Below are 72,089 nucleotides of genomic sequence, written 5' to 3' on the forward strand. Positions count from 1 at the left end.
TACGTGCACATTACGATTTATGTAAGATTTGTGTTGTGCATCTTACAAAAAGGAGACAATAATGTCTATTTTTTAAAGACCACCTTACAATTTTTGTTTTTTATAAAGTCTTTAAAGTATATATATATATATATATATATATATATATATATATTTATTTATTTTTTATTTTTATTTTTTTATTTTTTTATTTTTTTTTTGAGATACTGATTGATTTTTTTTCTTGAAAACTATGTCTTTCTAAGAATTATGTTTTCTTGAAATGTTAAAAATATGTTTAATATGTCTTATTTTTTAGAATGTAATACAATAATTTTAAAACACTATACATTTACATAGTGTTTGATTTAAATATTATTTATTAGAAACATTAATTTTTTTCCAAAAATTCCTTTTACTCTATGATTAATTGATAAATTTTATTACACTATTCACTAAATTATGTTTATTTAAAAATTAAATTAAAAAATATAAAACAGCTATAATTTGAAAATTTGTGTGAAGTAAACTAAATTAATTGTATATACAATGGTATTAGATGATGTTATCCATGAGTTACAAAATTTGAATTATGATAATTTCAAATAGTCTTCTATTATAATAACAAGTTATCAATAAAAATTTTAATAGCAATGACAAAATGAAGAAATAGTAAAAATTACCTTTATATTTAAGAACATTGATGAATATAATTTTACTTTTGTAATGTAAAGAATATTATACTTTTATGAAAATTTTAGATTTTTAACCCTTTCATGATAATATTTTTTGAAAAGATGAATTAAAAACACTCATTAAATATTTTCTTAACTTTGGTAAAGTATTTATGCTAAACATGAAAATTTAATATTCTCAACTTAAATTTTTTAAAAATACTTGAAATAATCTTCCTACCAAATGTTCTTTAAAATAAATTGTTAAAAATTTATTAGGACTATAATTTATTTTATATACAATTAGTTTTAAGAAATATTTGTTTGAATATGCAAAATTCAGAAAAGTTTTTAACATAGACTTTTCTCATATTGCATAAAAGGAATTGATTTCATGAATTTAATTACTAAAAAATGTGAAATGATGAAAAAAGTTATTAAAAGAGCTTCTATAAAATACATTTCTAAACATTAATACCTATTTTTGTCACCACACTTTAGACAAAAAATTATATTTATTTATAGATATATGCATCTATATATTTATGTATTTTTTATTCTACATATATATTTTTAAATTATTGTGTATCTTTTTCTTTTCATACATAAGAATTGAATACTTTTATGATATATATCAGATTAATATGTTTACTATGCATTATATTCATAATTTATGAATGAATAAATTCTAAATTTAAATTAGAAACTGAAAAGAAAAGTATTCGATGCATAAATTTCTATATATATCATTTTCGGTCGTTATAAACTCCTGTATCTTTCTTTATTCAAGCGTCATATCATTTACGAGAAATTTCAAATATTAACTGAGCAGTAAGAATTCTGTAGATTATAAGAATATTCTTAATGCCAAAAAAAATTTAAATATTTAAAGTTATGAGAAATATTAATTAATATACATAATTTAATTATTAAAATATATGGACTATAGATTTATAAATAAAACACCAAAATTTAAGAATAAATTGAGAAAAGTAGATGATATTTAAAATAAAAAATAAATTTTAATGTAACAATTTTAAAATAAATTCAATTTAAATTTAAGAAAAAAATCTGAAAAAATTGAAGTAAAATTTAAGAAAATTTTGAAAAACCTAACTTGAAAACTTAAGTAGATTAGAATTAAAATAAAAAATATATAAAATGTAAATAATATATTGGCATTTGAAAATATTAGAATAATGTGAAATAGGGATGAAATTATGTTCACATGAAAAGAAGAAAGCGTAATAAGACATTTTGCACAATTTAAAATAAAAATTTATTAACATAGAAGAAATAATTAACCAAATGATAAAGAGAGTATACCACCATCTCACACAACTGCAATCTTTTGTTAATTGATAATAGTGTCATTTTTTCAACACGAGTTTTGTTAACTGATAATAGTGCATTATTGAAATAAATTTATTGTTTTTATTTTATGTATAATTTTGACATGCTGCTTGATTTTTCAAATAGAAGGAGACTATCAATAATGTCTATTCTTAAAGACCACTTTACAATTTTTGTTTTTTATAAAGTCTTTAAAGTCTATTTTACGGTACATTGTTTATGTAAATTTTTTGTTTTCTTTAAAGTATTGGACGCTCCAGGATTTTCTTAAAGAATTCAATCAATGATAAAAAATATATATATATTAAAATAAAATAAATTATAAAATTATAAATATTTTGGCATTTGAAAATATTTATAATTTTATGTTTTATTATTTTTTAATCTTAAGAAACAATAGTGTTAATATTTAAACTTGTTAAATAAATAGTGCAATAAAATTGATATTAGTAAATATATATATTATAAAAAAATTTATTATAAAAATTGTTTATTAATAATTAATTTTAAAATTTATATAAAAATAAATAAATTCATTATTGAAAATAATTAAATCAAACATATTTAAAATATTTTCTTCTTTTGAAAATAGAAAAAAAAAAAATCAAACACAAATCTTGAAAATTTGATGATAAAATTATAAAATTACATATATTTTGGCATTTGAAAATATTAGAATAAATATTAAACAGGAATGAGGTTATGTTCACAACAAAGAAAAAAAGCATAATAAAACATATTTTCTGAATTAAAATAATTTAAAAAAATAATATTGTTTGATAAAATCTTATAACAAAAAACACATCCAGTACGAATAGTTCTAATTGTAAGATTATAAGAATATTATTTATTTAACGGGGTTGACTAGAGATTTATTCAAGTCTATATCCCCTCTCAAAGTGATACTTTAATCTTTTATGATTATTATTAGATAACGAAAAAAATATAAATCTTCCATTTTGATTTTCGATCTTATCATGTAATTATAGAAAAATATATCATTGATAAGAATTTTTTTAGTTTGTATGTAGTATTTAAAAATAAGATATATTAAAATAATTATAATAATAATTTTTAAAAAACAAATTACCAAATTATAATTTTTTTAAAACTATTTTTTAATTTGGGATAATTTTAACCACGTGTCATAAGTTTTACTATTATTGGCAAAACTTTTATTTTTAAATTTTAAAAAATAAATTTTATCATTAAAAATGTAAAATTTATAAAAAAAAATTATTTTTTAAATTAAGTTTCACCATAAAAATCATGAACTTTGTAAAATCTTTACTATATATTTTATAATTAGAACAAAATTATTTATTTAAAAAATGAAAAGTTTTGCCAGATGGCAAAACTAATTATTAACAAAAATAAAAATATTAATTAATAAATTCAACTGCATTGCTAAAGAGGGTGAATCGAACTCAGGAACAGAACGTTTGGTACCACTGTGTCGTTCTAACTACTTTTTTTTCGAGAATCCATCCATTAGCTTTCATTAGAGGTGTCGCTTATCCACTATTCCTATTGACTATTTATTATTAAGAGTCGCATATCAGTTGCTAAGACTTGAAACTGAAGAGCACATATCCGATCTGAACAGAAGCGCAGATCCACTTTTCGGTTACTTTATCCAAAAAGGTCAACTATATTTTTTGCCTATGATTCGTAAAACTCTTAGAGCCGGTCCTGGATGTTCATGAGGAGAGGAGTAAGATTTGAAAGTCTTGAGAAGATAAGTGTACTCATCGAAAAGTAATAAAGAGTTTTTAAATTAAGTTTTTGAAATATTGTCTCATAAGGATTGTTTTTCAATTACTAAGAATTTTTTAATTTAATTGTTTAAACTTCAAAGATATGAGATTAATTAAAATAAGAATTAATAAAATTAATTATAAAACTGAGAGTAAAAAATATAATACATGTCTTAGTTAAATTTATCGAAGAGAAACTTATGCCATATGGGTTTTCTCATTCAATGATTTATATTATTTTTTTGTTAAACTCTAAATTCGTTTTCTTTGCGATTACCAATAATTCATACGAATACTATTAATACCCAATGGTCATGCAATATTAATATTCTTTTTTCTAAATTAACATTCCCAATAGACATGCAAAACATCAATTTAAAAAAGTTTAAGAACCCTACGAACTTGTTAATTTAATAACGATTAGAAGAGAAAGATTGGTTTGATCCACCTAATCCTTTGTCTTGTTTTATCCTATATATCTATTAATTAACTGAGGTGCGATCACTTGACAATATAATTAATTAGGATTAAGAAAGAAGCATAATAGGATAAAATCTAATCACAACAGAAATCAAATTTAGATTCAAACATCAAAATTTCATAAATTCATGAACAATAGTTCTCACAGCCCTAGCTGTAGACTTAGTTACTTATGCTAAAGAAAAGAACTAAAACAATTATAAACAAAGCCATAAAGAAAAACAAACTAGACTGGGCTCTTGCCAAGCATGTGCCAAGGATCTGTGCAAGAGAAAGGAGATAAGAAGTGTATCTAAAAGCAAAAGACTAGATGTCAAACGGTGCCTGAGGTCTCTCTCTTTAATAGGGTTTAAAAATCCTAAAGACTCTTCATAATTGAGCTTTCCGCAGATGAGCACAATCGTGCAATGCCTTAAGCACGACCGTACATGGACTCGAAGCACCCCCGTACTTGTTAAAAGGGTCTGGGCATGCTGACTATTGTGAAGCTCTAATCTTCCATCAATTTGGGTCTAAAATGCACCCAACATCCACTTGCGGCCTGTTTATACTAAACTACAAATTAATATATAAATTAGTATAAAACCCAAATAAAATAAAGGTTAAATATAAATATATAGGCTGTAAAATAGGGCCTAATTACAGACTTATCAGAAATTAAAGAAAAGAATTAGTTGAAGAAGACTGATCTTTCTTAATAAAATGATCAAAGTCCTTTAGCAACGCAATATTTGAATTTAGCAGTTAGTATTTTTTTTTAAATTTTTTAACTAGTTTCGCCATCAATCTTACAAAATTTTTATTTTTTAAATAAATAATTTTATTATAATTATAAAATTTATAATATTTTGACATGTGTAAAAAATTTACAAGTTTCACAATTTTTATCGCAAAACTTAATTTAAAAAGTAAAAAAATTATAAATTTCACATTTTTACTAGCGAAATTTATTTTTAAAATTTAAAAATAAAAGTTTCACCAATGGTAATGGCGAAACTTATGACATGTGACCAAAATCACTCTAAACAGATAAATAGTTTTGAAAAAGTTATAATCTAGTAATTTTTTTAAAAAAATCATTATTTAAATTAAAAAGCCTTCAAATCATTGTATTTTATAATAATTTTTTTTACTGTTAGAGATTTTTTACATACACAAGAACTCAAACTCGAGAACTTACTTAAACGATACTGAGTCGCTTACCATTTGAATCAACCTCGGTTGCTATTTCATAATAAAATTTTGATTTATAAAATTATAAATTTTGAAATTATAATCTAGGAATTAAAAAAACAAAAATATAAATATGAAGTCATCTTCTATATTATATTATATAAAAACATGTAAAATGTTATATAAACAAATAATAATTTTTTTAAAATTATTAATAGAAAGGTAATATAAGAAAATAAATTAAGAGACTTATTTAAAATAAATTAAAAATAAAAGATGTAACATCCTTAATTTCTTATTTAAAAAAATAAATTTTTATAGCAAAAGAGAAAAATAGAAGAATTTTTGTTCTTAAAACTTACATTCCTCTTATGAAAATTTTATAAGTTTCGAAAGTATTTAAAACTTTCAAAGGAATAAATTCAAGACTTTAAAGTGATAAATAAAAATCAAATTTACATCTAGCAAATTATTTGGTTCACATTGTATATAAATAAGTTTAGAATATCATTAAGAATGTAACATCTCATATTTATTTAAATAATTTCTTCTATATAAATATAGAAATATCCTCAATTAATTAAGTAAAATAAGTGAAAGATAAATAAGTATATAATAAATCCTTGTATAAGTAAGATTTGAATTACTAAAATTTGGAATTTTAGAACTTCATACATACACATTTAATTAAACTTTTAATTAACCATTTAAAGAAGAGATGAAATGCTATATTAACAATTAGTCACTAAATATTATATACATATTTTTCAATCATCCTTCACAGTAAATTTATCAAAGTACTTCACTATCAAATTAAAACTTCCATCAATATATGATTATATGGGGTAATTAACTTTGAATAGAACTTATTCAATAATGTCTTTACAATTCCCTTAAATAAATTAAACTCTGCCAAACAGTTCCCTTCCTACCATTCCTTGCGAGTATAACCTTAGAACGGATCAACCTTCTTTACCTGAAAAATAGTTGTAAGGGTGAGCATCCCTTGCCCACTAAAACTCTAAATTTATAAAGTAATCATATCAATCCAAAGAGTATTTTTGAAATGAACATCTAATAAATTAGGAACATTCCATTTTTAACAAATTTATTCATATACATTATTTATCACTCAGTCAATTGACATCTATTTCTCCTTTATTACTATGGCCACTTCGTTCCTCATTTATGTCACTTTAATCACTTTGATTCCAAAATATTCATCAATTCACATACAAAGTACATGCATTCTTAATTCATCTGATTCGCACGTGTAATACAATATCTTTTGTTACTTAAAGATAGTTAATCTATTGACATCAATTCCATCAAATACTTAACTTTTTAGTCAAACATACAATGATAAAACAAGAAAACACATCATTTCACACTTGACCAACTATCATTACTCAATACATAACGTCATGCCACTATATCCATTTTAAATCTGAATATTTCATCATTCAACAATATTCAATGTACTCTCGAGCCCCTAAATTGCTGCCAACACACTCTCACTAGTTGCAAAGGACTTACACAGCATAGATAGTCGATGGTAAGCTAAACCACACACGGATACAATGTGTGCATTCACAACCTTCCAAGCAAAGGTATAGTTAGGAGTTCAATGAAGAAATGATTGTGAGGCTTGTAAATGCATCCCACTTTTACATCGTGTACACATCAGTAAACCGCATTTACTACTCTTATTTCTGCATATTTTCATAATAAACTTTAGACCCTATACCCTTAGTGTATCCTTGAACTATCTATATACTATATCTCAATCGTGGCACAACACTTTATACTATTCTAATACATATGTTACAAACACATAAATTGATGTATTACAACAAATGTGTTTTAATATCACCCGTCGGTGTATTACAACGCATATATCATAATCGCACTAATCAGTGTATTTGACACATAATCGCATCATATCCTTCTTGCGACTCCTCGCCTATGCGAGCTCTATCTCGCTTGGGCGAGATGCTCCCAACCTGAGCGAGACCCTTTTCTCGTCTGAGCGAGAGGACAGTTGGGACAACTTTATCTCATTTCGCTTGAGCGAGATTCATTTCGCTTGAACGAGAGAGTTTCAGAATGTTCTTTTCTAGAAATTCCTACCTCGCTTAAGCGAGATTTATCTTGCTTGAGCAAGATACCTTCTTATCCAAATTCTTATTTTCCTACACAAGAGCAATATAATTGAGGGTGTTACAACTTCTGGACTCAACTTAATCGTACAATTTCAATACAGTCATCTATCTTAAAGTTTGGTAACAACCAATATTCACAGTATATCTATTATTCCAAAAATATCAAATGTGTAAATCTTCAATTATCTCTGAACAAGATTTACTAGTAATATCATAATATTTCTTGAAATGGTTTTGTTTAGAGCTTTAATTATAAATTGTATTTATTTGGTTCTGAAAATAATTACGAGATTTTCATGTCAGACTCTTTATCCTATACACATAAATATATTAAACTTAATTTTCTTAAAATGTAAGTATAAAAAATATTTCCAACAACAAAATACAGAAATGAACATAAATGTATTAAAAGGATGCTTTGTCTCATTTATAAATAATTATAGGAAAAAAACATACCTATAACTTTTGATATGTTTCGATAAGAATAGAAAATTATGCAGATGTTTACATAAAGAGAATTGAGTATAAAATTAAAGAATAATATGATTAATTTTTGACTTAATTATATTTTTAGTCCTTATAAATAGAGGTCTTTTTGTGATTAGTCCTTACAAATATTTTTGTTAAGAAGTGATTTTTTAAAGTTAGTAATTTAAGAATTAGTCCTTTTAAAATTTATTTTTACTCATTCAATTATAATCGGTAATGTAATTAAAAGTTATTGATTTTTATAGTAATTATTTTCACAGACTTTTCTTTCTCTTCAACGTCTTCCAGATGATATATAACCCCATAATGCCAATAATGAATTCAATTTTGTTCCAAAATCATGAAAATGATATTTCTTATAAACACTAATTTGTAAATAAATATTAACTATAAGAATTAAATGTATACTTTAATAAAATAATTTTTTAATAAAATTATTTAGAAAAAATTAAAAATAAATATTAAATAAAAAATTATAAACTTTTAAAAGATTAAAAATTCACATATTTAATTAAAAGATTATCACTTATGGATAAATTATATATATTTATTAATATAAAATTTAAATTATATGTATTTATTAATATAAAAAAATATTAATTTGATAAAAATATAGATCAATAAAAAATTATAATTATAATTAATAAAATATTAAAAATAATTGATATATAATTTTTTTTATTATAATTAAAAAATAAAATAAAATATATTATATATAAGTTGAGATAGTTACATATTAAAAAATTTTATTAATAAAAATATAAGAGTTAGAAAAATAAAAGTAAGTTATAATATAAGTCTTTTTAAATTAAGTTCAGTGTTGTGTATTTTATAAAATTATAATTAATTAAATAAATATTTTATGTTTATATTTAATACTTTTACAATTTAGTATTATACTTAAAAAAAACTTATATTTTAATTTTTATGAAAATATTTTATTATTAACAATGTTGTAACGATAAAATTAAAACAAAAATAAGCGAAGAAAAATATAATAAGACACTCCGTAGAGATGTTATATATAAAAGATATAATTTATAAAGAAATGTTATATATAGCTGGCTAATGCATGCTGAGTTGGCAGTGCCGCGGAGCATTATATATATAGCTGTTGGCATTGCTAAATCCTTACCAGAATCAATCTATTTCTCTATTCAGTGAATTTGATCGATCATTTAAATTGTGATGACTATGAATTCAGTTTGCTTCAAAATGATGAAAGGCATATTAATAATGCTGTGTTTGGTGTTGCAGATTGTCTCTGCCAAACAGCCAATTAGATGCATTCAAAGAGAGAGGGAAGCACTCCTTCAATTCAAGTCTAGACTCGTGGATGACTCCAACATGCTCTCATCATGGACCACTCCAGATTGTTGCCAATGGAGGGGAATTCGTTGCAGCAACCTCACTGCCCACGTACTCATGCTCGACCTTCACGGAGATTATGACAATGAAGAATATTCACTCCGCGGTGAGATCCACAAGTCATTGATGGAGTTGCAACAATTACAGCATTTGAACCTCAGCTGGAATTATTTTCAGGAGAGTCATATCCCAGAGTTTTTCTCTTCTCTTCACAACTTGAGATCCCTTGATCTCTCACATTCTTATTTTGGTGGAAAAATTCCAAGTCAACTTGGGTCTCTCTCACATTTGAAATACTTAAATCTTGCGTCGAATTCTTTGGAGGGTTCAATCCCTTATCAACTTGGAAATCTCTCCATGTTGCAGCATCTTGATCTCAGTGACAATCCTTTAGAAGGAAATATACCATCTCAGCTTGGGAACCTGTTCAACTTGCAAAAGCTTTATCTTGATGGATATTACGGTGCTCTCAAAATGGATGATGGGAATCACGGCGGCGGTCAGTGGCTGTCTAATCTCACTTCTTTAACCCATCTTTACTTGCTCTCTATATCTAATCTCAACGGTTCTCATTATTGGCTGCAAATGATTGGCAAGCTTCCAAAACTAAGAGAACTAACTTTATCTGATTGTAGCCTTTCCGACCGCTTTATCCTTTCAATGAGGCCTTCTAAATTCAATGTTTCTACTTCTCTTTCTGTCTTGGATCTCTCTTACAACAACTTCACACCATCCATCATATTCCCATGGGTGTCGAACATTACTTTTAACCTTGCTGAGCTTGATCTCAGTGGTAACCACTTGGAGGCTTCCCCATCGAATCAGACGGTTAAGCTACCGAAACTAAGAGAATTAAGGTTATCTTTTTGTGACCTTTCCGATAATTTTCTCCATTCAGTGACTCCTTCCAACTTCAATTTTTCGACTTCCCTTTCCATCCTTGATCTCTCTGGAAACACCTTCACATCATCCATGATATTCCAGTGGGTGTCAAACATGAGTTCAAATCTTATTGAGCTTGACCTTAGTTATAGCCACTTAGAGGGTTCCACATCTCATTTTGGCATAATCAGAATTCGCTTGAGAGGTTTGACCTCTCAGGTAACGGACTCAAGAATGGGTTTCTGAAATCCTTCATGAATATATGCACCTTGCGTTCTTTGAACATGCAAGAAAATAATTTAATTGAAGATCTTCCGTCAATTTTTCGTAATTTATCTGGTGGTTGTCTTAGATATTCATTACAAGAGTTGGACCTGAACAATAATCAAATCATTGGCTCCTTAACTGACCTTTCAGTGTTCTCATCCTTGAAAACATTGGATCTTTCCGAAAATAATTTAAATGGAATACATAATGGTAGCAAATTGCCCCCTCAGTTAGAGTCTTTGTCGATCAAATCGAACTCTTTGGAAGGTGGTATTCCAAAATCATTTGGGAACGCATGTGTTTTGAGCTCATTGGACCTGTCTTCTAACAATTTGAATACAGAGCTCCCAGTGATAATCCGTCGTTTATCTGGGTGTGCTAGATACTCCCTGCAAATATTGGATCTGGGAGAAAACAAAATCAATGGCACGTTGCCTGACCTCTCAATGTTTTCAACCTTGAAAACATTGGATCTTTCTGAAAATAATTTAAATGGAATACCAGATGGTAGCAAATTGCCCCCTCTGTTGGAATCTTTGTCGATCCGATCGAACTCCTTAGAAGGTGGAATTCCAGAATCATTTGGGAGCACATGTACTTTGAATTCGTTGGACCTTTCTCATAATAGTTTGAGCGAAGAAGTAAAAGGGATATTTAGTCACTTTGTGGGTGTTCTGGATATTCACTGCCAGAAATAAATCTCGAGCGCAACAAAATCAATGGCACAATATCTGACTTCTCAGTGTTTTTAAAATTCAAAACAGTTAGGCTCTCGGGGAATCGATTAGGTGTGAAGATACCTAAAAGCAGCATATTATCATTCGATCAATTGTAGAAAGAGAGTGGAGTTCCAAATTCATTTCAAAATGCAGGTACATTGCAATCACTGGACCTGTCCAATAGTAGTTTGAGTGAAGAGCTTCCCACGATAATCCATCACTTGTCAAGATATGCTAGATACTCATTGCAAGAATTATATCTAAGCATGAATCAAATCAACGGCACTCTGCCCAACCTCCGTCCACTGCTCCCATCTTTGAAAGCATTGGATCCTAGTGAAAACAGGCTTAATGGGACCATTCCTAAAGATGTTAAATTTCCAACAGAACTTGGGAGTTTATTTTTGAATTCAAACTCTATGAAAGGTGTGATCACTGATTCCCACTTTGCTAATATGTCTGAGTTAGTCTCATTGGACTTGTCTGATAACTCATTGGCCTTGGCATTTACCCACAATTGGGTCCCACCATTTCAGTTGAGCTACATACAATTGAGATCTTGCACGCTAGGTCCAGCATTTCCCAAATGGTTGCAAACACAAAATAACTACCAAAGTATTGACATTTCTGATGCTGGAATATCAGATATTGTTCCACGTTGGTTTTGGGCTAAATTAGCATCGCAAGTATGGAGGACAACGAATATTTCACATAACAATCTCAAAAGTGTAGTTTCAAATTTTCCACTAACGAATCCTCGATATTCTCTAATTCTTGCATCGAATCAATTTGAAGGTCCAATACCACCATTTCTACGACGTTCAACGATTCTCGATCTATCAAACAATACATTTTCAAATTCTCTTCCATTTTTATGTGCCAGCGGTGTAGCCGATACTTTATACCAATTAGACCTTTCAAATAATGAATTATCTGGAGAAATTCCAGATTGTTGGAGCCAATTCAAGTCACTAGTTTATCTAGATTTGAGTCATAATAAATTTTCAGGAAAGATTCCTACTTCAATAGGATCACTTCTTCAACTTCAAGCACTGCTATTGAGAAACAATAACTTAACAGAGGAAATTCCTTTCTCGTTGAGAAGTTGCACAAAGTTAGTAATGATAGATATGGCAGAAAATGGATTATCAGGACCTATCCCTACTTGGATTGGAAGCACGTTGCAAGTGTTGCAAATTTTAATCTTAGCAAGGAATCAATTCTTTGGAAGTTTGCCATTACAAATTTGTTATCTAAAAAGCATTCAACTTTTGGATCTCTCACTCAATAATTTCTCTGGACAAATTCCTAAATGCTTCCAAAATTTCACTTCAATGGCTCGAAACACTTCCTCGAAGCATCATCAACATTATTTTGTCAACACGAGTTATCTGACGGAAAATACGTCTTATGATTTGAATGCAATCTTAATGTGGAAAGGTGCGGAAGAAATGTTCACGAATTATGGGCTTTTCCTTTTAAAAAGCATTGATCTCTCTAGCAACAACTTCTCAGGAGAAATTCCAGCAGAAATAGAGGATTTATTTGCATTGATTTCATTGAATTTATCAAGAAACAATTTGAGAGGAGAAATTCCTTCAAATATTGGAAAGCTTGCATCACTTGAATTTCTTGACTTATCAAGAAACCAATTTGTTGGTTCAATTCCATGGAGTCTTACTCAAATTGATCGACTCACCATGTTAGATTTGTCGCATAACCATCTAAGAGGAGCAATTCCAACTGGTACACAATTACAAAGTTTCAATGCTTCCAGTTATGAAGATAATTTTGATCTTTGTGGGGCGCCACTTGAGAAATTGTGTGTTGAAGGGGAACCACCGCAAGAACCAATTCAAGAGAAAGATGATTCGCTCTTCACTCGTGGATTTTACATTAGCATGACATTTGGATTTGTTATAGGCTTTTGGGGGATCTTCGGCTCAATCTTGATTAAGCGTTCTTGGAGGCATGCTTATTTCAAGTTCTTGAACAATTTCATAGACTCTGTTTATGTCATGGTTGCAATTAAACTTATCAAGTACAGGCGTTGATACAGAGCATTGCTGGTAATAATGTTTTATTATCCTTGTCATTTTGTATGCTTAATTATGCTTCATTTTGTATAAAAATTAAAACAATTATTTTTAGTGTAAAAACTAATTTATAAATAAGTTTTCACTAGAAGAACTAAATATGTATTTTAACCTAAAATAAATAAATAAAATCTTAATTCTCGTTAATTAAGGATACTAATATTATTAGGTGAATGTTTTTCACACAAGTCTTAGAAAATGTACAAGGATACTAATATTATTGTGGTGAATGTTTTTTTTTATAAGGTAACGATTATCAATCTAGTAATATTGTTATTTTTTAAATTCTTGAAATATGTTAATGTTTTTTTTATAAGGTAACGATTATCAATCTAGTAATATTGTTATTGTTTAAATTCTTGAAATATGTTAATGTTATTTAAAAAAAAAAGGATTCTTTCTAATATTTTCTAGAAGCAATTTAACATATTTTTATTTCTTTTATACATTTCAATGACTCACATTGTTAATCCTTTTATTGGTCAAAGCAAGTTTTCTACGAGTAATGAGCGAATTGAAAGCAATTTCGTGTGTTTTGATTATTTAGAAATATCATGTGTTTAAGTATCTTTGATTATAGTTAATTGGCTTAAATAAAGTTTTAGTTATTTAAAAATTTACAACTTTTTTTATTTCGTCATTTTTAGAGAAATAATCTAATCTCCAAAAATAATTGTTTGTATGTTCTATTAAAGATTTGTTAACTTATTTCATGATTTACATGTTATTCAAAGCATCATATTTCTAAATGAAACTGGTTTTATAAGATAGTTGTTTTTGAAAAAAAAAACAAAAAATTGGGAGACTAATTTAATATAAATTAAAAATAAAAGATCAAATAAAAACTATATAAACATAGTTATTTGAAATAGAATATTTGAATAGACTAAAGTTGTGAACATACCCACGAAAATTCTATTTTAGGAGTGTTTTGCTTATAATGAAATATAAAATACCATATATTTTAATAATAGTTTACTTAAATAGTTTTATATTCAAAATTTTGTTTCCACAAAAAAAAATTAGTTAAAGATATTTGCTACAAGAAAGTTAATATTTCACTACGTACCTACTTTCAATTTTTTAAGAATTAAAAAATTAGAAAGACAAATTTGTGAATCAATGAATCAATCATTGCTACTCTATCATATTGAGGATAAAAATATTCTGAACTTATAAAGCTTAAATTACATGAAAATCGCTTCAATTTTCAAGATATGCATAAATCTCATTTTTTATGTTAAAAAGTTATTAAATGAAACAATATGCATCAAACTCTAGCTAACTAAAACCTCTTATCCGATCATGGCCAAATAGTTCCAATGTAAATGATAAGTAGTTTCAACACGTTTTAAGGGAAGAAATGTTGCATCAAACTCTGAAACCTTAGTACTTTGTTTATATTTTTCCATCTTAAATATATTTATTTTTATAAAATCTTAGAAAGAATAACCAACTTTTCCTTAAAACGATTGATCAAAATTTATAGGGATAAAACCTTTCATAATAGTTAATTCATATACAAAATGAATTTAAGAAGATAATTGTATGAAATATATTACAAATTAATATTTATATATCATTATTCATAACATATCAAATTTTACAGCAGTTCATTCTCATTCTTACACACTAAGAACCTTAAACTATTCATCTATATCATCTCAGATCTCAATTTCTGCTAAGTCCTCAGCAGTTAATTCATTATCTTCTCCAAGATAGGTGTTACCAGAGTCTGCCACCATTTCTATATTAGGAAATCTCTCAAATGTGTAGCTATTAGGTCTTGGTATAGATAAAAATTAAGAGATTGATAAATTTGACCACTGATTGGAAAATCAAAAGGAACTGCATAATTATAGACTACTTCTAATGTATACTCCTGATTTTCCTCAAATTGTACCCTAAAATACAAATGTACTACACGTCTATATTCACTAAAAATATAGTTTAATCTACTACTAGCAAAAACATCTACTACATCAATCAGCATGGGATAGGTTGTCATCTTTACTACCTGCAAGATGGTGTAAGGGTGAGCAACTATTCTACCTTTCAAACATAACACAGTTACATCATATCACTGATTTCAAAATTGTAAATATGCAATAATCATCACTTTATGTCACATATCAATTATTCTCTTTCTAACATATACATTCACATAATTTTATCATATTCTTATCATTCTATTTTCAAATACGCACTTTCACTACACTGTAATCACAGTCATTAGATGCCTCTAACAGTTCTTGAGGTCTTACTCAATCATGTAAATAGTTTCCAGTTAGCTCATGTAATGCGGATACAACGTATGCAATCATGAGCCCCCTTAGCAAAGGCATAGTAAAGAGTCTAGTCGAGAAACGACTGTAAGGTCATGTGGCGCATTCGCACTCAATAATAATATGTGCACAATCATGAATGTCGCTCACCATCTTACATTTCCTCAAGATTTCCTTATTATCTCTAGACTCTATACCCCAATGTATCTTTATAACTATTTACATCAATCCATCCAATACTCATATTCATTCCATAATTCCATCCCAAAATCATGCTTTCTCTTTTACCATCATGTCTGCAATGTGCAAAGACTTTCTACTTAGGGCATTTGCAACTACATTTTCTTTTCCTGGGTGATAGGACAACGTAAAATTGTAGTCCTTTAGAAATTCTATCCACCTTTGTTGCTGCATATTCAACTCCTTTTGATCAAACAAATATTTTAGACTCTTATGATCACTAAAAACTTTAAATCTTGCACCATAGAGATAATATCTCCATATCTTGAGCGCAAACACCACAGCAGCTAACTCCAGATCATAGACAGGGTAGTTAACTTTGTGAGGACGCAACTGTCTTGAAGTATAAGCAACTACTCTTCCATTCTGCATCAAAACACATCCAAGACTTTGCCCCGACGCATGATAATACACTTCAAATTTCTGTTCTAGGTTGGGAAAAATTAACACGGGAGCCGATGTCAACTTCTCCTTTAACTTTTGAAAACTAACTTCACATGTTTTCGTCCATTCAAAGTCTTTTCCCTTTTTGGTCAATTTCGTTAAAGGAAATGCTATTTTAGAAAATTCCTCAATGAATTTCCTATAGTAGTCGGCCAATCCTAGAAAACTACGAATCTCTGTGGGAGTAGTAGGCCTTGGCCATTGAGCTACTGTCTCTATCTTTGTTGGATCTACCATAATTTCTTCCTTTGACACTACATGCTCCAGGAATTGTATTTATGGAAGCCAGAATTCACATTTTGAAAAATTGGCATACAATTGCCTCTCATTCAATATTTGCAAAACAATCATCAAATGCTTAGCATATTCTTCATGAGTTTTGGAGTAAATCAAGATATCGTCAATAAATACCACCACAAACTTATCTAAGAACTCATGAAAAATTCTATTCATGTAGTCCATGAACACGGTTGTGGCATTAGTTACACCAAAGAGCATAACTAGGTACTCCTAAAAGTAGTTTTAGGAATATCCTCATTCTTTACTTGAATCTGATGATAACAAGATTATAGATCAATTTTTGAAAATACTGAAGCGCCCCGTAATTGATTCATCAAATCATCAATCTGGAATATATGATATTGTTCTTAATCGTCACCTTATTCAGTTGACGATAATCTACGCACATTCTCATACTCTCATCCTTCTTCTTTACTGAGAGTACCAGTGCTCCTTAAGGCGATACACTCGGTCTCACAAATCGTTTTTGCAATAATTCCTCTACCTACTTGTTTACTTCAGCCAATTTTACAAGTGATATTCTATACGGTGCTATAGAAATCAGACTTGCTCTCGGAATGAGATCAATCGCAAATTCAATTTCTCTTTCTGATGGTAATTCTGCTACATCATTTGAAAAAACTTCTAGAAATTCTTTCACTACTGGAATATTTTCCTTCTTCACACTCTTTTCAACCTCTAATGAGAATAATACCATAAACGCTTTGGCATTGATCACATTACTCCAATCACTCACACTCAAGGGCTCAAAGTTTTTCAAGATACCATCACTGAAATCAAAACTTTCTCTTTATAGTCTAATAGAACATGGTTGGATGACAACCAATCTATTCTTATAATAACATCCAGTTGGAAAAGTGGTAAACAAATCAAATCTTTTTCGAAAGTCCTACCACAAATCATTATGGGACAACCCAAACACACAGATGAGGTTACAACAGGCTTGTCAGTAGGAGTAGATACAACAACATTATGCGACATAGAAGATACAGCCAAACCAAGACATTTCACACAATTCACATAAATAAATGAATGAGTAGCACCAAAATCAAACAAAATATTCAAAAGTCTATCCTTTATTATACTTTTACCTCTGATGAGCTCATTTGACTTTGACGCTTTGACCCTGCTTATAGCAAACACTTTGCCCTGTGTGGTTGGTTTTACTCCACTACTGCCTCTGGATATAAGTTTGTTACTTCTACTGGCACTTCCACTTCTCTGAGGAGTAGACCAACAAGTATTTGCGAAATATCCTATTCTTCCACAAATACTACAAGCAGATAGTGGTTGTGGGCAATTTCTTACTATATGAGGTCCTTAACATCTAAAACATTTAACTAAACCTCTTAGGACATTGGAACCACCACTGTTGCTTTCACGAGAGATAACCCCTCTTGATTGGAACTTATTAGCTTCATGATAAGGTCCCCTTTGGAACCTTGAAGGTCTCTAGTCTTGTCTCGTTGGGCCTCCAACTCTTGTACCCATTGTCTTCCCCTTAGAATTTGTCTCAAAAATTCTACATTTGCTAACTAAAGTTGGCAGATTAGTCAGTTGAAATACACTAACTGTTATGCTCAAACTAGGCATATAAATCTTCATCTCTATCTTCATGCTGGAAATGAGGCCAATATTTCATAAGCTCATAAAATTTGGCAGCATATTTCCCTACAGACATATTTCCTTATTTTAGTTCAAGGAACTGTCTGGCTTTTTGTTTGTTGAAATTTCTGGGGAAATAATTTCCTACGAAGCTTGCCTTGAATGCTTCTCAAGATATATATCCATCCTCTTGTGGCAGAGTTTGGTTGGCAAACCTCCACCAGTCTTCTGCTTCTCCAGCTAACATATAGATGGCATAAACCACGTTGTGCTCCTCATGACAACCCATAGCACTGAAAATTTTCTCAATATTGGTTATTCATCTTTGGGCTCCCTCTGGGTCGAATTTCCCTTCAAACCTCGGAGGGTTGTGTTTGGTTAATAAGGAAAGCCCTCGATATTCATCTGGTTCAGCACCCTGGTTCTGTGCCATAGTCTCTAAGACTTAAGTCATGCACGCCAGGAGCTCGTTTGTTGCACCAGCAAGTCTACCTCTACCAGCCTTATCTTTAATCTCGAAAGGAATCAAATAACTTATCACCCTATTATTCGTATATACACGAATATACTTAACTCAGACTAATCACATAATTGATACCCAACAAATCATATCATCAAACATTCACTTCACAATTTAGTAAAACAAGAACTATGAGTACACAACACAAGCGAACTAGTCCCATACCACAGTCTGGTCTGGATGAACTGCTCTGATACCAATTTATAACACCATACATTTCTTTATCTTAAATATATTCATTTTCATAAAATCTTAGAAAGAATAACTAACATTTTTTTAAAACGATTGATCAAAATTTACAAGGATAAAACCTTTCATAACAGTTAATTCGTATACAAAACAAATTTAAGAAAATAATTGCATGAAACATATCACAAATTAATATTTACATATCATTATCCATAACATATAAAATTTTACAACAGTTCATACTCATTCTTACACACTAAGGACCTTAAACTATTCATTTATATCATATCAGCTCTCAATTTGCGCTAAGTCTTTAGCGATTAATTCATCATCTTCTCCAAGATAGAACGAACGTATTCAGAGAATAATTGGTATTTGGATAGGTTTTATCATAGAAAATGTAGAGAGAATTTACAAAAAATGAAGGTAGGACATGAAATGGATTAAGAAATAAGTTTTCTAAGCATGAAAACTCTTAAATACCCTCAGAATCACGATACTCTCGCTACAGCGAGAGATTGTTGTTATAGCGAGCCTCTCTTTCGCTACAGCAAAAATATCAATAAAATTGCATTCCATTTTCTGCACTTTTTTGCTATAGCGAAGGACCTCTTTCTAAAATGAGACTATTCTCGCTGCAATGAGACATCCTCGTTACAGCAAGAATGTTCCAAATTGTTTCATTTTTACTGCATCATTCTCGCTCCAACGAGAGACTTAAAGTTCTAACACTTCAAAATTCTTCCAACATGCCCTTACAGACATATTTATCATAACCATGTAATTTTAATTAATATAACAATAGGAATGTTATAGTAGTCATGTAACCCAAATAAATAAACAAAAGAAAATTTCTTAATTATGAACCTATAAACAAAGTCATTTCATGCATGATATATACTATACTTATTAATCATATGGTCCTGACAAATTATTTCAAATACTAACTTAAAAAAATAACTATTTTGCAAATGATAAGGTAATATTAGTTGCTATTGTAAATTTACACTTTCTTCTCTTTTTTCATAATTAAATTGTAAATCATAATAACTGATAAATGTTTTTTGATAAACTAATAGCATAGTATAATTACTTTTGGATTTGTTATTGACTTTTGGGGGAGTTTAATCCGTTGTTGGCGGCATACTTATTTCAAGTTTTTCAACATTGTAGCTGACAATGTTTATGTTAGTGTAGCAGTTATTAACTAAATAAAATTTACAAATAATGTTTGTATCATAATATACTAAACCAAAAAACACCAAAAAAAGAAAAAAAAAGTTTTAAATCACTCTCAAAACTTTAATAATTCTAATTATTAAGGATTTAACTAAAAAAATTGTAAAGTTATTAATTAAGATTTAATTAAATTTTTTTAAATTATGTGAACCTAATTAAAAATTTAAAGGAACTATAGAGACTAACACATTGTGTATATCCTTCAACACACATTAATTTTTTTCTCGTAATTTTCTTTCTTCATTGTTTTTATCTTCTCTCATTTTGCTCAATCTTTGTATTATTCTGTACAATTTCATTAATTACTTTTCATCTTTTTAGATATTTTATCCTTATGTGTTTTAAAGCTGGTGTTTGTAGCTAATACCTTATCTAAATTCAATTTTAGTTATTTTTATTCTTATAGCTTATCCAATAAAAAAATATATTTTAAAAGTTATAACTATTTTTTTAAGAGAATGTTCACATGGAGATTAATTCATGTAGAAAAAATGTTTCAATTTTTATTTTTATTTTCATTTTTAATAATAAAATTAATACATTATTTTCCTTTTTTATTTTGAAGCTTGCATAAAAAACAAAATATAATATAACACCATTAATAAAATTTACTATTAACTGAATCATATTTTTAAAATAGAATTATAATGGTAATGATTAAAAGTAAAAAAAATACCTGTATAAAAAATAAAATATAAATTATTTTAATATAAAAATTAATTTATGAATAAGTGTTAACTACAAGAACTAAATATGTGTTTTAACTTAATAAAAATAAAATCCTTGGTTCTCATTACCTGATTGTTTTAAAAAAATGTATAAGATCCCAATATTACTGTGATAAATGTTTTTCTTACAAAGCGATGAACATAATTTGTCATCAATCTAATAATATTGTTATTTTTCATAATTTTAAAACATGTTAATGTTATTATTTTTTTAAATAGTATTTTTAAAATATTTTTTGGAAGTCATTCAACATATTTTCTTTTCATTTACACATTTGAGATGCTCACAATGTTTTTATTATTTTTCAGCTCCTTCAAGACCTCCATCCTCTTGCATATCCAATATTTGAGCTTGTAATTCTTGGGTAGAGTAAGTTTTCTACATGTAATGAGCTAGAAACAATAATTGCTTTATGTTTCTTTATCAATAGGATATACTTATGTCTTGTCTTGTGTGGTTTGATTATTTAGAAATATTATGTGCTTATATAACTTTGTTTATAGTTGTTCGGCTTAAATAAAGTTTTAGTCATTAAAAAAATTGCAATTTTTTATTTTTTTTTAAATATAATTTAATTTTTTTAAATTATTTTTTTATGTATGTTGGTTAACATATTTCATTACTTAAATAACATCTATTTGAGTTGCCTCATAAAATTTAATTAAAATATGATGTATATAAGACATGTTCAAAGTATCATATTTCATAATAACATGTTTGCTCATAAAGTTATGGATTTTGAATTATATTTTAGGAATAAAAGAAAATTGAAGGTATAAATGTGAAATCATCAACTCAACATCATTTTCCTCAAATAATGTCTCTTCCTCTAATTGTTTAGATATTTCCAGACTTCAAAGAGTAGCACTTTTCCTCTCAAAGGTGGAATTTATTCCAACCATGAATATTTTTAAAACATCTCTTAATGGTGATGGTTCCTAATGAATGTTCTACTCATAAAGTGGCTACAGTGGGTAAAAATATGAATAATAAATTTGTTCTTCCTCTTAATGATTTTAAACATAATATAAAAAGTTCATTCCATCCTTGAGTATAGGTATTAGGATGGTTATTTCTTCATTTAAAATTACTAACAGATGTGGACAAAGCTTTGTGGTCAATTATTGTTGTTGAAAAATGCATATATTTGAAGGATAAGGTATGTAATTTGTTTTATTTAATATAGTTTGCAAATAAGCCATTTGCATCATTGACTTCAACTCATTTATCCCTTTCTTATACAAAAATGGTTTAATATAATCATAAACCTTGTACCTTGAACACAGAACAAAATAAGAAATAAAATAAAATAACTCAAAAATTAACAGAAAAAGTATCTAAATTAGTAAATCATATGCTTTTACTAATCTTAATAATTTTTCTTTAAAATTATGTGTTTTTAAGATTTCTGTTTTCTTGAAATGTTAAAAATATGTTTGATATGTCTTATTTTTTAGAATTTCAAATAATAATTTTTTAAAAAAACATATTTACATATTGTGTTTGATTTAATATTATTAATTAAAAACATTAATAATATTTTTTCAAATATTTAATTTTGCTAGTATTCAAATATTTATTTTACTTTATGATAATTGATAAGTTTTATTACACTATTCACAAAATTATGTTTATTTAAAAATTTAAAAATTTAAATTTAAATTTAAAAATAAATAATATAAACAATTATAATATGAAGATATGTGTGAAGTAAATTAAATTAATTGTATATACAAAGATATTAGATGATGTTTTCCTTAAGTTACAAAATTTGAATAATGATAATTTGAAATAATCTTCTATTATAATAACAAGTTATCATTAAAAAATTTGAATAGCGATTATAAAATAGTAAAAGTTATACTTTTATATTCAAGAACATTGATAAATATAATTTTATTGTTGTATTGTAGAGAATATTATACTTTCATGAAAATTTTATATTTTATCCCTTGCATGATAATATTTAAAAAAAATTAATTAAAAATACTCATGAAATGCTAATTTCTTAACTTTTTCAAGTATCTATGCTAAATATAAAAAAAATTCAATATTCTCGATGTAAGATTTTTAAAAATACTTGAAATAGTCTTCCTATCAAATTTTTTTAAAATGAATTATGTTAAAAATTTATTATGACTATAATTTATTTTATATACAATTAGTTTTAAGAAATATTTGAATATGCAAAATTCAAAAAAAATTGAAGAATTTAATATTTTTTATGATGATATGTCAGATTGATATTCACAATTTATCAATGAATAAATTCTATATTTAAATTAAAAATGAAAAAAAAAAGTATTCGATGCATACATTTTCATATGTGTCAACTTTGATCATTTTCGGTCATAAACTCACAAAATCTTTTGTTTTTTTCTCCTAAGTCTTATATGGGTCCTATCACAAAATTATTGATGTATTGTGGAACCATTAAAAGCTACATGTAAGGTCTGTGCATCTTAGGTTTCTAGATGTCATATAAAAGGAGACAATAATGTCTATTTTTAAAGACTACATCACAATTTTGGTTTTTTATAAAGTCTTTAAAGTATATCACAATTTTGTTTTGTTGATTTCTATTGTATAGATTTGATATATATATACAAGTTAATAATTCAAGAATAATTTTTTATATTTTTATAAATAATTATATAGAAAATATTCACTGACATTAAATATTAAATTTGAACGCTTATATTATTGAATTATTTTTTTATAAAATTTGAAATTTATCAAAATGCAGTTAGATATATTTTGAACTGAAATATGTTTTCCAATGGATAATGAGATGTCCACAGTTGATAATGAAAATTTTGCAATAATGGTGAAAGACAAATAAGGATAGAGGAAAGAAAAAGACATGAGTGGGACAAGAAAGAAGAAAAATATTAAGAATAGAAAGATAAAGGAGAGGAAGATCTGGGAGAGAAAATAAAATGTAATTCTAAAAAAGAGGATGAATAATATACATTGTGAAAGACAAATAAGATTCAACAAAATTAATTGTTTTAGTAAAAAAACATTGACTTATTAAAAATAATTTAAAAATTTAACATTTGATTAATATGCATATGAATAATATACATTGCAATAATATGCATATTTTTACATAAACATTTTCTGTATAGATATAGTAATTAAAATTAAATAATTTTACATATGATTTTATTATTATTATTATTATTATTATTAGTTGTTGGTAAAGAATATTTTATAAAATAAATTAAAAGGCAAAATAACTATATATATATATATATATAATTCATAAGAAAAGTATTGAGTAATAAAGGATAAAAGTAATAATTTTTAAAAATCAACAAGGTCAAAGTTTAAAAAAATATTGAGTAATTCCTGGTCTATCGGTTTTCACAGCTGTTAAATTGAATTATTTAAATTTATTAATTATTTGAAATTTTTATTGTCCTATTTTCTGTACACAGCAAAGGAGTTTTTTTCTTTTTAAATTTGAATATCAAAGTCCTTCGAGTCCGATACAGTGATAAACCAACCACATATTGTGTATGTGACGGGTTGACTAGAGACTTTTTCATGTCTATTACCACTTTGAAGGTGTCAGATTAGTTTTTTCTTGAAATATCAATTATATTTTGTAAAACTTAGTTATTTGTCATCAAATTGAAGATATAATTACTTAGTTTTTATAAAAAAAAAATAATTTGTAAACAAATAATCCAAAAGCAATATAAGGACTAAATTTAGGTTCTCTTAAATTTTTTTATGTGCTGTTTAAATGCAATGCTTAAATTGACGCTGTAAAATAATACTAAACCAAAATAGTGAATAATAACAACATAAGAACTGAGTTGAAAGTAAAAATTTTACAGGAAACGTAAAATAGAACTAAATTACAGCAATAGAAACTGTAATATCCTAAAATTTTAAATTCGTAAAATGCATATTTTATTTTTAATAATTTGAAATAAAACACCAATTCTTGTGTGTGTTGGACTTTATCATAGCAAATTAATCAAATTTTCATTTAGATAGATTTATTTATACAAAATTTTCATATTTTGCAATATTAATGGTCCAACAATAATAATAACAAATAACAAATAAATATCATAAACCAGAATTAAATATTCTCATTGGAAAACATGAATATATTACAAATATCAAATATAAAAATTTACAAACTATTCATCATAATATGAGACTTAAGATAATATTTACATAGACAAAATAATTACACATATAAATAGATTTAAGTCCCAGACTAGTCCTCAAAATACAATTCAACACTAAGACCCCATTCTTAGTCAATTTCATGTCAGCTCTCTATCTTTGCCAGATCTTCAAAATTAAGGTCATCGTCTGATTCAAGGTAACGATCGCCTGAATCAACTGTGACCTCTGTACCAGTCACTCGCTCAAAGGTCCATCTGGACAGTCTTTTGAGATGGTCGTGATCGTTATATATGAATAAATAGGTGAGGGCTGCTAGTGTTCTAACAATACCACTATAGATATAAATATATAAGGTCTGATGTAATCTACTCCTAGAAAAATCGAAAGGGATACTATAAAAAAAATTCGCCTCTAACATAATAAAAGTCTTAGGTACATCTTCAACAATAACAACAAACTTAAAATAACATAATTTTTAATATTTATTAAATACATAATTAAGCCTATTATGTACTGAACTATCTATTAGTCTAACTCTTCCCTAAGGCTCTGTCATCCTGTTTTCCTAAAAATATTAGTAAGGATGAGTGTCTATTCTATCATTTATAAATCATTATATCACATAATCATAGTTTACAATATACATACAATATATTCATTTTCACACTTATTCATATTGCAAACATATTCACAACTTAACAATTTATTATACATTATCCATTATCTCATTCCAATACATAGTGCACTGTGATTACAGATATCGATGTCTCTTGCATTTCTTGAGGGCTTACTCAATTAGGTAAATAGTCGCCGATTAGCCCATGCATAAAGATACAATGTATACAATAATGGACCCCTTAACAAAGGTATAGTTAAGAGTCTATTCAAGAAATAAGTGTGAAGCTAAGTGGCATATTCGCTCTCAAAAAGAGCATGTACACATACGCGAATGTTACTCACCACCCTACATTTTTCCTAGATTTTTCATCGTCTATGGACTCTATGCCCCCAATGTATCTCTGTAACTATTTATACTACATCCAATCCATATCCAACACTTAAAATCATTCTTCGAGTTATTCCTTTTCTTTTTCTACTCATAAGACCGTGCTTAGTAAAGCACTTTCAGACTAAATCTATTCCACTTATACCCCTTTTTAATATATTTACAATTACTAAATCCTTTAGATCAGTATCACACTTTATCATAAAATTTCTTCCAGACATATTCTATCAAATCACATCATAATTACTTAGCAAGTTTAATAATATTTCATATTAAATACTCATCATATAATGCATATAAGCATGTAATAACTAATTAGTTCAAGCAGTCAAACAAACATATTTCAACCATTATTCACACTATATATATATATATATGTGTGTGTGTGTGTGTATTTCAACCACATCTTTTTATGAAATGTTCATGTAACAGTGCTCCAATGAGCACAAAATAAATACTGTAATATAACGACAAAATAGAGCCCTCCTTACCTCAACTTTAGTTTACGGAAAGATATTGACGAAGATTATAGTTCAAATATAGAAGTTCTCTTGAGTACCAAGAGATATCCGTAAAGAATGAAAAATATAAAGAATGATCAGAGAAAATAAAGTTTTATCCAGAGAAACTTACTTGGAATCGTTTAGATTCAACGTCTAAGCTCATATTTAAAGAGTAACCAGAGTTTCTAAGGCTTTTCTTTGGAGAAAAGAAGAGAGAGTTCAGAGAAAACGAGAAGGGAACGTGAGTTTGAAATGAAATAAAATTTTCATTCTGGAAATCTCTTAAATACCCCTTAGTACCGCGCGCGATATATGCAAATAGTGGTCTCGCCCAACATTTTCTGATATGCTCGCTTAAGCGAGCTCCATCTTGCCTGAGCAAGATGATGTCTAGAGGACATGATGTTTTTCCTGTGAGTCCTAGCCTGAGCGACCCATCTCGCCTGAGCGAGATCACTCTCACTAGAGCGAGATGACAATTGGGCTGAATTTATCGTATCTTGCTTGAGCGAGATTATCCTAAAACATCATCTTCATGGGCACTCAGTCTCACTTAAGTGATATTTTCCTCGCCTGAGCGAGACCTCCTGCACCAGAATCCTTCCAAAATAATTCATACTCTCTTCTAAATGTATTATAATACTACTTAATATCAAACAAAACATAATTTACTGAATAATGAAAAAGAGGGTGTTACAAAAATAAGCGAATTAAATCAACTGAAAACAAAGGAAGAAACTTAAATGTGCACAACATAAACGTACAACTCCTTAACAACAATGAACAACAGTAATTGTGTGTATCCGAGAAGCTGGTGTCTAGTGCGATGCAGGGTTTCAGCGTGGAGAAATTTTTAAGTGCAGTGTATGGGTGCAAAAAGTCGTCCACGGTGATGTAAAGCATTGCAGTATTTATAAGCAAATAAACCATCCCCGATCTCCTATTTTCACAAGCACCGCTCAACAATCGTCTTCCATACGTGCTTGCCTTCAACTGTTGTTGTCCATTATCTACGATTGCTTATGATCGTGCTGTCAGTTGAGGCTTTTTCCATAATTGCTATCACCCACAATCTTTCTTCGTGTCTTGAACCTTCCACTGATGTTAAACGTTGATAACTACTTTGAGCTTTGTAACTCTTTCGATATCACTTTTTGAGCTCTATCATGTCTCTTGTGAACTTAGAATAATTTCTCCATCGGTTTCTACATTTTAATCAATTCTAGAAGAAATTTGAGAGCTCTTTTAGTCTTGTGGACTTAGAATAATTTCTTCCTCAATTTCTACTTTTTGACCAATTCTGGGAGAAATCTGAGAGCTTATTCAGTCATGTGGACTTAGAATAATTTCTCCCTTAGTCTCTACTTTTCGATCAATTCTAGGAGAAATTTGAGAGCTTATTCAGTTTCGTTGACTTAATTTCCTCATTAATTTCTATTTTTCAAGTAATCTAAGGGAAGTTTGGGATGTCGCTTAGTTTTGTGAACTTAGAATATTTTTCTTGTCAGTTCCTATTTTTTGATCAATTTTGGGGTCAGGACTTGAAAATCCTAAAAAACTCCTTAAAAGACTTTTAGTCTTGTGGACTTAGAATATTATCTTGTATGTCCTATTTTTTGAGCAGTTTTGGGTGCTAGGGACTTAAAAATCCTCAAAAAATTCTCAAAAGACCTTCAGTCTTGTGGGACTTAGAATATTTTTCTGTTAGTCCTATTTTTTGAGCAGTTTTAAGTGTAAGGGACGTAAAAATCCTTAAAAACTTTTTGAAAGACCTTCAGTCTTGTAGACTTAGAATATTTTCCTGTCAATCTTATTTTATAAACAGTTTTTAGTGTCTTCATGTTCTGTCAAAACTGCTCAAAATATGACCTTCTTGAAGAAGTTATGTGATTCTCCAAATCTCCTTGAAAGGTAGATCCTCCAATAGGATTTTATAACTTAGAAAATTTTTCTTACTTTAAACACTTAGTAATATAAAGAAAAAATGTGCAAAATATTATTTTATATATAATTATTTATTTATTTTTTTTAAAAATAAACCGTGGGTAGCTCGGTCGGCATAACACCAATACTGAATTTCATAAAGATATCACACATGATTATTAAGTACAAATATAAAAGTTCCATCTTAATTTTCGATCTTATAATTTCTTTTTTTGTTCTTTACACATAACAACAATATTCAACCAAAACAAATATAATTGGAATTTTTTAAAAATACTTGGTGAGTTAAATTAAATAATTCAAAATTCTTTTAAACGAATTACATTTAGATCTCTTTTTTAATTATACATTTTCATCTTTTAATATTCAATAAAATTTTAGTTGATATCTTATTTAAAATTATTTTAATCATATTCGTAAGAATAATCTGAATATTAAAAAAAATATAGCGTTATGACGTTATATTAATTAAAAATTAATTTACTATATATTTAATTTTTATGTTATAGTTGATACTCTTTAAAATTTAAATGCTTTATTATATTATAATGATAGAGATTAAAATATAATAAAGATTTTGACAAAATATAAGAAAACGAGATAAAATTCTTGACATGAAGATTAAAATATTAGTTATAATTTTAAAGTTAAAATCCATTGATTTGGAATAGTACAGCAACTGTCCGATTCAACCATAGTTCATGAGTGTATATATATACAGCTATTGGCAATACAACTTCTCACCATAATCAATCTATTTGTATTCAGTGAATTTGATCGATCACTTAAATTGTGATGTCAACGATGAATTCAGTTTGTTTAGAAATGATGAAAGGCATATTGATGGTGTGTTTGGTGTTGCAGATTGTCTCTGCCAAACAGCCAATTAGATGCATACAAAGAGAGAGGGAAGCTCTCCTTCAATTCAAGGCTACACTTGTGGTTGACTACAACATGCTCTCGTCATGGACCACTCCAGATTGTTGCCAATGGAAGGGAATTCGTTGCAGCAACCTTACTGCCCACGTACTCATGCTCGACCTTCACGGAGATAATGACAATGAAGAATATTCACTCCGCGGTGAGATCCACAAGTCATTGATGGAGTTGCAACAATTACAGTATTTGAACCTCAGTTCGAATAATTTTCAAGATATTCATATCCCAGAGTTTTTCTCTTCTCTTAACAACTTGAGATCCCTTGATCTCTCGTATGCTGGTTTTGGTGGAAAAATTCCAAGTAAATTTGGGTCTCTCCCACATTTGAAATACTTAAATCTTGCTGGGAATTCTTTGGAGGGTTCAATCCCTTATCAACTTGGAAATCTCTCCATGTTGCAGCATCTTGATCTCAGTGACAATTATTTAGAAGGAAATATACCATCTCAGCTTGGGAACCTGTTCAACTTGTTATCTTGATGGATATGACAATGCTCTCAAAATGGATGATGGGAATCACGGTGGAGGTCAGTGGCTGTCTAATCTCACTTCTTTAACCCAACTTTATTTGGTCTCTATATCTAATCTCAACGGTTCTCATCATTGGCTGCAAATGATTGGCAAGCTTCCAAAACTAAAAGAACTAAGTTTATCTGATTGTAGCCTCTCCGATCATTTTATCCTTTCAATGAAGCCTTCTAAATTCAATGTTTCTAATTCTCTTTCTGTCTTAGATCTCTCTGAAAACACCTTCACATCGTCCATCATATTCCAATGGGTGTCAAACATGAGTTCAAATCTTATTGAGCTTGACCTTGCTAATAACCTCTTAGAGGCTCTCCCATCAAATCATTTTGCTACTAAGACTGTTAAGCTACCCAAGCTAAGAGAATTAAGGTTATCTGGCTGTCTCCTTTCCGATAATTTTCTCCATTCAATGACTCCTTCGAACTTCAATTTTTCCACTTCCCTTTCCATCCTTGATCTCTCTGAAAACACCTTCACATCATCCATGATATTCCAGTGGGTGTCAAACATGAGTTCAAATCTTATTGAGCTTGACCTTGGTGGTAACCTCTTAGAGGGTTCCCAATCTCATTCTGGCATAAGGATGAAGTCGCTTGAGAGGCTTGACCTCTCAGGTAACGGACTCAAGGGTGGATTTCTGAAATCCATCATGAATATATGCACCTTGCGTTCTTTGAACATGCAAAGAAATAATTTAATTGAAGATCTTCCATCAATTCTTCATAATTTGTCTGGTGGTTGTCTTAGATATTCATTACAAGATTTGGATCTGAGCATTAATCAAATCATTGGCTCCTTAACTGACCTTTCAGTGTTCTCATCTTTGAAAACATTGGATCTTTCTATAAATAATTTAAATGGAGAGATACCTTATGGTACCCAATTGCCCCCTAAGTTGGAGTCTTTGTCGATCCAATCGAACTCCTTGGAAGGTGGTATTCCAAAATCATTTGGGAACGCATGTGTTTTGAGCTCATTGGACCTGTCTTCTAACAATTTGAATACACAGCTCCCAATGATAATCCATCGTTTATCTGGGTGTGCTAGATACTCCCTGCAAATATTGGATCTGGGAGAAAACAAAATCAATGGCACGTTGCCTGACCTCTCAATGTTTTCAACCTTGAAAACATTGGATCTTTCTGAAAATAATTTAAATGGAATACCTGATGGTAGCAAATTGCCCCCTCAGTTGGAGTCTTTGTCGATCCAATGGAACTCCTTAGAAGGTGGAATTCCAGAATCATTTGGGAGCACATGTACTTTGAATTCGTTGGACCTTTCTCATAATAGTTTGAGCGAAGAAGTAAAAGGGATATTTAGTCACTTTTCTGGGTGTTCTGGATATTCACTGCGAGAAATAAAGCTCAATGGCAACAAAATCAAGGGCACAATATCTGACTTCTCAATGTTTTCGAAATTCGAAAGAGTTTGGCTCTCAGGGAATCGATTAAGTGTAAAGATACCTAAAAGCAGCATATTATCATTCGATCAATTGGAGAAAGAGAGTGGAGCTCCAAATTCATTACAAAATGCAGGTACTTTGCAATCACTGCACCTGTCCAATAATAGTTTGAGTGAAGAGCTTCCAACGATAATCCATCACTTGTCAAGATATGCTAGATACTCATTGCAAGAATTAGATCTAAGCATGAATCAAATCAACGGCACTCTGCCCAACCTCCGTCCACTGCTCCCATCTTTGAAAGAATTGGATCTTAGTGAAAACAGGCTTAATGGGACCATTCCTAAAGATGTTAAATTTCCAACAGAACTAGGGAGTTTATATTTGAATTCAAACTCTATGAAAGGTGTGATCACTGACTCCCACTTTGCTAATATGTCTGAGTTATTCTCATTGGACTTGTCTGATAACTCATTGGCCTTGGCATTTACCCACAATTGGGTCCCACCATTTCAGTTGGCCATCATCAGATTGAGATCTTGCAAGCTAGGTCCAGCGTTTCCCAAATGGTTGCAAACACAAAATAACTACACCACTATTGACATTTCTGATGCTGGAATAATCAGATACTGTTCCACGTTGGTTTTGGGCTAAAATAGCGTCGCAAGAGTGGATGGAAATGAATATTTCACACAACAATCTCAAAGGTGTAGTTTCAAATTTTCCACTAAAGAATCTTCAATATTCTCTAATTCTTGCATCGAATCAATTTGAAGGTCCAATACCACCATTTCTACGACGTTCAACGTTTCTTGATCTATCAAACAATAAATTTTCAAATTCTCTTTCATTTTTATGTGCCAGTGGTGTAGCCGATACTTTATACAGTCTAGACCTTTCAAACAATCAATTATCTGGACAAATTCCAGATTGTTGGAGCCACTTCAAGTCACTAGTTTATCTAGATTTGAGTCATAATAAATTTTCAGGAAAGATTCCTACTTCAGTAGGATCACTTCTTCAACTTCAAGCACTGCTATTGAGAAACAATAACTTAACAGAGGAAATTCCTTTCTCGTTGAGAAGTTGCACAAAGTTAGTAATGATAGATATGGCAGAAAATGGATTATCAGGACCTATCCCTACTTGGATTGGAAGCACGTTGCAAGTGTTGCAAATTTTAATCTTAGCAAGGAATCAATTCTTTGGAAGTTTGCCATTACAAATTTGTTATCTAAAAAGCATTCAACTTTTGGATCTCTCACTCAATAATTTCTCTGGACAAATTCCTAAATGCTTCCAAAATTTCACTTCAATGGCTCGAAAGACTCCCTCGAAGGATCATCCAAATCATTTATATTTTTTCAACGCTAATTATATGAGGGGAAATAGGTCTTATGATTTGAATGCAATCTTAATGTGGAAAGGTGCGGAAGAAATGTTCACGAATTATGGGCTTTTCCTTTTAAAAAGCATTGATCTCTCTAGCAACAACTTCTCAGGAGAAATTCCAGCAGAAATAGAGGATTTATTTGCATTGATTTCATTGAATTTATCAAGAAACAATTTGAGAGGAGAAATTCCTTCAAATATTGGAAAGCTTGCATCACTTGAATTTCTTGACTTATCAAGAAACCAATTTGTTGGTTCAATTCCATGGAGTCTTACTCAAATTGATCGACTCACCATGTTAGATTTGTCGCATAACCATCTAAGAGGAGCAATTCCAACTGGTACACAATTACAAAGTTTCAATGCTTCCAGTTATGAAGATAATTTTGATCTTTGTGGGGCGCCACTTGAGAAATTGTGTGTTGAAGGGGAACCACCGCAAGAACCAATTCAAGAGAAAGATGATTCGCTCTTCACTCGTGGATTTTACATTAGCATGACATTTGGATTTGTTATAGGCTTTTGGGGGATCTTCGGCTCAATCTTGATTAAGCGTTCTTGGAGGCATGCTTATTTCAAGTTCTTGAACAATTTCATAGACTCTGTTTATGTCATGGTTGCAATTAAACTTATCAAGTACAGGCGTTGATCCAGAGCATTGCTGGTAATAATGGCTAAAGGTTAGCAGGTAATATACATTTTTATTGTTATTCTAGAATATTAGTAAATTGTTTATAGGATACAGTTTTATAATAAAATGTTTAATAAATTACGGAGTGATATTAGTTGTGATTATAACATTTCATATTTTTTTAACTTTTAATATAATTAATTTTTTAATAATCTAAAAATAGTTTTGAATTAGGCATGAGATAATTTAGAAACCCTTAATTCATAAAAACGGTTATTCAATAAGAATTTTACAATATCATATACATTATCAGACTTGTCAATACTTATTATCATATTATTTTTTATTAATTAAAATAAACTTTACAAATAATATTTGTATCAAAATATTCTAAACCAAAAAACACTAAAAAAAGAAAAAAAAAAGATTTTAAATCACTCTTAAAACTTTGAAAACTCTTGAAAATTACTCCTCAAAAAGTTTAAGTTTAGAGTCTAACTTCTTTTGTAAATTCATGTTTTTAGACCAAGTTTATATACTTATTTTATTATAACAAATTAGTAAAACATCAAAAGAAATTTTACTGTAAGTTTGTCTCTAACAATATGTAAAATTCAAATGTATTGTCAATAGTTTAATATCAAAGATATCATCCAATAATAATATAATTTAAAATTTAAAAAAAAATTATTTAAAAAAATAATATTAAAAGTAAAAAATTACAAAATTAAAAAAATATCACGTCATTGATACTTAACAGATATAATTATAAAGATAATGCTAATTATCAAGAATTTAACTAAAAAAATTATAATGATTTAATTAAAAGATTTTAAATTAGGAAAACCTAATTAAAATTTTAAAGAAACTATAGAGACTAGCTAATCAATTTAACCAAAAGTTTAACATATATAAGTTTTCATAATTTTCTTTGCTCATTCTTGTTATCTTCTCTCATTTTTCTTAATCTTTGTATCGCTTTTCACAATTTCAGTAATTACTTTTCATTTTTAAGATTTTTTTATCTTTGTGTTTTAAAGTTAATGAGTTACATAGGTAATACCTAATCTAAATTATAACTTAGTTATTTTTTAATTCTTGTAACTTATCCAATGAATATCTTTTAATAGTTATGAAAAATAAAAATAAAAATGTGGAGATGAAGATTAAATCGTGTCAAAAAATGTTGAAAAATGCTATCAGTTTTTATTTTTATTTTCAAGCTTGCAGAGGAAACGAAATGTAATATAATAACATTAATAAAAGTTACTATTAATTGAGTCATATTTTTTAAATAGTATGACATTGACAAGGACTAAATATTACAAAATATTCTTATAAAAAATAAAATATAAATTCTTTTAGTATAAAAATTAATTTATAAATAAGTGTCAACCACCAGAACTAACTATGTATTTTAACTTAAAAAAAAAAAATCTTGATTCTCGTTACTTAAAGATACTAATATTATTAGGTGAATGCTTTTCTTATAAGTCTAATAAAATGTGCAAGAATACTAATATTATTGTGATGAACGTATTTCTTATAAGGTAATGACTGTTATCAATTTAGTAATATTGTTATTGTTCAAATTCTTGAAGCATGTTAATGTTATTTTTCTTTTTTTAAATAGGATTCTTTTTAATATTTTCTGGAAGCAATTCAACATGTTTTTGTTTCTTTTATACATTTCAGTGACTCACATTCTTCTTCTTATTTGTCAGTCTCTTGAAGACTTTCATCCTCTTGCATATCCAATATTTGAGCTTGTAATTCTTGGTTAGAGCAAGTTTTCTACAAGTAACGAGGGAGCAAGCTGCAAGCAATTATGTTTCTTCTTTATCAATAGGATATACTTATATTTTGTGTGTTTTGATTATTTAGAAATATCATGTGTTTAAGTATCTTTAATTATAGTTAATTGAATTAAATAAAGTTTTAATTATTTAAAAATTTACAAATTCTTTATTTAGTCACTTTTAGAGAAATAATCTAATCTCCTAAAAATAATTGTTTGTATGTTTTATTAAAGATTTGTTAACTTATTTCATTATTAACTTGTGTTACTTAATCCATGTTATTTAAAGCATCATATTTCTAAATGAAACTGTGGTTTATAAGATTGTTGTTTTTGAAATTAAAATTTAGGAATACAAAAAAACTGAAGGTATAAAAAAAGTGGTTGTTCTTGCTAATTAATTAGGACACTGTGTTTTGAGTTATGAAACTAGTTAACACTGTAGTTGTAGAAGTGGTTGTAGAACACTCTGTAGCTAAAAAAAGTTATAAACTGTACTGTACTCTCACCTCTTCTTCCATGATACTGTTTCCCCAGACGAGGATATCTTCAAAGGAGTTGTGTACCCCTTCATTTAGTCCTGCTCCTATAGGCCTGAGAGAGAGCACATAGACAGCTTTCATAACGAGAAATATGTTTTCGAATATTTCAAGTTTTTCAAGTAGCACTTTTTTTTAAAAGAATGTTCAGATGGAGATTAATTCATGTAAAAAATATAGAAAATCTTTCAATTTTCATTTTTTATTTTAATTTTTAATAATAAAATTAATATATTATATTCCTTTTTTATTTTGATGCTTGCATAAAAAACAAAATATAGTAGAACACCGTTAATAAAATTTACTATTAACTGAATCATATTTTTTAAGTATAATTTAATGGTAATGATCAAAAGTAAAAAAAATAATAATAAAAATCCTTGTATAAAAATTAAAATATAAATTATTTTAATATAAAAATAAATTTATAAATAAGTTTTAACTACAAGAGCTTAATATGTGTTTTAACCTAAAATAAAAACAAAATTCTTGATTCTCATTACCTGATTGTTTTTAAAAAAAGAGTGTAAGATTCCAATATTACTGTGATAAAAGTTTTTCATATAAAGTGATGAACATTATTTGTCATCAATCTAATAATATTGATATTTTTTATAATTTTAAAATATGTTAGTGTTATTATTTTTTTTATAAATAGGATTTTTTAAATATTTTTTGGAAGTAATTCAACATATTTTCATTTCATTTACACATTTGAGATGCTCACATTATTTTTATTATTTTTCAGCTGCTTGAAGACCTCTATCTTCTTGCATATTCAATATTTGACCCTGTAATTCTTGGGTAGAACAAGTTTTCTATAAGTAATGAGTTAAAAATAATGATGGCTTTATGCTTCTTTATCAACAAAATATACCTACGTCTCGTGTGGTTTAATTATTTAGAAATATTATGTATATAACTTTGTTTATAGTTGTTTGGCTTAAATAAAGTTTTTAGTTAGTAAAAAATTTGCAATTTTTAATTTGGTCATTTTTAATAATTTAATTTAATTTTTAAAAAATATTTTTTAATGTATATTGGTTAACATATTTCATTACCTAAATACATCTAATTGAGTTGTCTCATATAATTTAATTAGAATATGATGTATATAAGACATGTCGTTCAAAGTATCATATTTCATAATAAAATTATTGTTCATAAAGTTATGAATTTTTAATTATATTTTAGGAATAAAAAAATTGAAGGTGTAAATGTGATATTGTCGTTTATATCAAATTCATATTCTATTATATTATATGAGACAATTGAGATGTTATATAAATAAATGCTAAAAAATTTTAAGAAATTATTTATAAAAATAATATGAAAAATATAAATTGAGCAACTAATTTAGAATAAATTAAATATAAATGATCAAATAAAAAATTATGTAAACATAATTGTTTGAAATTGAATATACTAAAGTTGTCATTATGCTTTTAGTAGTGTTGTACTTGTAATGAAATTTAAATTTCCACTTATCTTAACAATAACTTACTTAAATGGTTTTATAATTAAAATTTTGTTTTCATAAAAAAAAATTTGAGTTAAAAATATTTGCTTAAAGAAAGTTTTAACCTTTTACAGCATGCCTCATTTTCAATCTTCAAAAATTAAAAGAAATAAGAAAATTAAAAAGACAAATTTATGAATTAAAAATCGCTTCAATTTTCAAAATATGCATAAATCTCAATTTTTATTTTTAAAAAGTTATGAAATGAAACTATGCACTTATGCAGTAAAAATATTATACTATTTTTTTAAAAAAGAAATTAAATAAATTCAAATTTTTTTAGTAAAATTATCAGCTTTAGTTCATATTGTTTCTTTGGAGGATTAATGAGTAGTTCATCTTTTATTTACAACAAATAATTTTGAACAATTAGCTTAACTTTTATTACCACTTCATTTTAACTCATCAACTCAGCATCATTTTCCTCAAATAATGTCTCTTCCTCTAATTATTTAGATATTTGTTGAACTTGCATGTTGAAACTTCAAAGAGTAGTACTTTTCCTCTCAAAGGTGAAATTTATTTCAACCATGAATATTTTTAAAACATCTGTTATGTGATGGTTCCTCATGAATGTTCTACACAAAGTGGTTACGGTGAGTAAAAATACGAATAATAAATTTGTTCTTCCTCTTAATGATTTTAAACATAATATAAAAATTCATTCCACCCTTGAGTATAGGTATTAGGATGGTTATTTCTTCATTTAAAATCACTAACAAATGTGGACAAAGCTTTGTGATATTTATTGTTGAAAAGTGCATATATTTGAAGGATAAGGGTAAGTAAATTGTTTTATTTAACGTAGTTTGCAAATAAGTCATTTGCATCATTGACTTCAACTCATGTATCCCCTTATTGTACAAAATGGTTCAATATAATCATAAATCTTGTACCTTGAACACGGAACAAAATAAGAAATAAAATAAAAGAAAATAACTCAAAAATTAATAGAAAAAGTATCCAAATTAGTGTATCATTTGCTTTTATTAATATTAATTTATCGAATCACTAATAACAACACCAAAAGCTTGATAAGAAAAAATTTGATAATTGCAATAAGTTGTGTCAAGTAATAAGTATAAACATTGTTGTAACATCTTCTTTTTCATTATTCAGTAAATGATATTTTCTTTGATATTAAGTAGTATTAGAACATGTTTAAAAGTGAATTATAGAGGTTTTTAGAAAATGTTTGGTGCAGGGTATCTTGCTCAAGCGAGACTGAGCGCCCAGAAATATAAGAATTTCAAGGTAATCTCGCTTAGGTGAGATGATTCTCGCTCAAGCTAGATAGGATAAATCTAGCTAATCCGTCACCTTACTCAAGAGAAAGTGATCTCGCTTAGGCGATGACTCACAAGAAAAACATCTTGATCTTTGGACGTTATCTCGCTCAGACAAGATGGAGCTTGCCCAAGCAAGATGTTCATCGCTCAGGCGAGATGTTCCTCGCTCAAGCCATAGCGCGCAAGGCTGAGGGGTATTTAAGAGATTTCTAGCATGAAAATTTCATATTATTCCAAACTCACGTTCTTCTCTCATGTTCTTTGAACTCTCTCTTTCCTCTTCCAGAGAAAAGCCTTAGAAACTCTGAAATTATTCTAAATTCAAGCTCAAACTTCGACTCTACGGAATCATTGGTGAGCGTCTTAGAGCTCGAACTTCTCCGTTTCACTTTTATTTTCTCCATTTCTTCTTTTCTCAAAAAGCACTTTTCTCTGTAAGGTGTAAAATGACCTTGGTGCGTGAACCATCTTTTTCACTCTTCCCTTCACTAAACTTGTCTTTTTAAGGTAAGGAGAGTTTTATCTTGTTAATAAGAAAGTGGTATGTTTGTGTTCATGAAAATGATGTGATGAAATGTATGATTTTGAGTATATGTTGGATGAAAACATGTTTTTGTTATGTTTGAAGCATGTTTTGTGATGTTTGATGATGTGTATGATCCTTATTCTGAGTGTATATGCATGTATGTGATGGACTGAGTCTGAGGTTGACCAACCCTCAACAATGATTGATTAATGTATGATGTAATAATGAACTAGAGTAAAATAGAAAGATAACAATATGAACAATATGTTAGTAAAAGAATAATGAGTTTGAGCCATAATAACTAATGATAAGAGTAGATCTATAATAAGAAATATAGAGACAAGATGGGAAATATAGAAAGAGAAATGAAATAAGAAAGGAAAAAGATAAGGACAAGTGTGGATAGTTCAAAGATACACTAGATGTGTGAAAGACGGAGGCAATTGAGAGATCTTGAGGTAATAAGGGTGGTGGATGCTCTTCTTGAGTGCATAAGAAATGAGAATAAGAGCACCACAGGCCTCACTTATTTCCTGACTTAAACTTTTGACCATGTTGTTGCTAAAAGGGGTTGGGTCAACACACGTTATATCCGTGTAGCTGCGGCTATCCATTAACTATCTATGCTAAAGAAGATTTAGACTTAACTGTTGACTGACAAAGTTATCACTATTTGAACATGATTTTAAAGTGATAATCATGATTTTAACAAAAATAGAAAACAAGAAAAACAGAATACAATAAAATAAAATAGTTAAAATTTAAACATATAAAAGAGTTAGGGTAGGATCCTCTTAAATCTGATTATAAGAAATCAAATTCCATATGAACTCAAGTTCCAATTTCCAATTAAAAATTAAATTTATTGAATTCAAAAAGTAGTTTTAGGTCAAGTGAAAAAGGATAAGAATTTTTTATTTGTATTCTCAAATGAGAAATCTATCTCTCAAGCGAAATTTTGCAACATAAATGATTAGCTCTCTATTGTGTACTCTCACTCAAGCGAAAATATCAACAAAAAGTAGTAATTTTTATCTGATTTTCTTGTTCAAGCGAGAATTCTCGAGAAAAGAAGAGTATTTAAGTGATTCTGGCATTTTGAAAACATAAATCTCAAAGAAAGTAACTATTCCCATCCCTTTCTTTTCTCTCACTCCCTTCCCCAACGATAAAAACCTTGAAACTCTAAAACCCCTCTCATATCCGAGCTTTCTTGATTTTGTGGAGATTGATCTTCTAATCTCACTTCTATTCCTTCATTTTCTTCCTTCTCAAAAGTTATTCTACTTTGTAATGCTTAGGGAGATCCTGATTTTTTAGACAACATCTTCGATCACAACTTTGCAGCTTTCTTATGGATCTTAAGAAGAACTGGATCTTAGAGACACCATCTCTTATTTTTTGGTTGTGAGAGACCTATTTTCAGGTAAGGAGAGTTGATCTCAAACCTTGACTCCAATTTATATGTTTTTGGCTTAAAAACTCAAATTTTTCTTATTTTGGATAGTAGATGCCTAATGTTGTCTTAGAACTAAAACTATACAATACTGAATTTAAAGAAAATAGAAATGAAAATAAAATCCTAAGCTAATCTTCTGCATCTTCCTCTTTTGAACTATCCTCATTTTCTTCATCTTCTCATCCATTTCTAAAAAATCCCTAGAAGAGTGTTGAAACAAGTGTTGAAAAGAGGGAGGTTGTTGAAGGTAGTAGCTCTCTAGCATTGGGCATTCTCCACTTTAAATTCATACAACTGCTCCTTGGTCATGCCCATTTTCTTTCCAAAACCAGAGAAGTCCTACTGCCCATCTTGCTTCTCAACAGAGATTTGCAGAACTCTATTGATGTTTGCAGAAAATTTCGCCTCTACACCTCTAACCATGATGTGGTGGTAAGGTAATTGCTCTCCCTTAGTCCTTACTCTCTTCTGAATTTTCTCCACAAATTTAGAATGATCACTTTCAGCTAGCTCAAGGTTCCTATCATGAACTATCTTTCTTGTTAAGATATTAGCTTTGAAGTAGTTCTGATGAGCTATGCTTCTGAACCTTAGATCATGGTCAGATACAGCCCTTGATGATGAGGCACCTCCAAACCTGCACCTCCTTGATTATAGATTTCCCTTAGGTGTGCTTGCCATTTCTTAGCTAAAATCACAAATAAAGTGTGGAAAGAATGAGTTTCAAGACTTATCAAAATGCAACAAATATTTCAGTAAACTAAGTATTTTTTCTAACTCAAAACATAGAGAATATGTTGTCCTAAGATTGTATACATCATCAACAATTCATCAATCAAGTACAAATCATCCAATTTCAGCAATACAGAGTGCAGAATAGCATTCAGGTTCAACTTAAATTTTAATCAATCATGTGTAGTGTGGTAATGTAATGCACTATGATCAGCTATATTTCAATCAAATTTCAATGGTAAACATGTGAATTTTAGAGTAGTGAAATGCAATACAGTAACTAGTAATTCATAACATCATAATCAATCCATTACAGCAACCAAAATTTACATTAACACCCACTAAATTCACTATGAAAGCCTTTTCTGCAAAGAGAATTATCAAAAATTATTTCAGAATTATGCAGAGTGCATGTACACAAATTCTAACATCACAATGCAGTCCAATCAAAATTAAATTCGTAGAGAATAAGCCCTATATTCAAACACCAAACATTGCAACATGTTCATGTGAAAAACTCTAATGTAGTGTCAAATCTCAATAAAAAATAACAATTTCAGTATGGAATCAACCCTATTATCTTTCAGTTACACATCTAAATCAATAATTTCATAGAATTAAGCCCTAATTCAGATTTGCTAATTTTCCACAATTTTTCCTTTTCAAGAATTCTAATCAGAAATTATGAAATTGGAGGAAGAATTACCTGGAATTGGAGTGCAGGAAATATGTAATTGTACTTGCAAATGAGAGAATTGAAATTAATCAGCAAGCACAGGGTTAGAAATGTGTAGGGTTTGATGAAAATCTACGTTTTTAGGTTTTTAGGTGTTCTGCGTTTTCACTTTGAGTGAACAGAGTTAACACTTAAAATGATACCTAAGGAAAAAACAATGCGCGTGTTAACTTCAAGTGCATAGAGTGTCAATGTGGAGCATAAAACAGATTTGTGTAAACACTTTAAGTGACCAAAGTGTTAACGCGGGAGCAGTTTTCTAGATTTTCACCAAACACCCATGTGCGTTAACACTTTAAGTGGACAGAGTGTTAACTCTCATGGTATTGTAGCTGCACGTTAACACTTCAAATCCTGAAAGTGTTAACGCGCAAGTCTTGAAATTGCAACTCAATGAAAACAGCTTTGCGTAGCCACTTCAAATGCACAAAGTGTTAACTTCAATTCAAAATGGCACAGTTATGAGCAATTGCATGTTCACTTTAAGTGCTTAAAATGAACACTTAAGTAGTGAACTCCATAAAAACAGCTTCTACGCCTCAACTTTGCTTCCTCAAAGTGATTACTCAATTGATGAACATCCTTTTAAACACAATTTCATCACTTTGTCTCATTCATTCTTGCTTGAATTAACACCTACAAGATCAAAATTCAGATTGCACCTCATTATTACTATGAAAACTCAGAATTAGCTACTTCTTCACACTCAAAATTCAAAAGCATGCAGAATTTTAAAATTCAAAGCTATACAAAATAAAAAATCCTAATCTATCTTCTAATCACATGAAGAAGTACACAAACAAAATATTTACTAAGAAATCAGAAACAAAGAAATGGAAGAAGGAATCTGAATTATTCATAACAAAAGTGTAAAAACAAAACTAATACACAAACAATTATGAACATGTACATATTTTTATGTTTTCTTTGTTTAGTTAAGCAGGAAATATGATGCAATTCAGCACATGACTCAAAAAGTGAACCACTAAGAATTCAATTTGTCAAGAATTGAAGGCATTCATGTATGAAAATTCCATGAGTTCATCAATCATCATCAAATTCAGAAAATATGTCCCCTATAATATCTCACATTCTCAACCAATTGCCTAGTTTTAAACTTAATTTCAGACATCATGCACTCAAGAACAACAATGAACATTTCTCTAATTCCCCAACATAAGAACTATAAAATCAGAAATGCAAGGTTGGATAGAGATTTACATGGATTAAAGGTGCAGATGTAATGTAGAAGTGATGCAATTGATTTGATACCCAGAAAAATTTGGAAATAAAAGCTCAATGTTAAGGGAAGAAATTTATAAAGCAGTAGAAAATGATGATGAAGTATTTATGTAGTTATGTTAAAACATGTAACTACTCTTAGCAAGAAAAATGGATGTTCCAGCAATTATAACACCCCTTGCACACTCTTTAAGCTTGTACATAACCACTTTTTGGGCTTAAAGTGGAAGTTCTAGCAAACCACAACAAGCTACCTCAGAAAACTCCCTTGTATGTTGATATTTTCTTTGCCAAAAACAATTACAAAGCAACCAGAAATTCAGATTATGCAGAAAAATAAAATCAAAAACCAAAAATCAGCAAAATTAAAAAGGAAAGAAGTGTGAGTTGCCTCTCACAAAGCGCTCTTTTAACGTCACTAGCTTGACGCCTATTAATCTTTGATTCTAAGAGATGATTTTGATGATAATGACTCTTGCTCTATCTTTAAACGTTTCCCTTTTTTCTCACCAACTTGTTGTTCTTCATTTAATTTAAAACTTGGATGAAATAATAGTGGAGGAACTTCCAGCAGCTTGATATATTCAACAAGCTTCCTTTCATTCTCTTTATTATCTTCATATCTAATTCCATTAAGAATCTCTTTTAGAATAGAATCATCATTCTGTTTTTCCTGCTTAGAATTCTGCAGTCCTTGAGGAAATTGAAGCTTTTTGCATTTAGCTTCATCTATTGGCTTGCAAGCATCTTCAAACAACCGCTTTTTGGTTCTTTTTGGTTGTATCTTGCTGCTGTCTTTTGGTTCTTCTTTCTTTAAAATTGTTAACTGCTCTTTCTTGCAATCCTCTTGTAGCCTATCTTGAATATTGATTTCTTCATATTTATCTAATGCTCTCTCTTTTTTAGCAGCTTTGGGACTTGAAATTTCCACCTCACTCCTTGTGAAAGCAGCTTGGCATTGCTCTATTTAGTTCATCATGGTGTTGCTAGGAAATTTCTCATCATTCCTATTTAACAATTATTCTGAAATTTGTCCTATGTGCATCTTTATCTTCTTGATGGATGCATCTTGATTCTTGAAACTTGATTGAGTAAATTTCATGAATTGGAGCAAAGTTTTTTCAAGTTCATTATTTCTGTTTAGAAGAGTCTTTGAAGGCTGTTGTCCTCTTTGAAGTTGAGAATATGATGCTTGAAAATAAGGCTGTGAAAAATAAGGACTGGAGAAAGGTATTATTGCAGCAGAAAATTGTTGATTCCAATCACAATATGGCTGCCTCATTTTAGCTTAATATTGATATACATGAGGAAAGGTAGATTTAGGTCTTTGAAAATTTTCTCCATAATTGATTTCTTATTGAAATTCTGGTGCAGCCACATCATAAGTTTCATTCACATGGTTTTCACTGTAAAAATCACAAACCAAGGGGTTAGTTTGGGCAACTCCAACTCAAAAATTATTAATTAAAGCATCAAAAGCATCTGCTTCACAAGCTTCTACTCTTGCAACTTAGTTGTGGTAAAAATTCTGATACATGTTGGTTGCCATCAACAATAGAGCAACTTATTTTTCTGGTTTTTCCTTGCATACAAAAAGAAAGTAAACAAAATTCAAATGAAATCAGTAACCAAGCAAAATAAAATCTAAAACTACGCAGAAAATTACAAAACAAAACATGCAGAAAACAAAGAAAATTATGCAGAATGAAATTTACAACTATGCAGAAACTATACAAAAAGTAGGAAAAAAATTATGCAGAAAAATTAGAAAGTTAGTAGAAAAATTAGAAATTAAAACAACAAAAAGAAATGCTCAATCTAGTCATCTTTCTGCTACTAATGATATTGAAAGTAAATAATCCCTGGCAACGGCGCTAAAAACTTGTCACAAAATTATAGAACTAACTAACAAGTATACTAGGTAGTTGTAGCAAGTAATAAAATTTAGAAATTAATGTGAGTCTCAAGTATCATCCTCAGGGATTAGGTCTATCAATTATCACTTCACAAATCAATAACTAGTTGAGCTAACCGAAATTAGAGTGTTTTGAATCATTTAACAAACAAAAACAATAAAGTGCAACAATTTGAAAAATATAGCAAAATAGAACTACTAATTTTGTAATGATATGTAATTGAAGTTAGGATTGATTTCACTTCTTTATCAATTGCAAAATTGAATGAGATCTGAACTCTAAGTTCCTTAATTGATTAATGATCAATTTCACTAGATTAATCAACCGACAATTCCTTGCCTCATTGATCTTAATATCTAACTAAACTACCCTAATTTCTTAGGTGTAATTCAATCAAAGGCATTAGGCATTAGAAATTAAGAGATCACGAATTTTTATCCCTAAGATATCCTTAACCTTGACATTCAATTCAGATCTGAGAAATAAACTTAATTTTCATTGATGAAGATTCCTCTAAGTTCAATTGAATGAATGATCAATTCACAATTGTATTAAGGAAAGAATTAAACGTTTAATACAATCAATTTACAATGTCAAAATTGGATTCATCAATCCTTAACAAAAAGAAATCAAAACATATTCTTAAAAGAAAAAGAGAGAGAAAGAGTAGAAGAAGAGGAGATGTAGAATTTCTTCATAAATTCAATCCCCAGCCTGATTCCTCAAGGTCCAGAGCTTGGAAGTCACCCCTAATCTCCCTCTCTAACTCTCCTAAGGTTTAGAAATGAAAAGACAACAAAAAATGGCAAAAGACTTTCAAATCTGAACTCTTAACAACTATTTATAGTTTTGTTCTGCCTTTTCCACTTTCACACATTAATCTCTGAAGATTATAGCATAAAAGGTCTTCTAGAAGCTTTTATAACTGAATTAGGAACTCAAATTGTCCAAAGTCGACACTCACATTGATTTCCAAATTTTATTACTTGCTACAACTACCTAGTACGCTTGCTAGTTAGTTCTATAATTTTGTGACACGTTTTTGGCGCTATTGCCGGGGATCAAAGTGTTAACGTGCAGCTGCGCGTAGACACTCTAAGTGATTAGAGTGTTAATGCGCAGGGTTCCTGGGCAAATTAGCCTTGGGCATTATCACTCTCAGCAATTAGAGTGTTAACGCGCAGGCTTCTTCAGAAATTTTGTTGCTGGAGTGTTCACTTTCAATACTTAGTGTTGTTACGCACTTAATCTTCATAAATTTTCTTCTTCAAAGTATTAACTCTATGCACCCAAAGTGACTACGCCCAATACATAACACTTGATTTTTCATCTTTTAAGCCCAATTCATCAACTTTCTTCACTTGAATATCAACTCAAACATCTTCAACTCAAGCTTCTGCATAAAATTAAGTCTTTTTAAGCAAAATTGTCCAGAATTGGAATAAAATCTAAAATTTTAAACTATTTACATAATTATGAATATTAATACAATTTTTATGGTATTTTCAAGTTTATTTACTAACAAAAACTATACAAAAAATGTAGTAAAATGTGAATTTATCAGTAGCACCAGCAGGTCTACCTCTACCAGCCATAGTTCTAATTACTATAAAATCAAATTTTCACACATAAGCACATTTCATTTCAAATTCACAGCATACAAACAATCCAAATATCTCAACCAATCACACAATGCACAACCACTAAGTTGCATCAACACACAGCTCCTAATCAAAACTTAGAACATCTACTCTCGATAAACTAGTCCCATTGCCGAGGCTGGTTTGGATGAACTGCTCTGATACCAAATTGTAACATCCTTCTTCCAAAAGTTCATACATTGTATAATTCACCATTCCAAATCAATAACTGTATACAAGGTTTTAGTATATCGATATTTTATCAAAATTAAATGTCGAACCGTCCGATTACAGGTAAATTTTCACAAGTATTTTCATCCACAATACAGCTGGTACAACAAAATGTTAAGTGTTGTGGTAAATAAAATCTAACTTTATAAGTTTAAAGCTGTACAACAAGTTACAAAATGATTATACAAATGTACAAAACTTAAAAATATTTACATTACTCAATTACTGTAAAATAAAACCCAGAGCAGCCTCGCCCAAAACCAACTGCTGAAGATCGGTCCTACTCATCTCCAACATCCTAACTCTCTATCGCAGCTAGGTCTTCTGAGTCTAGGTCATCATCCGAACCTAGATACCTATCACCAGAGTCAGCTCTAACCTCTGTCCCAATGATCTGCTCAACGGTCCATTGGGTAAGTCTCCTAAGAGAGTTGTGGTCGTGGCAGGTGTAAAGATAAGTAAGGGCTGCTGGGGTTCTAACTGTACCTCTGTACATATATACACATAGGGTTTGGTGTATCCTGCTCCTAGGGAAGTCAAAAGGAATACTACAGGCAAAGTCCATTTCTATCACCACAAAAACCCTAGATTCATCCTCTACTAAAACAACAAATTTAAAATAATTAACCCTTTGGTATTCATTAAATACATAATTTAGTCTAAAATCTACAGAACTATCTACTAGCCTAACTCTTTCCTGGGGCTCTGTCATCCTGATTCCCTAAAATTATTAGTAAGGATAAGCATCTATTCTATCCTTACACACATTTATCATACAGTTATACTATCCAACACAAATACCATGTAACAATCAGTCTTGCATGTTCATCACATAACACATTCACATCACACATAACATTCAACAATTCATTATGCAGTTTCAGTTCTCATATTCTATTACACACTTCCAGTGCACTGTGATCTCAGATACGGATGCCTTCAGCTGTCACGACCCCTTTTTGTAAGGAATCGAGAACATTATTTTTTTTTTACATCACATACTTATTTAAGGTAAATAAATAATAGAGAATATAGTATAAAATTCACTTCTCATTCAAAATAAAACAAAGTTTCTTACAACAAATATCCAATAATACAACATAATATTACATTTAGTTCATAATATTCAAAATACCCAAAATTATACTACGTAGCTCCCTCTAATGAGGTCTCAAAATATAAGGAAAAAGGACTTGGATGCAATATTACTCGACTTCAGCTTCTATCATTTCTCCACTGGTCCCTCAGCCTGTGAAGTAGATGCTACATCTGCTCACGTACCACCGTACGATCATCGCAGTACACACGCACACAACGACATAGAAAGAAATGCAAGGGTGAGCTTACCAAACTTAAAATAAAATCATATATATAAAGTAAAATATTTATCACAGCAATAATCCCATGCATTTCCAGCCCATCTAATGCACAGCATGAAAACGGTTTCCAACTGGTTTCACAACCTAAGTAATCCAGAAGGAACCGAGCCGGTCCGGGAGTGACCCATTCCGGTATCTGGATCCAGACAGCACAGCACAGCAGCTCAGCATGAACTTACCGTTACACGTCTACCCACCTAAACATGTAACTCGGCTCTATAATGATACAAAACATATATCTCAGCATGATGCACACCGCCAAAGTTATTTTAACAGCTCAGCTAAGGCAAGTTTAAGATAGATCAGCCAAAATCTCAGCATTTTAAATCAATTAAGAGCAGTTACAGCTTAGAAAATAGCTTTTATTCAATAGATCTAACAAAATCATATCAAAACATCTTAAAATAGCATATTAAACCATTCAAAACGTAGTTCATAGGTTAAAGTAAACTCCCCTTACCTCAGAAAGATGATTCACACTAGATCTACCGAATATTACGTGTTTTAATGCAAGATTCACCGAAGATTCGGCTTTAGAACGAAGTTTCTCCTAAGAACATCATGAACTTCTATGAGAAAGAGAAGAATAAGAGAAATGAACGGTAAATCTAGCTTCAAACTTAAAGAAACTTAAAGAAACTTACTTCAAATCCTTCAGAATAGACGTAGAATCTCAGATCTGACGAGAAATCTAAGTTTAGGATGGTTTAGTATGAGAGAAATGGTGGTTTTTGGCCTTAGAACCTTTGAGAACCTTGGATAGGGGTGAAGAAATGAAAATTTCGTGTGAAGCCCCCTTTTTATAGAAAATTTTCAAAATTTACTGTTCACCGCCTTACTGTTCACGCCGGAAACACTGTTTAGGGCACTATTCACGCCAGAAAATACTGTACACGCACTATACGCGTATGTGACGTCAGCCATGACGTCATGATGATGTCACTGATGACGTCAGCAGTCACTGTTCATACGCAGTTTTCACTGTTTCATACACGGTTTGTACGCGGTTTGCACTGTTCATAGGCAGTTTTACTATTCATCTGACACTGTTCATACGGTACTGTTCACTTTTTTTTTTTTAATTAATTTCAAACTCCATCTAAATCTATTCCAATACCAAATAATCCTTCAATTAACATTGAACAAGTATAAAATATTATAGATTACTCAATAATAAATCTCTAGCCTGACATCAGCATTTCTGAGGTCTTACTCAGCTAGGTAAATAGTCGTCGGTTAGCTCATATACAAAGATACAACCTGTACAATGTCTGGCCCTTTAGCAAAGGCGTAATCAGGAGTCTAGTCAGGAAACAAGTGTAAAGCCATGTGACGCATTAGCTCTCAACAAAGTATGTACACATACGTGAATGTCGCTCACTACCCTACGTTTTCCCGAGATTCTCATTGTCTCCGGACTCTATACTCCTAGTGTATCTATGTAACTATCCACACTAGATTCAATCCATATACGACTCTTAGAGTCATTCTCAACATTATTCTCTTTCTCACTTATAAGATCGTGTTTATCAGAGCACTTCCGGACTAAGTCCATTCCCACTCATTTCATACATGTATTTACGCATACAATTCCAACAGTGTATCTTGTCACAACAATATTAATTCAGCAGATCATTTTACTCAAACATATTTCATAGAATCATACACCAATATCACTCAGCAAGTCTCATAACCGTACACCTTAAGTACTCATCACATAATGCAAATAAGCATATAACGGCCATTTGGCCCAATCGACCAATCAATCCAACCAATCAAACAGACATATTTTCATCCATACTTCACATCACAATTATCTCAATCAGCTATTTTTCTCCCACACTCACATAACAGTGCTCTATGAGCATAAAATAATATTATATCATAATGAAAAAATAAAGCTCTCCTTACTTCGAGGACGAGTTCAAGAGATTTCCATCAGAACAAAAACAGGAAAAATGATCGGTAAAAATAGAATTTGAACTGAAGAAACTTACATGAGATCGTTCAGAATCACAGTCTGAACTTGATTATGGAGAGAAATCAGAGTTTCTAAGGCTTTAATCTGAGTAAAAGGAGGAGAGAGTTCAGAGAAATGTAAGGGATTCACGTGAGTTTAAGTTTAGAATGAAATTTTCATGCGGGAAATCCCTTAAATACCCTCAGCCCCCGCGCGTCTCACTTGAGCGACAGTCCAGCTTGCTTGAGCGATGACATCTCGCTTGGGCGACCGACAGCTTACCTGAGCGAGATATGCAAACAGCAATCTCGAATCTTCTTTTCTGATACACTCGCCTGGACGAGTTCCATCTCGTCTGAGCGAGCTCCATCTCGTCTGAGCGAGATGGTGTCTAGAGAACATGACATTCATCTTGTGAGTCCTTGCCTAAGTGACCTAATCTTGCTTGAGCGAGATCACCAACTCACTTGAGCGAGGTCACCCTCGCCTGGGTGAGGCAGCAACAGGATCGATCTTATCCCATTCTCGCCTGGGCGAGCACCTCCTTGCCTGAGCGAGGTAGCCCTGGAACCGCCTTTCCTTGTACGAGTCATCTCGCTTGGGCGAGATTCACCTTGTCTGAGCGAGATCTCCTGTGCCAAACTCCTCCAAAACCCTTCCAATTCACTTCTAAATACATTCCAACACTAATTAACATTCAATACACGTAAATTAAAGAAAAGTGAAAAGAGGATGTTACATTGATTATATATACTAGCTAGGTAATTTTATTCTAAATTGGTAGAGTGAAAAACAACTTGGATTAATGTAAAACTAATCAAAGGGCCCGATTGTAAAATCTTAATTTGACTTACATAGGATATTTTTTAAATAAAGAATGAACAAAACTAAACTGAAAAATCCTTTTCAAAAACATGTAAATAAAAACTTAATATAAAAATTATAATTTGTAGAATTGAAATACATAAATTCATAATCATTAAACGTGAATTAAACATGTTTAAAAACATGACAGTTTCGTCTCCTCGCTGAAAGAAAAAAACTAAAAAAATTCAATGAAGTTTTCTTTTGATCCCCGTGAAAATTATGGCTGATCATTTTTGTAACAATAAATAATTTATTTATTAAAATTAATAAAATATATCATAGGATAAAATTGTATAGTGTTAAATTTATAGTTTGTAATAACAATTTAAGAGGGATTATTAAAACAAAGCAACTTAAAACTTAGTGACTTTCTCTTTTTAACAGCTTTTGATGCTTGTAATGTACTTCTAATAGTTTGTAAATAAAGTCTAATGTGCAAACTGCAAAACTTGAACTGATATGTTTCTTCAATGCAAAATTTGTGATCCATTCCGTAACATAGCATTGTTTTCTGATTCACAGAGAAGCAATTATTGAAGCTGCAAACTGAAACGAGAAAGAGAGTATGAAGTGGTTTGGACATTTTGATAGTGCATGGCAGCAACAAAGAGATGATGGAGAGTTTTGAATTTTGTACTTACACGCTGATTTTTGGACTACCGCACACTAAGAAGTAGCACACTGAGAAGTACTTACTCTTTCCTCATTTGTTATCGAATACAATTTTTTGTGAACTTTTATATTATTCATTATCTTATATGGATATTTAGTAATAGACAAAGGCAAATTTTATAAAAGATGCAAAAGGAGTATTTGAAATAGTGATTTTTTTTTTCTCTTTTAATTTTAGATTTCTTCTTCTACTCCTTTTTTTTTTTTTTCTATCTCTCCTATTGTACTCTCTCTCTCTCTCCTTCGAAATTTTTAGATTTTTCTTTCTTTTCTTGGTCCTTGATTCTTCAAACTTCTTTCTCTTTTTCTTAAAGAAAAATTTTCTCCTCTTAAAATTTTATTGCCACTTTTCAAAATTTTGTTGCTCTCTTTTCTGAATCTTTCATTTTATATTGGTTACATTTTCATATTTAGAGTTTCATTAAAAAAACTAACTTTTTGAGTTTTTCTTTTTTCATGTTCAAATATTCATACATTTCGTGCATATAGTGAGCAATGAGTTTATCAACTCGATACAATACAATTGACAGACAATCTACATATTTAAATTCATAAAATATAGTTAATTAGTTGCAAATATTTAAATTTTAAAATTTTATCAAAGTATAACAAAACAACCTCGTCACATTTCAAATGATCAAATTTATATTTAAAGTAAGAGAAATTTTTTCTCTTCTTCCTATAACTTTGATGTGCTAATCACTTACAAATATATACATATAAACTAGATAATTGGGTGTTCCAAATTATAAATGTTATTCATAAATTACAAATATAAACATTTAACGCATAACATGCACCATAAGACAATCTATCTCATGGCCACATGATAACTAGTGGCAATCCTTCAATACTAGAACTCTCAATATTTGCAGATATGCATAACTCTCGATATAGGAATGCCAACGTTGCAGCACCCTAACTATATTGGCCAATAATACTAACATCTTCTAACAATGTAAGGTACCTAACTGAAACCCTACAACTAGAATGATAAGCCAACATAATCTCAACTATTAGCCTCAAAATATATAAGCTTAAGCAAATCGAATAAGTTAGAGGACATTCTGAGTGTGCATCACAAAGTGTGTAAAGTATTAGTTTAACCACGTCAACTTCAAGTTACTCCCCACAAATGCATCAAAAGGTGGTCTAATACTAAGCAAATCCTGCATAATTTGTCCCCAGTCACCTCTTATAGGTGCAATCACTATCCTTCCATCAATACAAAAACCTATCTTTTTTTAAATAAGCTCAAATATATTGATAATAGGGAGCATCAGAGATGCTCAAAAATAGTACATGAAGGTAATATCATACACCAAGTTACACACTTACACACCCCAATATTGGAAGTCATCACAAAGACCCAAAACAAAGAAACTATGTTGATCTAGAGCTTTCCATTGGTTCTAAGTTCCAAAAAAATAAATGAAAGCATTGATGTAGGCGAATATGCAACTAGAATTTGCCAAATCTTGAGTTTAATATGCTCCAATATCAGCGCTGAATCCACAATTGCCTGTGCAAAAATAATATTGTTCTGTATCTTCCATATATTCCAAATTGTTCTTGACCAAATGACCTACATGGCCTTCCACCTATTTTTCCCATATATCACACCCATAAAGTGCAAAGCATGACTAGCAATATATGTTGGTAGCAATACATGAACATCTAACCAGCTCAAAACAGCTAACCAAATTTGTTTTGTGAAGGGGCAGAGAAGAAATAGATGTTCTGCATTTTGAGAATGATTTCTACACAACACACGCATCTCATTAGATTTACTTTAATGCAAATGAATCCAAGTCACTTGTTATGAGAAGATTTGAAACTTATGTGGAACCATGACTTCCACATTTTTTATAGCGCCTACAATTTAATATTAGATCAAAAGATCTCCTTTGCCATATTGGACTAAAGTACTTTATACCCTACTTTAATAGAGTAACCATTTAAAGAATCTTCCAAACATATTCAATGATCAATTCGATGTTGTATAGATTGAATTCCCTGCAAAATAGACAAAAGATTAGTGTAAAATTCCCTCTCCCAATCTTTTATGCCCTTCCTCCAGCTAATACTCCATATCGACCTCCCACTAACCAACTTTCCATATTCTACTACTTTGGCTTCCTTATCTACACAAATTGAGTACAACCTTAGGAATAAAGAGGTTAAGCACTTTGTTCCCAGCTACACATCAATCTAGAAGAACATATCAACACCATCTCTTAAGACTTTTTTTTTTATTATTCCTATGAAACCATTGGTTCTCTAGCTTCCTTACCCTTCTCACATCTTTCAACCATAAAGAGGCATTATTAAGCAACATATTTGATTCTCTTTACCTCTCAGATATTCATTAAATACATAATTTAACCTAAAATGTACATAATTGTCTACTAGTCTAATTCTTCCCTGAAGTTCCATCATCCTGGTTTCCTGAAAATATCAGTAAGAATGGTCTATTCTATCCTTTACAAAACAATTTATCATCAAAAAATTATACTCTATAACATGAATACAATACATTGAATCTCACACATTCATAATACAAACATATTCACATTATACATCCTTCTTGTATTTATTATCCATCATTCGTTCTCTTATTCCAATATGCTCTTTTAGTGCACTATGATCGTAAATATCAATGCCTCCAGCATTTCTTGAGATTTTATTCAACTAGGCAAATAGTCGCCGGTTAGCCCATGCACACGGATACAACATGTATAATAATCGGACCCCTTAATAAAGGTATAGTCAGGAGTCTAGTCAAGAAATAAGTGTGAGGCCATGTGACGCATTCGCTCTCAGAAAGAATGTGTACACATATGCGAATGTCGTTCACCACCCTACGTTTCCCCAAGATTTCTATCATCTCTGGACTCTATACCCTTAGTGTATCTTTATAACTATTCACACTAGATTCAATCTATATCCGACTCTTAGGTCATTCTCAAAGTTATTCTTTCTTTTTTTTTTTCACTTATAAGATCTTGCTTAGTAAAGCACTTCTAGGCTACTTTCATTTCAATCCGTTTCAATCGTACACTTATTGAAATATTAACAGTCGTTAACTCCTTTCATATCATTATCATTTCCATACCACTTTACTCAGATATATTTCATAAAATCTCATAAAACCACTCAGCAAGTTTTATAATATTTCACATCAAGTACTCATCATACAATGCATATATCAGCCATTTGGCCCAAACAATCAATCAGTCTAAATAATCAAACAACCATCTTTTTCTTTCATTATCCATACAATAGTTATCTCAATCACATATTCTCATAAAATATTTAGATATAAGTGCTTTCATGAGCACAAAATAAATTTTATAATTAAATGATAAAATAGAGCTCTCTTTACCTCGAAAATGAGTTTATGTAGGTTGAAAATGATCAAAGTTATTGGATGGAAGTTCTCTTAAGTATCAAGAGATATCTATAAGAACAAAAACAGGAGAAATGATCGGAGAAAATCAAGTTTAATCCGAAGAAACTTACTTCAAATCACTTAGCTTCAACGTTCAAGCTTGATTTTGAAGAGAAACCAGAGTTTTTGAGGCTTTTATCTAGGTGAAAGGAAGAGAGAGTTCAAAAAAAGCTTGAGAGAAAGACGTGAGTTTGAAATAAAATGAATTTCTCATCCGAAAAATCTCTTAAATACCCCTCAACCCCGCGCATTCTCACTTCCAAGGTTTTCTTAAAATAAACTTTGGTGGCGACTCCTCTGATATTTTTGAAAACGTTTTTCGTCGTACTGTTGCGACCGCCCGGCTATGACAATGGCCTTCCACCTATTTTTCCCATATATCACACCCATAAAGTGCAAAGCATGACTAGCAATATATGTGGTAGCAATACATGAACATCTAACCAGCTCAAAACAGCTAACCAAATTTGTTTTACAAAGGGGCAGAGAAGAAATAGATGTTCTACATTTTGAGAATGATTTTCACACAACACACGCGTTTCATTAGATTTAATTTAATGCAAATGAATCCAAGTCACTTGCTATGACAAGATTTGAAACTTATGTGGAATGATGACTTCCACATTTTTTACAGCACCTACAATTCCATATTAGGTAAGAAGGTCTCCTTTGCCATACTGGACTAAAGTACTTTATACCCTACTTTAACAGAGTAACCATTTAAAGAATCCTCCAAACATATCCAATGATCAATTCGATGTTGTATAGATTGAATTCCCTGCAAAATAGACAAAAGATTAGTGTAAAATTCCCTCTCCCAATCTTTTAGGCCCTTCCTCCAGCTAATACTCCATATCGACCTCCCACTAACACACTTTCCATATTCTGCTACTTTGGCTTCCTTATCTACATAAATTGAGTACAACCTTGGAATAAAGAGGCTAAGCACTCTGTTCCAGCTACACATCTGTCTAGAAGAACATATCAGCACCATCTCCTAAGACTTTTTTTTTTATATTCCTATGAAACCATTGGTTCTCTAGCTTCCCTACCCTTCTCACATCTTTCAACCATAAAGAAGCATTATTAGGCAATATATTTGATTTTGGCAACACGCATATGAAGGACCATATCTTGCAGCTAGTAGTTTCTTCCAAATGATATTTTTTGACATCAAAGCTCTCTAATGTCATTTGCTCAATAAAGACCAATTGAATCTTTCAATGTGTTTTACACCAAGTCCTCTCTTTTTCTTGCTTTTACATATAGTATCCCATTTCACCCATGATAATTTTGTGGATGTCCTTCACCCCTCCTCAAAGAAAGTTCCTTTGGATTTTAACCACCTCTCTAACTAGTTTTTTTGGCATCTTGTAGAAAGAGAGATAATGTATTGGGACACTATTAAACATCAAATTTAGAAAAGCTTGTTAACTATGCAACTCCAGTAAATTAAGCTAAAGTTTGATAAAGAATAAAGTATGTTCACTAGAATCTCCTCTTTGCAAGCAAGTATAAACTGACTCCTTTTAGCTTTCAAAATTAGGTGCTCACATCTATTCTAAATATGTTCTAATAAATGAGTAGATTTAAGACACTACTACATAAAGAAGATGATGCCATCTAAAATATATTATGACAAATTAATCTACTAGCTATTTATGCATATTATTGTTTTTCTTAATCTACTAACAATTAACTACTTTCTAACTCATATATTAATATATATATATATATATATATATATATATATTTATCATTACTAATTAATTTATTAATAATCCTTTAAAAAAATATATATTGATTTTATAATTCAAATTTCACATTTGCAATAATTTTTTTTTTTACTTAATGGTATTGTAGAAACATATATATTTTATCACTCTAAATCTATTATTCTAATTAATCTAATATTATAAAATTATGATCACTAATCTTTCTTTAAAATTTCTCAAGTCCTATTGACTAAATATTTTTTTAAAATTATATTATTAATCTTTATAATATGCAATCGAAATCTAAATTACGATGATAAGATTGAAGTTACAATATTAATTGTTTATTATATTATTTTCTACTCCACTTTTATTCATATTTTTTATTTTCTTAATCTACTAACAATAATTAACTATTAATTGCAAATTATAATTTAATATTAAATCATTATTATTTATTTATTTTTCAATCTACTAATAATTAACTACTTTCTAAATCATATATTAATAGAAATTTATTATTATTAATTAATTTATTGATAATTATTCAGAAAATTATATATTTATTTTATAATTCCAGTTTCACATTTACAATAAAAAAATTATTTTAGTTAATGGTATTTTAGAACAATACATATTTTATCACACTAAATATATTCTTCTAATTGTTTTAATATTATAAATTTATGATCACTAATTTTACTTTGAAATTTTTCAACTCTTATTTACTAACTATTTTTTTTAAATCATTATTTATTTTTACAATAGTAATATCAAATCTAAATTATGATGATAAGATTAAAGCTACAATATTAATTGTTTTATATACTATTTTCTACCAACCTTTTATTCATATTATTTTATTTTCTTAGTCTACTAACAATTGACTATTAATTCTAAATCGCATATTAATATTAATTTATTATTAATAATTCATTTAATTTACATCATTTAAAACTTTTTTTATTTATTTTATAATTAGAATTTCACATTTATAATAAATTAATTTTATTCTAGTTAATTGTATTTTGGAAAAATACATATCTTATCACACTAATTTTTTATTCTAATTAATGTAGTTTTATAAAATTATGATGAATAATTTTACTTCCAAATTTTACGATTCTTATTTATTAACTTTCTTCTTAAATTTCATTATTTTTAAAATGTGTAATCTAAAATTGTATATTTTATAAATATAATTTTAATTTCTTAATCTACTAGCAATAACCTATTTATTATTTCTTCTATATTTAATATATTTTTATACTTATAAAATGTTTATTATTTAATAATTGTAAACTATATATTTATGTATAATTTTTTATGACTAATTTATCTGTTAATTACAATTTTTAAATTAATCTACTTAATTTAAAAAGTGCATTCAACATGTAAATTATAAAAATATGAAAACTAGTAACATACTAATATTTGATTTTTAAAATACAAGCAAGCATATATGAAAAGTTTACTAACCTCCCTTTGATGTGATAAAAACGAATCAGATTAGTGTCATCCTTGGACACCTCTGTTATCCCCGACACATTGGACACACAAAATTATCCTATTTAGGCAAATTAGCCTATTTTTGCACATTTCAGGGTTATATTGATCGGGACCAAGGTTGATGTGGTAATAATTTCTCGGGATCTCTGAGGACAGAGAGCATGTTCGAGAGAGAATGCTTTTTCTGAACACTTCGCATTCACTTAAACACTTGCATTTAGTCATACATCACTGAGTGTTTTTCTTCTGTTTTGACGTATTCCCCCATGCACAATGAATATAAACGTTAAGTTGTAATGTTATGCTTGGTGAGGTGAAGTGTGTGGGATCCATATGATAAAAATAGTGGCAAGACTGCCAAGGATAGGAAGTCCAAGCCAATGAGGAAATAAGTGAGGAACGCAAATCGAAAAGAAAATAACCACAGGAGAAGTGATTCATATGCCGTACGTGGGTGTTTGTTGTTATGCACATAGGATAAGCTTTGTGATCCCTTGGTGGAGTTGGATTGAAATATGAAGGGGAGATTTTTTAATGGTCCCAAAATATGATTCCGATGAATAATAACATAACACGCAACACACATCAAAGTGAATATGTAGCAAAGCATGAGTTGCCGGATCACGTGGCGAGGGACATAACGTGTCCTATACAACCCCTACGTGTGCGACCAGCGTTGTTGTGATTTTGTCTATTTTTATGCCAAATAGACAAACTACGTAATTTTATGGTAATCATATCGTCTTGAAAAAATAGAAAACAACTCCAAATCTGACAAATCATATATGAATTTTGAAGTCCTAGATATATAAAATTTAATACAACTAAAATCAGCTAAAAATTATATTTATAGAACATTATGACCAAAATATTAGATCATTTTAATAATCTTATTATAGTGATCTATGTAACTTATAGCATAACTCTAATTAATGATTTAATATGATGGTGGTTAAATATAAAATATAGAGTCATTGAGGGTATAATTATAAATACAATTATAAGAAACTGCTCGCAGTTACCAAATAGAAGTTACAATATTCTTTATTGAGACTATTACTTTCAAGGTCTCACAGTAATCATAAGAAAGGTGTTTGTAGGCAAGTGTACCCATCAAAAAGTAATAAAATGTTTTCAAAAAAAAATTTCAAGTTATCGTCCCACAGAGATTATTTTTAAACACTAAGAATAGCTTGATTCAATTGTTTAAATGTAATGGGATTATAACAGACCATAAACAAAGCTGGGATGTATTTTGGGACTATTCTGGGACTTGAATTTGCTTATGTGATGTAATTATTTTGGCTATGTAAATATTATAAGTCCCATATATTTTAATAAATAGTTTGTATATTATTATACTTGATATATATAATGCATATTCATATTTCCTGCTTAGAAGAATTAATTATAGCTCATTATGGTCTTTAAAATGTACTGTTATTGTATTAATACTGCATTGTTTGAAAATTTTGTATAAACAAACCCATTTGTAAGGATACTTTTATCAACTTGTAATAATAAAGCTTATCATCACTATGCCAGAAATAAATTTTTGAAGCGCTAACTTAGATAGCGGTTAGTAAAATACGCTTTGTAACAATACATTTAGAGAGCGGTTAACGTTAAAATGCTCTCAGATCTATACTTTTGAGAGCAGTTCTCTATTAACTGTTCTCTAAAATATACTTTAGAGAGCAGTTAGTTCAACAACCGCTCTCAAATCTATACTTCTGAGAGCGGTTCTCTATTAACCGCTCTCTAAAGTCATACATTAGAGAGCGGTTAATAAAGAACTGCGCTCTAAAGTATAACCGTTCTCTAAAGTCTTTAACTTTTATAAATGAAATACGCTCACGCTTAACTCATGAATCTCTTTGTCTTCCTAACAAAGTTAGTTTCTTTTATCTCTGTAAGTTCTTTTCATCTTTTATGTGTTAACAAAGTTGGTGTATTTGGTCTCTTTCACGTTTGTAGGTTTTCTTCGTCTTCTATGTTTTCACAATTCTTCGTTCACATTTGTTGATACATTTTTCACAATTCTTCCATTCTTTCTTTCTTTCTTTATTAATGGCAAATCATTCATTCATTCTTTCTTTCATTAACAGTGAATTATCTTATTAATTTGTTCTCTTTATCTCTGTTTACTGTTTGGTTTGTACAGACTTGGCTATTTGATTAACATAGCGTATGAACTCAAGATTCAATTTTGATTTATGATAAAAATGAAGAAATTTTGAATGTTAGACTTGTAAATTAAAATTTAAACAAAACAATAAATTAATTTTAGTTTGCTATAGAAAACTCGCAAATAAATAAATTTCAAATTTCAGATTCACGGTTTAAATTAATATTTTAGAGAGTGGTTCTGCGTAGAACTGCTATCTAATCTTACACCCATACTTTGGAGAGCGGTTCCACACAGAATCGCTCTATAATCTTAACATTTGAGAGTAGTTATTTAACCGCTCTACTAAATGTAATATATTGGATAGCATGAGATTTTAGAGCAGTTCTAAACGCTCTCTAATTTAAAATGAAACCGCTCTCTTATCTCATTTCTGGCTTAGTGCATATTCAAAAATTTGCATTTTTATCCTGAATTACTATAAATAAAATATGCATTTTTTGTATTAAAAATTTTAGGCTGTTACACTTTCATGCTCCGAAAATTCCAGTTTGTGAAGGCTTTACTATTCGGCACAATAATATCAAAGTTTTTAAGCTAAGACACAAAACAAGAGTTGGAGTTTGGGATCTACTCCCTTTACCTGGAAACAAGTCTCAAAGATCAAATCCTTCTAGAGTTCCAAAGTATAGGTACAAAACTCCAATGGAAGATTTTGCCTAGAAAAGAAAGATCTCCCTAAATATTACAAGGTTACCACCTTTGAGAAAGAGAAAACCAAAGAAAAGAGATAAAACTAGATATTTGAGTTCTGATAAACTTACTTGGTTCCCAATGGAATAGATATTTGAGCTCGAATCTGGAAAAGATTCAGAGTTCGGGAGAGTTTCTCTTGAGAGGGGATGGAGAGAGATCAGAGAGAAGGTTGTCTAGTGAGAAATGAATGATTTTAGGGCTGAGTTTCCTTACATACCCCTCTAAACTCACACGTTCTTGCTTGAGCGAGTAGACTCTCAGTTCGGCGAACTCTACCCTTGCCTGGGCAAGCATTCCTCATCTGAGCAAGACAACTAGACAGTGAGACTACTCCTTTTTTTGCTATTCTCGCCTGAGCAAGAGGCAATCTCGCCTGGGCGAGCTCCATCTCGCCTAAGCGAGATTAAGTCCAGAGACCTCCTTGTTTTCCTGTAACTCCTTGCCAGAGCAGGCTCTATTCCGCCTAGGTGAGCTACCTCTCGCTTGAATGAAAGAATAGTTTGGTTAGCCTTATTTTTTCTCGCTTGAGCGAGACTCATCTTGCTTGAGCGAGAAAGCTCAAGAATGCCCTCTATTAAAAAGCTCTATCTCGCTTAGGCGAGAAACTTCACCAAAATTCTCATTTTTTCCATGCAAGGGTACCAAATTTAACGGTGTTACAATGACAACAATGGCAATTGAAGTAATGATGAAACATAAAGACAGTGAAAGATAAAAAGAACACAATAATGACAAAAAAAAATTGTAGTAGCATTGTTAGTTGGACTAAAGTACTAAATATTTGACAAAGTTATTCATTGTAACTCCGATGAAGCAAAAAAAATAAAAAATTCAACATTCAAGTTAGAAGGGTCTTTCTTGATTATAATATGAATTAGGTTAAAGAAGACACCAATTTTAGAAAAATTCTCTTCTCTCTTTCTATATAGGATTGATTCATTTGTTGTTTAGCATATCCCTTCTAAGTTGCTAGGCACAAGTTTATGTTAGTATCAATGACTCATATGTGTCCAAGCTACCATGTATCCGAAATGTTTATGTCGCAACTGGAGCCACGACGGGACAACGATGAGAGAGAGTCTCTAGCAAAGTTTATTAAAGAAAACATTATAAAAGCTTTTAATGGAAATAATCTTCAAAACTAGATTTTGATTCAAAAATCATTAACGTGTAATAAATGTATTAGCACCCTACGACGTTCGTTGTTTGAAATGATTTTCATTTTATATATTTTTTATAAAAGAAATACAATTAAAAAAATTTTGAATTAAAGAAATGAATTATTTATAAAAAAAACATTATTCTTTTTTATTTTTGTGTTAAATGAATTTAAATAAAATCTAACTTGATTTTTTTTTTATCTTTCTTAAAGTAAAAATTCGTTTCGTATATTTTTTATTTTTAAATAAAGAACTAAAAAATTTAATTTGAATTGGGAGAATGGATTATTTATAAAATATTATTCTTTTTTATTTTCTTATTAAATAAATTTAAATAAAATCTAACTTGATGTTTTTTTTATATTTTTCTTAAGGTAAAAATTTGTTTTTTATATTTTTATATTTTTTATTTTTTATTGTTTAATAAAGAAATATAATTAAAAGAAATTAGGGTTTTATATTCTTTTGCAAAAAGGATGATTTTTTTAAAAAGAAATGATATTAGGGAAAAATTAGGGTTTTAAAAAAGGATGGTTTCTAAGAGGGGAAAAAAAAAGGCAAAGGATTTTTTTTGGGGGGGGAGGGGAATTAGGTTTTTTTTAATTTTTTAAGAGGGATGAATTTTATGGGAAGAATTAGGTTTTTTTTCTGTCAAATTTTTTTTAGGGTTTATCATTGCAAGAAGGGATAGAATGAAATAAAATAAATATAACAATAAAAAAGAATTAAGCCTTCTTTTTGGATTTGCAAAAAGAAGGCATAAAAATTTTACGAATTAGGTTTTTTTTTTTTAGAGTATGATAAAATTAAATTTTATAAAAAGAAAGGAATAAAGGGAGAAAATTTTTAGGTTTCGTGAGATTAATTTTTTTTATTTATTCTTTTTTGCAAGGACGAGTGAGAATCGTGAAAGTAAGAAAAAGATAAAAAGGAAATAACGCATACAAAGAAGAAGAGGGCGATAAAATAAATCCTTACTTATTTTTGTCAGCTCTCTCGTGTTATGGACTCGGCTAGTTTATTTTCTCTCCTTTACTTTTTGTCTCGTTGTACTCCTCTAAATTCTCACTCTTTTTTTTATTTTCCGAATTCTCTCAATTCTTTCTCTTTGTTTCTTGTGCTTTTTAAAAGAGTTTGATTCTATATTGACTTCCTGTAAAAAATAAAAAAGTGTTTCTTATCTAAAGATCTAAACTTCCTATTTATAGCCACACCTCCTAACCTTAGATCCTATTAAATAGAATTATTTATTTATTTTTTATTTTTTAAAAATGGTTCCATTTTCCTATTTTTCCGATTGCCACCTCTCATGTTTTTCTTAAACATTTCCTCCACTTTCTTAAAATCTATCCATTAATCATTTTTTTTCACTAACCTAAATATCTACATATTTAAAATTTAAAATTTCAATTTCTTATAAATCTAAAATTTAAAATTTTATCTAATTTTTATTTTATTTTTATTATTTATTTATTTATTTTACTTTATTCAGATGAAACCCGAATAAAATTGAGCATTTACAATTTAGACACATTTGTAAAGTCGAACTATGTAAAGTTATCCAAATAACTGTGATTTTAGGTGACGTGACAGTATACATGACAAATTGCAATTTGTTTATAAATTTTATATTTAAATTAGAAATTGAAAAGAAAAATATTCTATGCATTAATCTCCATACTTCAATCATTTTTTATCTTTGTAAATTTGTAAGTTTTTTTAATTTGTTCTTCTAAGTTTTATAAGCGTCATATCATTTATGAGAATTATAATCACCTATTTTAAAATAAATTAAATTAGAATTCTGTAGCTTATATGGATACATTTAACGTCAAAAACTTTAAATATTTAAAATTATAAGAAAATATAATTAATATCCATAATTCAATATATTAACATATATTGACTATAGATTTAGAAATAAAACATCAAAATTTAATTAAGAAAAAATGAGAAAAGTAGATGAGATTTGAAGTAAAAAGTAAATTTTAATATAAAAATAAAATTAATCCAATTAAAATTTAAGAAAAATCTGAAGAAATTAAAAGTAAAGTTTAAGAAAATTTTGAAAAAGTTAATTTGAAAGCTTGACTATATTAGAATTGGGATAAGAAAATAATATAAAAATTTAAAAGTAATTAAAGATATCATAAAAATATTAAAAAATAAATATAAAAAATAAACAATATTTTGGAATTTGAAAATATTAGAATAAATGTTAAATAGAGATGAAGTTATGTTCGCAACTCACAAGACATAATTTCATGTTCTAAAAATTACATGTCGAGCTAGTTAGATATATTGAGCTGTTGTTATCCAACCAAATGATAGAGAGAGTAATGTTACAGTCATGCGTATTCTACAATCTCACATTACGTACACGTTACGATTAATATAAGATTTGTGCATCTTACATTTCTAGATGTACATCGAAGGAGACAATAATGTCTATTTTTTAAAGACCACTTTACAATTTTGGTTTTTTATAAAGTCTTTAGACTTTAAAGTATCTCCTACATACATTATTGAAATAAATTTAGTGTTTTTTTTATATATATAAATTTGAGATACGGATTGATTTTTTATACTTAAGAGTTAAGAGTATTGAACACTCCATGATTTTTCCAAAGAATTTAAGTAAATCAAAATGGATTTTTTTTCTTGAAAAATATGTTTTTTTAAGAATGATGTTTTCTTGAAATGTTAAATTATTTTTGAGAATGTCATACAATAATTTAAAAACAAATACATTTACATAGTGTTTGATTTAAATATTATTTATTAGAAACATTAATATTTTTTCCAAAATTCGTTTTAATCTATGATTAACTGATAAATTTTATTACACTATTCACTAAATTATGTTTATTTCAAAATTAAATAAATAATATAAAACAGTTATAATATGAAAATGTGTGAGAAGTAAACTACATTAATTGTATATACAATGGTATTAGATGATGTTATCCCTTGAGTTACAAAATTTGAATTATGATAATTTCAAATAATCTTCTATTGTAATAGCAAGTTACCAATAAAAATTTTGAATAGCAATGACAAAATGAAGAAATAGTAAGAATTACCTTTATATTTAAGAACATTGATGAATATAATTTTATTTTTGTACTTTAAAGATTATACTTGTATGAAAATTTTAGATTTTTACCCTTTTCATGATAATATTTTTTGAAAAGATGAATTAAAAACACTCATTAAATATTAATTTCTTAACTTTTGTAAAGTATTTATGCTAAACATGAAAATTAAATATTCTCGACTTATATTTCTTAAAAATACTTGAAATAATCTTCCTACCAAATGTTCTTTAAAATAAATTATGTTAAAAATTTATTAGGACTATAATTTATTTTATATACAATTAGTTTTAAGAAATATTTGTTTGAATATGCAAAATTCAGAAAAGATTTTAACATAGACTTTTTTCATATTGCATAAAAGGAATTGATTTCATGAATTTAATTACTAAAAAATGTGAAATGATGAAAAAATTTATTAAAAGAGCTTCTATAAAATACATTTCTAAACATTAATACGTATTTTTGTCACCACATTTTAGACAAAAAATTATATTTATTTATACATATATGCATCTATATATTTATGCATTTGTTATTCTACATATATATTTTTAAATTATTGTGTATCTTTATATATATATAATGTGTTGTGTATCTTTTTTTACTGTGTATCACTTTTTTCTTTTCATATATAAGAATTGAATACTTTTATGATATATATCAGATTAATATGTTTACTATGCATTATATTCATAATTTATGAATGAATAAATTATAAATTTAATTAGAAATGGAAAAGAAAAGTATTCGATGCATAAATTTCTATATCAAACTACTAAAACAATTTAATTTTTACAATAAAATTAAATTACATAACACCAAGATAAGTAAATCAAACTAACAATTATAAGTAAAATTTACAGTATAAAACAAATTCTATTTAAATAACAAAATATTATAATATTACTAATTCTTTCAATCCCACTAATATACCCAAATAATTGAAATATTATGGTTTCATAAATTCATTCACACGTTCTATTTTGATTGTAGTAATTTTTTTAACATTTTACAAATAAAAGTCACACTACTCTTTACCTTTTATACACTTGTCACGAGTACAATCGAGGCAAGAGAAAATTTAGAAGATAAATTGAAGGAAAAGGAAAAAGGAAGGGCAATAAGGAAAAGTGCAAGGCCTAAAGTAACTAACTCTCAACTATGTGACTATGAGTGGGGCTTGAAATGAGTATATAGGAAAGGATGAAGCAAGAGAAAAGTGTGTATGAATTGAGAATCATGTTATCTATTTTGCTTGGAATATGAAATATTTCATATTGTGGGTTCTCTATTTCTTATAAGAGACTCTTAGTATTTTCATATTAATTCATTAATACTACCATCACATCATTCTATTTTTCTATTCTTCACTCTTTATCATTTTAAAAGCAGTTTAATTAATACCTTACTGAGTAAGAGCGTGTCAAATCATATATTGCATGTGTTTTTATATTCTTTCTAAATCTATATTAACCTAAATAAAGTGAATTAAACTATATAACAAGATATTGATATATTACGTGAGTAATCATGTTAAAGTTTAGTATAACACATAAGATGCATACTTGTGAAAAAAAATTACATTTTTATAAAAGGATAGGTTAAGATTTTAAAATAAAAGAAAATTTTATAAACTTTTTTATTCTTTCTTCAATTTTAAAACAATATTTTGGCATTTGAAAATATTAGAATAAATGTTAAATAGAGACGAAGGTATGTTTTTTTTAAAAAAAACATACTAAGACATATTTTTCATTCTAAAATAAAAAATTGTAAAAACAGAATTGTTCATCATGAACTAATACTTGCACGGTCGGACATTTTAGAAACATTAACAAAAAATTACTTTTTTCTAAATTTGTTTAGTAAATTTAAACTGCAGGTTACAGTTTTCATCAAAACTGCATAGAATCTAGATCCAATATTATTACATTTATTAATTAGTTCCATTATAATGATAATTAAGTGTGCAGAAAGAGAAGTAAAGTATATTTTTCTTTCAGAATAAGTTGTAAGGTCATAAACTTAGGTCTGTATATTGGGTAATAGTTCATCTATTAACTGATCATGTACACGTCAATACTTCTAAACTTGCATCTTGAACATATATCAATAATATTAAACTGACTTCACATATAAATACATGTCAAGCTAGTTAGATATATTGAACTGTTGTTATCCAACCAAATGATGCAGAGAGTAATGTTACAGTCATGCGTATACTACAATCTCACGTTACGTACACGTTACGCTTTATGTAAGATTTGTGCATCTTACATTTCTAGATGTTACAAAAAAGGAGACAATAATGTCTATTTTTTAAAGACCACTTTACAATTTTGGTTTTTTATAAAGTCTTTAAAATCTCTTACATACATTATTCAAATAAATTTAATATATATATATATATATATATATATATTTTTAAGATACTGATTGATTTTTCATACTTTAGAGTTAAGAATAATTAACACTCCATGATTTTTCCAAAGAATTTAAGTAAATCAAAATGGATTTTTTTTCTTGAAAATTATATATGTCTTTCTAAGAATTATGTTTTCTTGAAATGTTAAAATATGTTTGATATGTCTTATTTTTTAGAATGTTATACAATAATTTTAAAACATTATATATTTACATAGTGTTTGATTTAAATATTATTTATTAGAAACATTAATATTTTTCTCCAAAAATTCCTTTTAATCTATGATTAATTGATAAATTTTATCACTATTCACCAAATTATGTTTATTTTAAAATTAAATTAAAAATTAAATAAAAAATATAAAACAGTTATAATATGAAAATGTGTGTGAAGTAAACTAAATTAATTGTATCACTACGCTAAAATAGAGATTTGAGAGCAGTTCCATTTTGAATTAGAGAGCGTTTAGAACTGTTCTAAAATTTTGTGTTATATTTAAGAGAACGGTTAAACAACTGCTCTCAAACGTTACGATTGGAACCGCTCTCCAAAGTATAGGTGTAAGATTTGAGAGCTGTTCCACGTGGAACTGCAGTCGCTCTAGAAAGTATAAATGTAAACCGCGAATCTGAAATTTGAAATTGATTTTTTTTTTAGTTTTCTATTGCAAAATAAAAATTTATTATTATAGTTAAATCAAAATTTGGAATTGATTTCTTTGTGAGTTTTCTTTATTTTTATCACAAATCAAAATTGAATCTTGAATTTATACATTTGGTGTTAATCAAACAATTCACATCTATATAAACCAAACACATGTAAGCAGAGAAAAAAGAAAACAAATTAATAGGATGATTTTTAACATTAATAGAGAGAAAAAGAAAGAAAGAGAGAATGGATGATTCACTGTTAATAAAGAGAAGAAGAAATAAGAAAGAAAGAATGAAGAAATACCTACAGATATGAAAAAAAAAAACTAATTTGTTAGCGTAGAGAAGATGAAGAGAGCAGACTAACAGAGAATGAAGATGTACCTACAGATGTGGAAAAAAAAATCAATTTGTTAGCGAGAAAAGACGAAGAAAACAAACTAATAGAGACGAAGAAAACAAACTAATAGAGAAGATGAAAAGAACATAAAAGAATATATAAGAAAGAAACTTACAATAAAAGAGACCAACTTTGTTAACTAAGAAGAAGAAATGCGCTGAGCGCGTTTCATTTATAAATGACTTTGAATGAGATTAGAGAGCGGTTCTTTATTAACCGCTCTTTAATGTGTGACTTTAGAGTAGCGGTTTTCTATTAACCAGTCTCAGAAATATAGATCTGAAAACGATTAATAAAGAATTGCTCTCTAAATATATAGTTACAAAGTGATTTTTATTAACCGCCATCTAAATTAGGACTTCAAAATCTCATTTTTGTATATACAATGGTATTAGATAATGTTATGTGAGTTACGAAATTTGAATTATGATAATTTCAAATAATCTTCTATTATAATAAAAAGTTATCAATAAAAATTTTGAATAGCAATGACAAAATGAAGAAATTGTAAAAATTACCTTTATATTTAAGAACATTGAAGAATATAATTTTATTTTTGTTATGTGAAGAATATTATACTTTTATGAAAATTTTAGATTTTTACCCCTTTCAAGAAGATAATATATTTTGAAAAAATTAATTTAAAAACTCATGAAATGCTAATTTCTCAACTTTTTAAAAGTATCTATGCCAAGGATAAAAATTTAATATTCTCGACTTAAAATTTTTAAAAATACTTGAAATAATCTTCCTACCAAATGTTTTTTAAAATAAATTGTTAAAAATTTATTAGGACTATAATTTATTTCATATACAATTAGTTTTAAGAAATATTTGTTTGAATATACAAAATTTAGAAAAGTTTTTAACATAGACTTTTTTCATATTGCATAAAAGGAATTGATTTCATGAATTTAATTACTAAAAAATGTGAAATGATTAAAAAATTTATTAAAAGAGCTTCTATAAAATACATTTCTAAACATTAATGCGTATTTTTGTCACCATACTTTAGACAAAAAGTTATATTTATTTATACATATATGCATCTATATATTTATGTATTTGTTATTCTATAGATATATTTTTAAATTTTTTTATATATATATATATATATATAATGTGTTGTGTATTTTTTTTACTGTGTATCACTTTTTTCTTTTCATATATAAGAATTGAATACTTTTATGATATATCAGATTAAAATGTTTACTATGCATGATATTCATAATTTATGCTGAATAAATTCTAAATTTAAATTAGAAATGGAAAAGAAAAGTATTCCATAAATAAATTTCTATAAATATCAATTTCAGTATTTTCGGTCGTTATAAACTCAATTCTTTCTTTGATTTGTTCCTCGTAAGTTTTACAAGCGTCTTATCATTTACGAGAAATTTCAAATATTAACTAATCAGTCAGAATTCTGTAGATTATAAGGATATTCTTAATGCCAGAAAAATTTAAACATTTAAAGTTATAAGAAATATTAATTAATATACATAATATAATTATTAAAATATATGGACTATAGATTTATAAATAAAACATCAAAATTTAAGAAAAATTTGAGAAAAGTAGTTGATATTTAAAATAAAAATTAATAAATTTTAATGTAACAGTTTTAAAAGTAATTCAATTTAAATTAAAAAAACTGAAAAAATTGAACTAAAATTTAAGAAAATTTTGAAAAAGTGAACTTGAAAACTTACGTTGATTATAATCAAAATAAAAAATTAATATAAAAATTTTGAAAGTAAATTAAAGCTATGATAAAAAAAATTAAAATAAAAAATATATAAAAAGTAAATAATATATTGGCATTTGAAAATATTAGAATAATGTGAAGTAGGGATGAAATTATATTCACGTGAAAGAAGAAAGCGTAATAAGACATTTGAAAAAATTATGTTTTTATTTTATGTACAATTTTGACATGCTGATTGATTTTTCAAAAGGATATTGGACACCTCATGGTTTTTCAAAAGAATTTAAGTACACGAGACGGAAATATTTTAGTTCTTGAAAATTATTTTTTGTGGGAATTTTATATTTTGAAAATATTAAAAATACATTTGTTATGCCTTAAATATTTTTAAAACCTTATGCAATAATTTAAGAAAAAATGTTTTCATATCGTGTTTGACTTGAATATTATTTATTAGAAATATTAGTGTTTATTTTCTAAAAATTTGCTTTACTCTATGATAATTAATAAATTTTATTATACTATATATTAATTAAATTATGCTTATTAAAAAATTTAAAAACTTTAATTAAACTTTAAAACTAAAATGATGTAAAACAATTATAATATGAAAATTTGTGTAAAAAAAACTAACTATAAATAGGGTTTATATCTAACCATCAATTAATTAATAAATTACAACTAAATTAAATAAAATGTTCAGACGAATATAAGAATTTTTAAACTTGTACTTATGTAAGATAATTTTGTTTCTATATATATATATATATTCTGCAATTTTTTTTAATTGCTTTAATAAAGTCTGGAGTTTATTTTTTATGAGAATTTCCAAGGATTATTGATGTGTGGTACCTGCAAAAGTAAAAGTTACATGTAAGGTTAGGGCATCTTACATTTCTAGACGTCAAATAGAAGGAAACAATAGTGTGTATTCTTAAAGTATATCTTACGATACATTATTGATGTACGTAAATTTCTTGTTGTCTTTTATATAAACGTGAGATACTGATTGATGTTTTATACTAGAGTATTGGACGCTCCAGGATTTTCTTTAAGAATTCAATCTATGATAAAAATATTAAAATAAAATAAATTATAAAATTATAAATATTTTTGCATTTGAAAATATTAGAA

The 72,089-nt window shown here is 28.6% G+C and overlaps 5 protein-coding genes across 5 annotated transcripts; all 5 read left to right on the plus strand.

The window, feature by feature from the left end:
• Nucleotides 1-9,303: 9,303 nt before the first annotated feature.
• LOC113866616 (receptor-like protein 12) lies at nt 9,304-10,563 on the plus strand. The gene has a single exon (XM_027501433.1). It carries the CDS (start codon nt 9,304-9,306, stop codon nt 10,561-10,563), a length of 1,260 nt encoding a protein of 419 aa, XP_027357234.1.
• Nucleotides 10,564-10,601: 38 nt separating this feature from the next.
• On the plus strand, nt 10,602-13,357 carry LOC113866617 (receptor-like protein EIX2). Its single transcript, XM_027501434.1, has 2 exons — nt 10,602-11,178; nt 11,457-13,357. The coding sequence occupies exons 1-2, from the start codon at nt 10,602-10,604 to the stop codon at nt 13,355-13,357; spliced, it is 2,478 nt and encodes an 825-aa protein (XP_027357235.1).
• A 16,002-nt stretch (nt 13,358-29,359) lies between these two features.
• LOC113866619 (receptor-like protein 19) lies at nt 29,360-29,974 on the plus strand. The gene has a single exon (XM_027501435.1). It carries the CDS (start codon nt 29,360-29,362, stop codon nt 29,972-29,974), a length of 615 nt encoding a protein of 204 aa, XP_027357236.1.
• On the plus strand, nt 29,696-35,466 carry LOC113867894 (receptor-like protein EIX1). Its single transcript, XM_027503402.1, has 2 exons — nt 29,696-33,507; nt 35,175-35,466. The coding sequence occupies exon 1, from the start codon at nt 29,997-29,999 to the stop codon at nt 32,079-32,081; it is 2,085 nt and encodes a 694-aa protein (XP_027359203.1). The 5' UTR covers nt 29,696-29,996; the 3' UTR covers nt 32,082-33,507; nt 35,175-35,466.
• Nucleotides 32,101-33,468, plus strand: LOC113866620 (receptor-like protein EIX2). The gene has a single exon (XM_027501436.1). It carries the CDS (start codon nt 32,101-32,103, stop codon nt 33,466-33,468), a length of 1,368 nt encoding a protein of 455 aa, XP_027357237.1.
• Nucleotides 35,467-72,089: the final 36,623 nt, after the last annotated feature.

This window comes from Abrus precatorius, unplaced genomic scaffold, assembly GCF_003935025.1.
Source record: "Abrus precatorius isolate BTA unplaced genomic scaffold, Abrus_2018 Scaffold5, whole genome shotgun sequence".
Classification (NCBI taxonomy): Eukaryota; Viridiplantae; Streptophyta; class Magnoliopsida; order Fabales; family Fabaceae; genus Abrus; species Abrus precatorius.

Bases quoted from the DNA above. Each gene is read 5' to 3' on its own strand.
- LOC113866616 (XM_027501433.1), top strand. From the start codon at position 9,304: ATGCTGTGTTTGGTGTTGCAGATTGTCTCTGCCAAACAGCCAATTAGA.
- LOC113866617 (XM_027501434.1), top strand. From the start codon at position 10,602: ATGCAAGAAAATAATTTAATTGAAGATCTTCCGTCAATTTTTCGTAAT. The intron at 11,179-11,456 runs GTACTTTGAATT...TTCAAAATGCAG, and splicing joins AGAATCATTTGGGAGCACAT to GTACATTGCAATCACTGGAC.
- LOC113866619 (XM_027501435.1), top strand. From the start codon at position 29,360: ATGAATTCAGTTTGTTTAGAAATGATGAAAGGCATATTGATGGTGTGT.
- LOC113867894 (XM_027503402.1), top strand. From the start codon at position 29,997: ATGGATGATGGGAATCACGGTGGAGGTCAGTGGCTGTCTAATCTCACT.
- LOC113866620 (XM_027501436.1), top strand. From the start codon at position 32,101: ATGGAAATGAATATTTCACACAACAATCTCAAAGGTGTAGTTTCAAAT.